Genomic DNA, 60,489 nt, shown 5'->3' with positions numbered 1-60,489 from the left:
CATACAGGCGTTATTTTATGAAATTGATTAAGTAATCAAGTTGGTAATTGATAATGACGTCATAATTGAAAAGAAAAAGAATATTTCGCATTTTTAATTAAGCACCGCTTAATACGATGTAATGTTAATATTCCGGGTATACACGAGGTGTTACATTTTATGGTATCAGAGCAACGGTTCAAGGGAAAAGCCTGTATGTATTGCAATGATTAGGATGTTTGGTTGTGTCTGTTTTGCGTGTTTGCTCCGTCGAGTATTATTATGATAATGCATATGTGACCACATTGCGTGGGCCTGATCAACTCATAATTTGTGTAACTTGTGCAGAGTCATGGTAAGACCCGGGAGAAACCGCGAGACTTCGGAGGATCGGCCCGATCCTGTCCTGGTTGCATTGGCTGAGATGCATGCGGCCCGACTAGCCGACTAGGAGGCCATGAGAATGGCAAACCAGGCCATGCTGGACGCCGTCAGAGAGGCGAACAGGAAGGCCACTGAGGACGTGTTGGAGGCCAATCGTCTGGCGAACATGACGATGTTTAGAGTCATGTTGGAGAAGATGAGGAATGGCCCTGATGTTGGTCATGCTCCACCGCCACCACCTCCACCGCCACCACCACCACCACCTCCACCCAGTCTGCAGGATGACTCTCAGAGTCAGATGGGAGATGGCAGTCATCTTACGGGGGCCATGCAGACCGTCCCTGTTTTTGTTGAGGATCGTGATGAGATCGATCGCCGGCTGAATGCTTTCCGTAAGCATAAGCCACCTGCCTTTGATGGATCCTTTGATCCTGTTGCTGCTGCACGTTGGCTTCAGGCGTTGGACAAGATTTTTCGGGTCATGCAGTGCACAGATCCGCAGAAGTTGATGTTCGCTACTTACATGCTGGAGGGCGATGCCCATGAGTGGTGGACAAACCTTTCTCATGTCTACGAGATGCAGGGTCATGTGATGACTTGGCCTATGTTCGAGGATTTCTTCTTGGGTCAGTACTTTCCATATGACGCTCAGGAGAGGCAGCAGGGAGAGTTTGACAGATTGGTTCAGGGCTCGTTGTCTGTGGACGAGTACCTGGCCAAGTTCAACCAGTTGGTGAAGTTTGCACACTTCAGGATGGCGAGGCCTACTCCTACATTTCTGGCTGCTAAGTTCCGCAGGGGACTTAGTGAGGATATTGCTGGTTACCTAGCTGGTTCTACTTCTAGAGATTTTGGGACACTGGTTCAGCAGTGTCGTGATATTGAAGATTACTACAGCTCGAGTAAGGCCAAGAGGGCCAAGGTTGCTGAGGCGACGAAGGTTGCAGCTGGTAGTTCCACTTCTTGGCGAGACAGGAAGTTTGGGAACAAGGGCAAGGGTAAACCGTTGGCAGCTCGGCAGGCGCTGAGTCAGTTCAAGAGGACTTCTGCTCAGGGGAGTACAGCGAGACCTCCTGCTCCCAGGTGTTCGGGATGCGGGAAGACTCATTTTGGGCCGTGTTCTACCGGCCAGTTGATTTGCTTTCAGTGTGGCAAGGAGGGCCACTTCTCCAGAGATTGTCCGTCGGCGAGGACGAGGGCTACCGCAGTGCAGGCAGTGCCACTTCAGATGGTTCCCCTTCCACCTACTTCGGCACCGGCAGTGCCACCATCTTCTGGGAGAGTGTATACTTTGGATCGTCAGTAGTCGGATCGAGCTCCGAACCTTGTCAGAGGTACTGTTACGATTGGTTCATCAGCTGTTGATGTGTTGTTTGACTCTGGGGCTACGCATTCTTTTGTTGCTACCCCGATTGCTGTGGGGCTTGAGTTGCCCAGTGATGTGCTTTCTCCACCGATGCGGGTGACTACCGCCACCGGAGAAAGATGTGATGCTACCACTGTTCATCGCGATGTGGCGTTTCAGTGGGATGGCCGTGAGTTCTCGGTGGATCTGATAGGATTGCCGATGGCCAACTTGGAGGTTATTCTGGGCATGGATTGGTTATCCAGAAATTGTGTGATGATTGACTGTTGTGCCAAGCGTGTAGTGCTGTCTCCGTGTGATTCCACAGCCAGTTCCTCGCCGTACATTTCATTGCTGCAGGCTAGGAAAGCCTTGAGAGCAGGGGCATTTGGTTATGTCATGTTGGGAGGTTTGGTGAGTGGTACACAGGAGGACATCACCGGCATTCCTGTGGTGAGGGAGTTCCTTGAGGTGTTTCCTGAGGAGATTCTTGAGTTTCCGCCACAGAGGGAGATAGAGTTCTCCATAGATCTGTTGCCTGGTGTGGGGCCGATTTCCTTAGCTCCATACCGGATGTCACCACCGGAGTTGGCAGAGCTGAAGAAGCATATTGAGGATCTTTCAGCGAAAGATTTCATTAGACCGAGTGTGTGTCCTTGGGGAGCACCGGTTATCTTTGTGAAGAAGAAGGACGGGACAATGCGATTGTGCACCGACTACAGGCAGCTGAACAAGGTGACAATCAAGAACAAGTATCCTCTTCCTCGGATTGATGATCTGTTGGATCAGCTCAGGGGTACTTGTGTGTATTCCAAGATTGATCTCCGGTCCGGATACCATCAGATTCGGGTGAAGCCGGAGGATGTCCCGAAGACCGCATTTCGCTCGAGATATGGTCATTTTGAGTACTTGGTGATTCTGTTCGGTCTCACCAATGCACCTGTTGTGTTCATGGATTACATGAACCGGATTTTCCAGCCGTACCTGGATCAGTTTGTGATCGTCTTCATTGACGATATTTTGATTTACTCCAAGACGGAGGAGGAGCATGTGGGGCATTTGAGAACTGTTCTGCAAGTGCTGAAGGAGAAGAAGCTGTATGCAAAGCCTTCCAAATGTGAGTTCTGGCTCAAGTCTGTGAAGTTTCTTGGGCATGTTATTTCTGCTGAGGGAGTTGCAGTGGATCCGAACAAGATTGAGGCCGTGCTGGATTGGGAGAGACCCAAGACAGTTACGGAAGTGAGGAGCTTTCTGGGTTTGGCAGGTTACTATCGGAGGTTCATCAAGGGATTCTCCACCATGGTTTTGCCATTGGCTCGCCTTACTCGGAAGGAGACTCCATTTGTGTGGACTCACGAGTGTGAGGTCTGTTTTCAGTGTCATACACTTTTGATTTTAATTAAAGTATGACCGGTCAGACATAATGTAGTTTGTAAAAGTTTGTAAATATAACATTTTCCATTTTCATATATATATATATATATATTGAAATTAATTTGCATGGTATATATTTGAAATTAATAATGTTTTTTTGTTACAATATATATGTATATGCAGGGTACCATGCAAGAAGGAGGGAGGTATTAGGTTCACCATGAATGGGAATCCTTATTTCAATCTAGTAAAAGTGTGGAATGTTGGAGGAGCTGGGGAAATAGTAAGAGTGCAAGTGATGAAGGATGATGGCAAGTTCAAATGGACAGATTTGAGGCGAAATTGGGGTCAGAATTGGGATACAGATGTTAGGTTAGTGGGAGAGAGATTGAGCTTCAGGGTGACAGCAAGTGATGGAAGGTCCAGTGTCTCAAGGCGTGTCGCCCCTAAGTATTGGCAGTTTGGTCAGACCTATGAAGGCAAAAACTTCCCATAAATGCTTCTCTGCAACACCTACATTTGGTGTTTTTCGATTTGTCTCTGGGCATTATGTTGATAATAATATAAATCATCACTTGTCTCATATGATATCCCTTCAAATAAAATTATTTTTATTTTATTTCTCTAAGTGTTATTGTTTTTTATTTTATCCCTCGGTTCATCGATTATTCGATTAGTTTGATTCAAGTAGTTTAATCCAAGTCTGTTGTAAGAGCAACATAGTTATAATTGAGATTTTACCTAAAAAGGAAAGGAAATAATAAATCTTAAAACATAAAATCATAAAGTCAAAAAAACAAAACGTAAAAGCGTTAAAAATATTGATCAAAATGTAAAAAGAAAAGAAAAAAGATAAGGTTATATTTACCATTTATTTCGTTTATAATATCTTACAGTCGTATCTTAACCGTTGATTTTTGTCAATCAACGGTTACTATTTTCGCAAATCAAATTCATTAATTAATTATTAATTCACAATAATTACTGCCCCTAAACACAAGGAGGTCTCATCAAAGATCTAAACATGTGCTCCGCAGATATCACCTGATTAGAGTAATCATTGATAGGATGGATGTAAAGATGGATTATGTTCCCACAGATGATAACCTAGCCGATTCCTTGACAAAGACTGTTTCTCAGAGAAAACATGATAGTCATTATGAGGCTTTGGGTATACGACTTAGGTCAGATTGGCTCTAGGCCAAGTGGGAGCTTATTAGTATATGGATGTCCTAGAGACAATCTTTTGATTAGATTAGGACATATGTGTACCATTTATATTGTCGCAAATAAATGAAAAGCATTCTTTATCCTGTTTCATATTTTGTCTCAATATTATTGTTAATATTTTATATGAGTAACTGGATAAACCCCTTGGAATAAAACAGGTATCTCCTAAGTATCTGTGATGAGATCACGATCATGAGGATTCTAGGATACCGCATGTTTATTCCTAATTTTATGTTTCTATTTTAGAGACACTGAGAATGGGGATCAGTGATCTCGGGTAAGACTAGCACGACTTATCTACTTGTATTTGGATACAAGGTAAAGACCTCATGTGCTACAGATATGGAGATGTCTTAGCTAAAGTTGTGGGTGGACCTATAAGAGTATAGCTCGCACTGAACAGACCCACAAAAAGACTCTATGAGGAAATCTCACAGATACTGTCATTAGAGTAGTCTCTTTATATTTGGGTATGTCTTTCTTTAGACCGGAAGTTATTACCTAGACTGTGTTCTAGAAGGCATGCTTTGATTGTATACCTCGTCTTCCTGAAACATGGAGACTCATAGGTACACTGCTGGGCTTGTCCTGAAAGAGCACAGGGCTAGGGTGACAAGCTGAAAGAATTCGTCAAATCTCTGTGAGAGATTAGGTTATCTGTAAACCGGAGAAATCGGGATGACATTTACAGGGACTCAAGAATCTATGCATAGTAAAAGAGATCATGAGATGATCTGCCTTTAGAGTCAGTAAATTGAAGATTCCCTATTTCGAATAAAGCTTACCCTAAACCGCAAGGGTTGATACGTTTCCTTACCCAGGTTTAATGGAAAGGTAACCGAGACGAAAGGAAATATATACGGCAACCAAATATGTGTAATAGGATGATCAAGTCATTAATCAAACTAGCTCTGGGGAAACAAAGCATTGCTAGTGCTCTATGTTGTCATTAGATGGGTTGTGGGCTTGTTGGGCCCAATCTCGTTTATGTCAGTAGCTATGTTGGGCATAATGGGTCACACACTAACACCTTATTGTCATGATGATATAGCATTAAAGGTATTGTACCTAATAATGGTTGTTAGCCCAAGAAGTAGTTTGGAAGCCCACCTAAGAGGGAGAGGGCGCATGATATGGTTAATGGGCTTGGATGGTCCAAGATATTACTAATTAATTTAATTGGTTAAATTAATTATCAAATATTTAAATTTTGAATTTTGAATTTGAAATTTGAATTTGAAATTTGAATTTTGAAATTTGAATTTTGAAATTCGAATTTTGAATTTGAAATTGGAATTTTGAATTTTGAAATTTGAATTTTGAATTTGAATTTTGAATTTTGAAATTTGAAATTTGAATTTTGAAAATTGAAATTTGAATTTGAAATTTGAATTTTGAATTTGAAATTTGAATTTGAATTTAGAATTTAGATGTTTGAACGTTTGAATTTAAATGGTTGAATTCGAATTTGAATTGGCTATGAAAATTTGTTTCATAACAAAAGGATAAGATGAGATTTTGTTGGAACAAATCCCTTGTATCAAGAGAAGATCTATGGAGATCTCCAAGGGCTGATTTGGGGCGCCACTTTGGATGGATTATGAGTGTCATCTAGTCAACCAAACAAGCTTCAATCAGATTTGGTTGGTTGAGAGAATCAGTGAGTGAGTTGGTTCAAATTTGAATGCAACTGCTCAACGAATCTGGACCCCTTTTGGGGATGAATAGGAGCGCATAATGGATGGCCATATGATGGCCATAGGATCAGAATTTTGACTAGGTTGTTGGGAATTTTGAATTGCAAACAACTCCACCTTTCTCTCCTCTCTTGTGCGCCACCTACATCATTGATTTAAGTGAAAAATATGATTTGATTGATTAACTCTCTCACTCTCTTGTGCGCATACTAGGGGTAAGTTCTCCTCAAGGTTTTTAAAGCAAGACCTAGCCAATTCTACTCCAATCCAATCCCACTCTTGTGAAGTTTTCATGCTGAAGACTTCACTCTTCTAAACATATTTACCTAGCCTTCTTCTTCACCTATTGAGCGCATAGCAAGCCTCTTTGTGGTGGTCAATTGGTGGCTTGACAAGAAGAGTTCTTGCATCTTGACGTGGGTGGTGTGGATCAACGTTAGAGGGTGAACCCTTCAAACCTAACACTGATCGTCTTGGAGTTTTGAACTCACAAACAAAGGTAACATCATACTGTCATAAAACATGATTCTTGATTGCATGTGTGATTCCGCATAAGAAAAATTTTGTTTTTTCCTCAGATGCTACGGCCTTCAAGGCCATTTAACTTTCACCAACTTAAGGGGTGCTATTATCTGTATCACCTAGTATCACCCGTTAAATAAAATGGGTGCTGAGTTAATGTGGAGTGTACAATCTGTTAGAGTTGGTTACTTATTGTTAGTTAGTTTAGTTTTTATTTAATGCATGTATAGTTTAGTTAGTTAGAGGTATTGAGTATATAACTCTTTCTGTAATCTTTCATATAATGAGAATTAAGCATTTCTCTTTCTGTTCAAGATTCTTGAATTCTCTCTCAACTTTGATTATACATTGAAGAGGTCAAAGACATATTACAGAGACAATTAAATTCAGTGCACTTTACAACCTTGAGCAATTGAAATAACTTGTAAATTATCAACCAAAAATCATAATAACTTGAGTATTTAGAAAATAAGTAACAAATTTAGAAAGTTAAGTAAATATAGGAGCCAACAAAATAACCAATAAACCTTTACATTTATACGTATTAATGTTTCTAGGTGGTTCTCAGGTTCTAGCAAAGAACCAAAATTCAAAAAAAAAATGTAACAAAAGGCTCTTACATTAACTGCTGATCCAAAATTATGTCCTATGTACCCCAATTGCTAGACCTTGAATTACATCTTGAAGAGGATTGAGCACACTGACCGAAGATGAGGGTGAAAATCTAGACCGGCAACAGCTACTCAGTAGTAGTAGGCCTGAAAATCCCACCCATCTTTCAATCCTTGAAGTGATAGGGCTCTTCCAGAGTTGTAGCTTGTAGTTGTTCGCCACAAATACAAGTATCCATAGAATGAGTGCTATTAGAGCTGTTAAAATGGGTCAGCCCATCCTATTAGGCTCTAACCCGTGTGGGTTAGGGTCAAAAAGTCCACAGGACCAAATGAACTTCAATAATAAAGTCTCATATGGGCCAAAAGCCATATGAGTTAGAGTCACCCGTCGGCCATCCAAAATTATAATTTCCTAAAAAAATTTATCATATTCAATACATTAAAAAAATATTTTAACAAATAAATATTTAACACTTTCTTAGCATATTTTATACAAATTGTAAAAATTTTATAATTTAATTTTTTTAATAAAATAATATTTGTACACAATTATAGAAGTAAAAATGTAAATAAAATTTTAATATAAGTGAAAATTTAGTTATTACTTTTACTAAATTCATTATTAAATGATGTCATCAAATAAAGATTTTCTCATTGGGAGTCATAACAAAATACAACAACTATAGTGGAAAACTAAAAGTACTGATGGAAAAATTACCTTAATACTAGTATTGAATAACTGCTCTTAGTATGCTATATATTTGAAAGTAAAACCATTGATTTTCTTTAACTACTACGGTTACAAAAATACTTTTTAGTTATTATTATCCACAAAATTACTTAGGTGCATTGTATACAATATGTTTCAATACAAATTTGGATATATAACATGCTTAGATGTCAATAGAAAATTTTATTTTTATTGATGAGCAAATGAAAATCTCTGTTGAAACATATCACAATTGAAAAATTCATTTTTTTGTAAAATATTATGGATGAACTTTCACATAGTTCATAACATGTGACTCTTTGTTTTACATGACCTTTGATGTATTCTATAACCATCACACTAATGATGTGTTGAATTGTAAAATACATCCAAGGGGGAGTGTCGTAAAATATTATGGAAGACCTTTCACATGAATTATAGATGACTTTTCACATGGCTCATAACATGTGACTCTTTATTTTTCATGACCTTTGATGTATTCTATAATCATCACACTAATAGTTAATAACATGTGACTCTTTATTGTAAAATATTATGAATGACCTTTTACATGGATTATGGATGACCTTTCACATGGTTCATAATATGTGACTCTTTATTTTTCATGAACTTTAATGTATTCTACAACCATCACACTAGTAGTGAGATGAATTATAATTATTCCCCTACTATATCTAGAGTCCTATATAAGGACCTATCTTAGATGAAAAATATGGTACTTGGTAAATCAGAATATAATAATATTTCCTTACCTTCAAAAGCTCATACTTGTTCTTATCTTATTCTTCGTTTGATTTTCTATCTACATTTCATTTTTCGTTCTTTCATATTTCACTTTCTCTTATATTCTTCATCAAATTCACAATAATTTTTACTTATATAATTTGTATAATTTATTTTATATTTATAGATATTTAAATTTATATAACTTTGATTTTTTAATTAATGAAAGAAAAATTTTAGTCCGTGGGCTAGCCCTAATCCAACCCGCTAAATTATAGGGTTTTGAGAGCTAGGGCTAAAAAAAAGTCCTATCATAAAAGGCCCTAATGGATTATGGCCAAATGTAGGGTTTTGCGGGCTGGCCCGATGTTAGCTTTGAATAATGTATATTTTAATGGTTTAGATTCTGATTTATTTGGGCTAAATGAAATGTGATATGTAGGTATTTGGGCTAAAAAGAAAAGCAATATGGCCCAATTTAAAAAAAGGTAAAAGAAAGGAAGTCAATGTAATTTTACTTATAAATTTCTTTACCCAATGCTTGCAGATGTTAAAAAGAAGCACGTGACCAAGTTAATAAAAGCAAGGGACGGATTTGGACAATTGGATTGAGCTTTGATGGACAGCTAGCACTTAAGATATTTCTTTAGTTTTTTAGTCGTTAGGTGTATTAGCTATGTAGTAGTAAACAGATGAGAGAGACCAGATTGAGAATTTTTTAGTCTTCGTTATGCTTAGAGAGATTTTAAGTACTGTTAGCATCTTTCTGAATGTTTTTGTAAAAACTTGTGTCATTCCTTTCCAAGTTCTTGACATTGAAGAGCATTGACAAAGAATCTTCAACGGGAAGAGCAAGGATCTTCATGATTTCTTCCTACCTCTAGTTTAGGAATTTCGATTCTTGAAGCACTGGTCTCTAAACTCTTACTTTGAGTTCTTTTTACTGGATATTTGGTTAGTTAATATGTGTTTCTAAATTCTTTTTCTGGGATTCAAGGTGATTGGGTGATTCTTTATTTTTATTAACACTGTAATGTTTCTTATTTTAAAGTTCAAGAAAACCATGGGAATGGATCTTGAAATAGCTTAGCATAATTGTGATTGGGAAATCAGGTTATGTTCTTTTGCTAATTAAACCCTTGAAGTTAGGGATAATCCAAGGAGGTTTTTGAAATAATTCTTGAAGATTCAAAAGAAAGGATTATTAAAACTGGAACTGAGAAGTTTAAGCTAAAATAGCCATAATAGTTCAAATTACGTGATTAAAGTGCCAAAGCAGTTGTAAAACACAGGAATGCAAGATTCTTTTGAAAAATCCATGATTCAAGAATCCCAGTACCTTATAATTGTTGCATTTGTGATTGGATATTTTTGTTATTTTTGTTTAATACAAATCTGATAAATAGCTTGATTCATTTAGTCTTTTCTTAGTTTGAAAGATTAATTACTTAAAAATCAAGAAATTAGAAACAGGAAATAAAAAGAAAACTAAACAAACCATTCCTAGAGAACGGTTCTAATCTTCGGATTTCACTACCCAACACCTGGGCTTCAGCCAATTTTAACACCTCTAAGTGCTATAATAGCCGTGAATCGCGAAATAATTAGGAAAAAAATACATGTAACAAGACAACCAATTAATAGAATAAAAAAGTGAGGAATAAAGTTCGAGATGCCTGCAGCACCGCCAGCACCAAAATCATAATGTATGTCATAATGGCCGCAAAGACTACTGCGATGATACCCGTGTTTTCTAGGTATAAATCCTTACCACAATCCGTTGTTAGGAATCCTAGGAAAGCAAGAACAAGGGAGACCATTTGTCTGCTGACCTCCCCCAGCTGTTTCAAGGTTTATCGGTTCCTGAATTTGTTCGCAAATGAAAGAATCAGAAATGCCATTTTTTAAACGAAGATTAAAGAAAATTAGAGCAAACTTTGAAGAGGCATCAATGGCGGTGGAGTTTCCGTTGGTTCTCATTCTTCTGCATTATCTGCTTTGTGCGTTCTTCTACTCTCAGTGTTGGGTTCTTTTAGAGTGTAAGCGGGCGTGTGTCAAGTGTGTGTTAGAACTTAGAATAAGTCTGAATATAAAATTATGAAAAATGACAATTTATTCTTTCAGATTACAGTTCTATATATTTTAGTCTTTAAATTTTGTTACTCTATAATGCAATTCTTAAAAAAATTTAAGTATATTTTTTTATAATTTTGTCTAATTTTTTTGCTAACGACAAATATTGTCACACTTAAATTATGTGATAACTTTTTAACCAAACTTTAAAAAAAAATGATTTGTTTATATTAATCTTAAGTTAAAATGTAGTTTAATCTTGAAATTTAAAAAAATACTATAATTTTTTAATATTGAAAAATTAATTAAAAAATAAACTGTATATTAAAAGAATTAAAAACTACATTCTATAATTTTAAAATTCAAAAACTAAAGTACACTTGATTATAGAATAAAAGATATGAGTTTATCTTAATTTTGTCATAAAAATCACAAATGGGAAATGAAAATATTAATACATGTTTAATTTAAGACTATATTTTTTTTATTGTTTAATGACGGCTCATGGTAGCTGGGCAAGATTCTAAGTTTTATTTTATTAAATAATATTTTCAGGGATAAAATTGGAAGAATTGAGTAATATTTAACCGTGTTAAGCAAAAGGACATGGTGGTTTTCTTTTTGCAAATCACAAGGGCATATGTGATAAAAAAAATCTCAAGGACATATGTGATTCTGAAGTAAACTACGGAAGTATTGGTGAATTTTTTCCAAAAAATTATGATAAGATGAGTATAAAAATATCTATATTAATTTTAATAATATATTGTTACATCGTTTAATAAATATAATATCTTATATTATTGTTAATAAAGCCAAACTGAATTGATGAAATGACAACTCAATATTATTTGATAGTGAGAACAAGTTTTATCGTGGCAATTTATTAAAATTAAACAACTAATATATTTAAAATCATTTTATCCATTGTACTTTGTGAATTGATAAATATTTTGAACTATAAAACTTATATAAAATTTTTATGTATTTATATTTAAAAAAAAAAAACATGATATGTGTATTAATTTTTTGCTATATTTTTAAAATTTCAATAATTAAAGTAAAGAAATAATATATTCATTATTCTTTTTTTTTTAAATACAACATCATAAATACTTAAATAACTTTACTTAATTTTAATTGTAACTATTCATTCAAAGGTGTTTTGGATCAGTTTCATTAATCTTGTCATGTAGAGGCCCGTTTAAGCCCTCCGTGTACCTTTGAATCCACAATTACCGGCGGAAGATCACTGAAAGAACCCACACCGTTAATTACGGTATTTAATTAATTAATTATGTGAAAATAGGAAATGATTTCATAATTGACCCTAATAATTATTTATGAGGCTTAATAATCATAATAAGTGATTAAGAGTGCTGAAAATCGCTTTTCGGAAGAAAAATGCAGATACCGGTTCTGCTAGTCGGTATAAATGCGTGCCGAAAAAGTATCCCTGAAAATTAAAGTAAGTGCATGATAATTACTAGAATAATATGTATGACTTGTAAAACGAGTTTCAAGTCCAAATAATGAGAACTGGTGCTAGAAACCGGTACTGGCTTCGAAAAGCGCGTAAAAGGTGCTCAGAAAATTATAATAAAAATATGATAATTCTTGAAAAAATGTGTAGTTTCAGGTTCCAAAGCTTGGGATCAAACTGATAAGCGTAACAATTTAAGCTAATACTGCGTGTTTTAATGAGTTTTGGCTATATATACTATGTCTAGGGGCACATTGCCCTAGATACCTAAATTTTGAACGTGGCTTTTCTTGGAGGCTGACCAGAATGGTGTTCTTAGGCTTCCTTCTCCATTTCTTGATCAAGTAATCACCTTTGATGCTTGTTCTTCCATTTAAACACTTGGTGAGGGTGAGGGTTGGCCTTGGGACTGCATTGTTGGCTTTTTTCTGAGTTAGAGAACCTGTGTGAGGGAGTTTGAACTACTGAGTTTTGTGTTTGAAGGGTGGGAGTCTCATTCTTGGCATTTTGATATTCAAAGTGTCACCTTTGTGAAGAAAAACCTACTCTTGATGGTGTCATTTTCGTGCATCATGTTGAGTCAGCTTTGAGTGGCTGTTGTGAGCTCCAAGAGCATCTCCCTCCTCTGTTTTTGAGTTGTGGTATGATCACCAACCTTTAACTTGAGTTTTAATGCTTAAAAATGGAAGCTTGGTGCATGTTAAGGCTAAAAGATGATAACTTGTTGTTGGGTAATGCTTAACACACCTAGAAATGCATGTTTAAGTGTTTTAAATCGGTAAAAACACAACCTTTGAAGGATATCTTCACAAAATGCAGTTTCTGCATTCTGTCGTGAAATATCCGGATATCTGCCCGAGAAATATCCGGATATGTGATTTGGACATCCGGATATTAGATATTCGGATATGGGATTCTGGATATCCGGATATTGCATATCCGGATATGGTCCCGAGGAATATCCGGATATTCTGGGATTTCGCAGAACAGGTAGCTGTGTTGTGTGTACAATAGGATATTGGAGGTTTGTGGACCCTAGTTTGATGAAGTTGAACTTCTGTATTTAATGGACTAAGCCAGAATCATGGGATTAAGGGCTTGTGGCTTTGTTATAAGCTTTAAGACTTGAAAATGCAATGAAAAGGCGTTGTCTTTAATTTGTATGCATGTGGTACATGTTATCGATTTATATTTGGTCCATATCAGATTGTGATCTGCTGTGATTGAACTTTGAGCTTGTGGCATTGGATAGCTAGCTTAGAGGTAAGCTTTCGTGTCCTCGGTTTAGCCATGTTGTGGTTCCACATGTCCCATGGGGATATGGTATATGCATGTTGTGTTACATGCTTTTGGATGTTTTGGAAATGCTGTTGAGCTATTATATGTTAGTGCCTTGTTGATATGCATGGAGGTGTTCCACCTATACGGTAAGCCTGAGTATGTAGAACATACAAGAGGGTGAGGCTGTGGGTGAGGTGCAAGCGGTGTTTCTTGTACTACATGTAGGGAATAGACGTATTCCTACATTTCTCTGGCCAGTAGATAGTGATTACACACATACCATAGATATCTGTTGCACTACATAGTTTTGGAACTGATAATGATATAAATGCTTTTTGAACTTATATTGCATATGTAAGTGTGCTTGGGGTTGAAGATCCTTGAGGACCCCTTGTCTTACTGAGATTTCTTGTTTAGAGATCTCACCCCACGTTTGGGGAATGCTTATTTCAGGGTCAGGTAATGTTGAGACCTCAGGCGGCAGGAGGCCGGAGCTGAGTTAGATTGTTGTTTATATGCTTATAGCTTCAGTTATGTTTATGGAGTTTTATGTTGAGACTGGTTGTTGACTATGTTTATTTGGTGAGCATGGGGATTGTCCATGACACATAGTATTATTATGTCTTGAATTTGTCTTGAGTCTTTTGGAGTTGTAATAATGTATCAGGATATTGTCCGGATTACTTGATGTAATGTCGTGATTTAGATACACACTTTATCTATATATTGAGGTATTTCAGTATATGTCTTATTGCAATTTTACATACAGACGATATTTTATGAAATTGATTAAGTAATCAAGTTGGTAATTGATAATGACGTCATAATTGAAAAAAAAAAGATTATTTCGCATTTTTAATTAAGCACCGCTTAATACGATGTAATGTTAATATTTCGAGTATACAGGGGGTGTTACAATCACTCCCCTACCCGTAGAGGTGGCAATTTGGGTTGAACCCGACAGGTCAACCCGTCAGCCCGCCAAAACAAGGCGGATTGGGTTATACATTTCAACACACCAACCCACCTCAATCCGCCACACTTAGTAGTGAGTCAAAACGGGTTGGTGGTGGGTTGGCCCGCAGATCAGTTTTTTTTTGTTTTTTTGTTTTACTAATAGGTAGTATTTTATTTGTCACTAAGCTTTTGTGATATTTTTTTTATCTTAGTACTCCCCTAGAAAAGTAAAGAAGAAAAACTTTATTTATTACAAAGGTTATCCATATATTGAGGCAAAAATAAGTTCTTAAAAAGTATTTGACTGAATATTAGTATACATTTAGGTTTGAGATTGGAAAAAAACTAAAGGGATAGTGATATGAAAATAAGAAATATTATAAAATTAATAAAATATAATTATTTTTAATATTTAATTTTTTTTAGGCGGGTTGACCCGTCAACCCACCACAAAACGGGGTGGGTTGAGATTTTCAACCCATATCACAATGTAGGGCGGGGCGGGCTAACCCGTTTTTGGCGGGTTGGTGGCGGGGCGGGGCTAGTCGATGCGGGGCGTGCCGATCCGTTTTGCCACCTCTACCTGCCCGCCTCCCCAAAATGAGACTTTTTGACTCTTATTATAGCAAATCAATCACTCCCTATTTAGCTCACCTCATAACATTTGGAGGAGTGCTTTGTTGCGACTTCGGCAAGTGCACCGGTCGTAAAAGTAATAAAGTGTACTGAGTACGAGATCGTTCCCACAAGGATTGATTTTCAAGTACTAGTTCACTAACAACAATTTAGTTGGACAATCAATATTTGAATTTGAGAGAATTGAAATTGAAAACAATTAAAAACATGCAAATTAAAGTTCAGAATTAAAAAGAACAATTGAAAAGATGATGATTGATTAAGAATTTAAAACAAGCGTAGTTAGAGTTTTGACTTCCCCCAATCTCCTCTATATGCTATGAATTAAACTGTCAAGAATCTGTTCTTAATATAATTCCAATCAATTCTTTCTAAGTTAATTAGGGCTCAATTCCTTGTTACCCTAAATCTATGTGATCTTGAAAGAACTCTAGTTCCCCAATTATTCCCCAAGAAAACATGCATTAAGATCAAGAATTTAAAGATTGCACAATTGCCCTATGTCTATCCCTAGATCACAAGGATTGTGATAAATTTATCAAATCAGGGTTCATGCACCAACATCCCTATTGTCATACAATTCCCCTAAATCAATCTATAAGGAGCAAACTCATAGAAAGCATTAAAGACAGATAAATTTATTCAAATAAAAAGAAAAAAATTCAGAGACAATTTAATTCAAAGCATAAGATTCAATTGGGTTTCATCTACCCCTAACTACATAAAAATCTAGCCTAGCATACTGAATTCAAAAGCAATAATAAAGAAAAGAGAACCCCAAGCCTCCATTGGTGTGATGTTGACTTGGTTCCTCAGTGCTCCCACGCCCCGCAACAGGATTCCTCCTTCAGGTCTCTGTGTAATTCTCTGGATTGGTGAATTCGTTGATTTCCTTGACCCTAAGCTCCCTATTTATAGCCATTGAAGCCATATCTTTTAATTCTTCATCCAATCTCCCCATGAATCTCTATCAATTAATAAATCAAGATTGATTTGTTTCCTCTTTTATTCAAAATCTATAATTCTATATCATTTAACAAATCAAATCAAATCTTGGGCTGATTGGGTTCGTGTTGGGCACTCAAGCGCGCTACAGGGTGCTTGAGCGCGCTCTTGTGCACAAAATTCCTGAAGTTGTCTGCCCACACGCGCTCGAGCGGCCAACTGGGCGCTCGAGCGTGCTCCTCGATGGTGAATTCTTGTAGTCTTGGCACTTGAGCGCCCTGGATTGCTCAATTTAGCTGATTTTCCTGTCTATACGCGCTCGAGCGTCCATTCTGTGCGCTTGAGCGTGCTATTTTGGCCCTTGACTTGTATTATTTTGGCTTCCTTTGGTACATATTGAGCTACAACTCTTTGTCATGATTTCTTCATCACTCTTTAGCACCAACAGATGTGGTTTTACCTTCAAAATGTAAAGAAAATCAAAACGTTAGCTCAATTTCCTAACTTATGGTTTATACGCTGTTAAACCTTGAATTCCATGCAATTTATGATATATTTCTCATATAATTTAGCCTAACAACATGGTAAACCAAAGGTTTATCATGCTCCATGCTAAAATAGTTATTGCTCTATTTCTTTCATCATTAAAGAATATATTTCCACTTATATAAATATCTCCTTCTGTTATTGAAGTCGTATCTTACATTTATTATATTTATGAATTGTTACACTACCAAAAAATTGCATCTATTATAGTGAGATACTTCACCATATCAAGTGGAAAAAAATATAAGTTCCTCACTTAATAGTTCAATGGTATACAAACTTGTGTTATGCAATTTTTAAAATTTATATTTAATAAGAAAAAGTGACAATTTTTTTTTTTATGGTTATGAGTTATGACCTAAATCTCTTTAAAAACATAACAATTTGGTCGGTATAGCCATTATCAGTGATAAGTTTAAAGTTTTAAACTTAATACTTCATAAAAATTAATCAAATCCCTCACCACTAGACCAATTCTTATAGCTTGAAAAACAACATGAACTCTTGGTTTGAAGTTTTAAACATATAATAACTTTATATAATTAGTCAAATTCGTCACCACTAAATCAATTCTAATAGCTTGAAAAATAAAAACTATTGGCACTAACCTTCTTTTAATTTGCTATTTGACTAAAACAAATAACAGGAAACTGATTTATAGTTCTCTTGTTCATCAGAGAATCTAACAAATCATATAGATTGACATACAAACTTTTATCGTTCTTATAATCTTATCCGACTCAAATCAAATTAGTCAAATAATTGATAAAATATTAAAAAAATTTAAAAAATATCCTATACTATAAATTAATTATAATTTTAAGAATTCATTAAAAAAATTAAATTAACCGTTAAATCAATTTTATTTGCTAGCATCAAATTATAATAACTGTTACAGATATCAAATGAATTAAAAATATCACAAATGTGCTACATTTTTTTTTCATGATTTTATTGCCAAATAAAAAAATAAATTAAACATAATTACCAAAAAAATAAAAATACATTAAACACAATATGTTATAAAGATTTGAAAATTATCGCATCAATTCCATAGAACGGGCGGGTTACTAATAACACATCAATCTCAAACACGTTATATAAAATAAGTTTGGTCTAAAGCTTTTGGAAAATTTCAAGAGATTTAAGTCTAAGGCAGAAAAGTATCTAGGTATTCAAATTTAAACATTTTGGTCTGACTGAAGTGTTGGATACTTGTCTGGTAAGTTCAGGTCTTACCTGATTTAAAAAGGAATAATTTTCACAACTGTCAACTCTAGGAACGCGTTAGTTGAACGAATTTGTAATATGCACAAATCAAATATTTCTAGACTTTGTGAAGTTCATATTCAATCATTCATCTATAGAATTGTTGAAAGGGTGCAAACTCAGTTCAAACCATATTCAAATTTAGGGTGCTCTAGCACATGTCTTACAACAACGGTCAAATAAGATGGAATCTTGTATGGAAGTATGTGTAACAGCTCGTTTCCACACACAGAGCGTTACACAATTTATGGTATAAATGCGCACTTAATTTGATATAAATAGCAGAAGACTTCTATAAGTATCACAATAGCTTTCTTTTAACTATGTGACTAATTAAAACTTTTCCTTTATGTTAGCAACATGATAATAAATTATACAGTTTCATAATTGCATAGAACCAAAACTTAACTACAAAATGATGGAAGCTACCATTTTTAATACAAACGGACAGGATAATCTTTGCTTATCGGACTATCTAAATTCTTAAACCTATAATCCAGACATACACAATATATTCATATCCATAGCTTCAGAATCTATCTATAAATTCCTACTTACTTTCAGTACAACTTAAAACATACAGACATACTTTGTTGTACGTAACATATCAAAATATTTAACTACATATCCTCATCAATTATATATAGATGTACCAACTACATCTATATTTTGATTTACATATTATATCCAAAATATAAATATACATGTGTCGTCCAAAGAAACACCTGAAATGTGTCCCCATAATGCGGAGTAAGATATAAATCTTGTAAACTCAGTTTATGGAGCAGTCTCCACCCTCGAGTTCAATTCCTACTTAATTGGTCAACACATATAGCATAGCGGAAACATACAATTTACATACAGCAAACATCACATACATATAACATACGTAATCTTAAGCATGTAATTCTAATTGAGCTACTTCCTAAGTTCATGTACACGAAATTATTATAATTCATTAAAGTAACGAACCGCATATAAATCAATTAATACAATCATTCACATCAAGAATATAATCATAAGTTCTACGCTCAAATAACTTTATACATTACTCTTAATTTTTACAGCTTATTTACTATTCTTAATTCCCGATCACCAAATCTTTACGAAAATTATCTCAAAATTCAAATGCTACAGTTCTTACGGAAGCTCTCTCATATCTTCCGCTAACCTGATACTCCCGAAGTAATACCTCCAAACATCATAGCATTATTCATTATCCTCGTATTAAGTTATCAAGTCTCTTTTAATCAATTACTGATAACTACAAATAATAAACATCAATCAGACACCATTTATATTAAACATCACGAAACCTACAATCAGTACAGAACCGACACCCAGTAGAACATCTCAAATAACATTAATAATCACACAAATATAATTATTAAACACAGCAAACAATTCAAACAGAACAAATACAGAATATAAATATATTAATATTCAACTTTGTCCATGGAATTTAACTATCTTGAATATGAGTGTCGGTGTTGGTAGTGTGGGTCTGATATCAACAACTCAATACTTAAATTTCATGGTCTAGGTTGAATCTTAAAACTTATGGGAGAAAATAAAATATAGGAAAGAGAAGCACAAGGCCAAGGTAGCAACACTTAGAATATTGATAAGAGTGCTTAAACATCATTGTCATTAAAGAAAACTGATGAGTGTGTGAAGTCTACGGAAGCCATCATTAATGCAGGGTTAAATGCAAAAGGAGATAGACAATAAGATGGAAATCGATCCTCTCATGTTTAAAAAAACATGATATGATCATATGGAAAGATCACAACCATATAAAGGTAAATCAACGGTTATGATTTTCTAATTACATATTTCAAAAAAAAAATTATCTCTTTCTTTATCACCATTGATCTATCTTTGTATGGTTATGATTCTCCGAATGACCATGTCATCTTTTTTTAACATGAGAGTATCTGGATGACTGGATCCCAATCAGATAGTGGTTGATAAAGGTATTATAGAATCTCAAGATGAGAACAAGCTTGTGCGGAAAAGCTAATACATGGAAGGTTGGGAGAATAAGAGTGGAACAGAAACAGGGTCACACACAAACATAAGAGGAGCAATACTGTTGTTGTCTTCCAAAGTCATCATGTGTGCATTGCTCTGTTTGCAAGCACTTCAGATTGCAAGCAGTTCAGATTGAGCATCTTGCTTTGTTTCACTTGAAGCCCAAGGCTTAATCTCCCTTATTCTCACTAAAATTAAAAAATATTTTGTGAGTAATTTTTATGTTTTCATTACTCTATATAAAAGGGCTAACGTTGACAAAATAAAAGAATAACATTGACAAATCAGAATGCATGATCCCTAATATGACTGGATGCAATTGTTATCCCTAATACTCACCCTCGAGTTCGAGTTGGAGCATGGAAGTAACAATTGCTCAAAATCAAATTGTTTCTTGTCCAATGCCATAGGAATATATTAGCCATGTAAAAATACTGAATAAAAGGTTGAAGTTATGGATCAATGATATCATGTGTCCAACCATTGATCATTGAATTTCACACCACCCAACCATATCCCTCATCAGCATTATCATTGAATTGCACAACACGACATTCATAAAGAAGATCCCTGGATTGTTTGATACAGGGTGTCAAAACGGGTTGACACGACACTAATACATTAACACGAATTTTTATTCTTGTCAAAATCTTCAACACTAACACGACACGAATTTTTTGCGAGTTGACACGACATGACATGAATAACAAGCAAAATAGGGATCAAAACGGTAATTGACAAAAGAAAATTTTTAAAAATGGGTCGAAATTAAAAAAATAAGAATAAAAAAATAATTAAAAAATATGGATCAACACGAACACGACACAAATTTTTTACGTGTCATTTTTTTCAACTCGACACGATTTTTTTTGCTGATCAACCCAAACACGAATTTTCGTGTCGTGTCGCAGGTCAACCCACGTGTCATGACCTATATTGACACCACTAATTTCATGAATGGACCTAGAAAGGGGAACGAAGATATGACTCTCAGATTTTTAATACCGTTACCATCCTTAGCCACGGTGACAATTGAACAAAACGTTCACTCATTTGACATAATATTAATCACATTAACAGTTTGTGTTGGAAAAAAAAATCCAAAGTAAATGAGATCAAATAGTACGCAAGTTGATATTATTACATGATATGTGCCAAGAAAGTATCAACTTAGTATTTGATTGCAACCAACTTGTATAGTTTCATGAAATCATGTCTCTACTCAGCAAGTAACATAAAAGCTAAGCACTCGCTAGAGAATCAAAGTTGTCCAATGAAAGGAACAGATGATGCATAAAGCTGGAAAATTCAACCAAGTCCAGCTATATAAAAGCCTTAGTTCAATCAAGCTAGTGTTGCAATCAGTAATTAGAAGACCAGTTAGCAGCACTCCCAACTCTTGGCATGCCAGTTGTTTCCTTCTTAGATTCAGCATCCACCTTGAAAGTTGCACCACACACCTCACCAGAACTGTCAACCCTTGGTACAGGCTTCAACTCATTTAGGGGATGCTCAAAACTCCTCAAACCTCCAGATGTTGTAAAGAAGCACCCTAAACATGTTTAAATATAAATGTTACTTCTGGAAGGAAACCATTTGAGCCAAATAATTTGAAAACACACGTAAAATATGTAAGAAACATTGATAGTGGACAATCAATGCAGAGCGTGAGGAACACGACATCAGCAGAATAATTTCGTAGGAAGCACTGGAAATTTGATAATAGAGTTTGCTGAGAACAAGAAAATTTGATTTGTTGCACATCTTACACAGAAATGATGTCAATGTCCCCCACATTTCCCATTTCTAAGCTATCAAAATCATTGCTCCTCACTTCATTCCTAGTCTCGTTTAATATACTTTTTGGGCTTTTGCTCACATAATAGTTTCTAAAAGTGAGGTCTAAAGACATGTTCAACACAGGAGCATAGGGATTCATCTATCTTAGCACATTTTATGGGGTAACTAAATCATGTTATTACCTTTAGGGAATGGTGCAGAAGATTTTCCACAGCTCTTAGTTACAACCTGTATCTCATCTGAAAGAACAAGATTTCCATCAGCATCAGTTCCCCAGAAGAAGGGAACACTCCCATCACAATCCTGAAAAGGACCAGGATATGTATCACAGGTTAGAACAGCAAATTATTGGCAAATACATCAAAGAAGACAAAGATAGGCCCAAGGATTACTCACAGCAGCAGCAAATGCAGTTTTAGAACCACTATCAAACAGGATAAATGCAAATTTGCCTTGGAAATCTTTCACAACCTGATCAGCAGGATAGGGACCGCGATCTCTTAGAGTCCTGTAAGCCTCTATGATAATGATCACCTCATTTGCTGCTTTGTTCAATCCATATTGTTGCTTAAGATTAGCAACATTCTCAATGTGGCCTTGAAACAAGCAGAAGATGTCATCCACAACTGCAAACAGCCTAGCAACATGACAAGAAAAATAAATGTCATTTTTTTTAACAAATTTATGTAATCATCTTTTATAGAATCACTTTTCAATGATCTGATTCAAAAAAGAAAAAGAAAAAGAAACATTTGTCTGAAATGCTGATTTTGGTAAAAACAGTATTTGACAATAGATTGAAAAGAAAATAGAGGATAAGATTAGGTGCAATATTATAACGAAAATACTATGCAAGCTTTTTTATAAGTAGAGACTTAACCTTGTTATGTGAATGTTTTCAATCTCATTCTATTACAGTAACAAGAAGAAACAGAAAAAGATGAAAGGCCATGGTAGAAAGATTAACAAATGACTCTGCAGAAGATTACACATTACATATGCTGACAATTGAAAAAGATAAGACAAATCAATATAAACAAGACAAATGGTTCTCTAACCGAAAAAGCATAATATATGGAACCATATGCATGCTAACAAGCATAACCCAAAATACTATCCACAAGGAAAAGGACAAAACTATATTTAGAATAAAAGTATCCATATCTTAATCAAACACTTTATGCAGTGGCAGTTCCGAAAACTTCCATTATTATCATAAAACTGGACAATCCCTTAGGATTGGTCAAGGAAAGTTCTAATAAAGTTCAGACAGAGTGATTGTGAAGAAAATGTATTCCGGAAATAGTACCAACTACAATCCAGACAAAAAATTTCCGTTCACCATGAATCAGATTTCAACAATAAGATGCCAAGATCTATAAAAGTATCAACTACACAACATAACCCCTTATTCCAACAAGTTTGAAGTTCAAAATTAAGCCAAATAAAACCATAGAAACAAAAACAAAAAATAAAATCAGCAACCTAGGTTCCAATCAAAATAGTACAAAGACAGTGATGCAGTGGTCAAACAAACACGCAAGGGATCAAACGGGAGGAAAGAAAACTTGGGGTTTATCCGAAAGGTTCCAACTTTGATCTCTTCAAAGGTACCCAGATTGGAAAAAGAAAAAGAAAAAAGATTGAAGTAACAAATCTTATAATGTCAACAACATAGAAGAAGAACAATGAATCCATTTTCATATATATTGGGGGGGGGGGGAAATAAAAAAGAAAGATGAGAAATATAGAGAAAATGGTATTGCACCTTGGGAGCAGTGGATTACGTTTATCAAGAGAATAGGCCAATAGACCCGAAGAGGCAAGGTTAATGGTAACGGAAGCAGGGTGAACAGAGGCAAAATGTTGAGCCAAAAATGCATCTTTGAGTGCTGAAACAGAGTTTGATTGAGGGCTCTGAAGACCCTCTGGACTCTTGGCTACAGATTTGTCAAAAACTGCAAGCATTTTGTGTGTTTGTGTGGATCGTTTATTGTTGTTGAGTTGAATGGAACCTCAAAGAAGCAAAGAAGACTTTTTAAGTTGTAGTTTTTTTTTTTTTTTTTTGGAACTGTAATAAAGGTTAATTGTAGGGTGTAACTGTAAAATGATAACGAAGGTGTATGTATAGTCAATAGTGACGATGTTAAAAGGAAGGTTTTATGAGGTGGTTAAGGTTCTTTATGCCATTATCCAAAAAAATAAAATAAAAAAAGGTTCTTTAGGCAATTGAACGTGGATCTCCACCAACCTCCATGCCCTTCCTTTTCGGAAATATTTTAAGAAATAGGTGCTGCACAAGTTGAATTTTGAAGGGGAAAAAAATAATTTTGGAAATGTATTCTCTCATTGTTATATTATTCAATTATTCATTCATTTAGAAACGGAGGATTAATTTCCATATATTTTAATTATAAGTACTGTTAAATTTTTCTCATTTTGATTATCTAAGAAGAAAGGGGGAAAATATAATTTATAGACATTCACATTCATGGGTGTAAATAGGTTAGATTTTGGTATAAATAAATTAAGTTTATTGTCTATTAAATTTAGAGGTAGAGTATATTTACAACCTCTTTTGTCTTACAATCATTTTTTTTATGGTTAGATCAAAATTAAATCAATGATTCTTACTTGATAATATTTTGTAATCCTTGATTTTTATTTTTATTTTAGTACAAATAATCTTTGATTTGATTTTAATTCAATAATAACAAAATTGATTATAAAAGATTATAAGGTAAATGGATTGTAAATATAATCACCTTTAAGTGGCAAAAAATTTTATTTATTACAATTTAATTAAATAATTACACATTTATTGCAGTTTTGGAAATAATTGCAGATCTATTGCACAATGTGACGCCTTTTTTGGGCGTCACATGTGACGCCTCATTTAGGCGTCTCTCACCAAGGGAAGACGCCCCAATGGGGCGTCTCTCGTGAGGTGTTGACACGTGTCATTTCTCTCTAAAAAAATAATAATAATTTAAACATAAAACTTTTGAAGGCCATAACTTTTGACTCGGGTATCCAATTCAGGTAATTCTTTTTTTAATTCCACATAACTTTTCGAGATCTACGCAATGACATCTCATTTGATATATTTTATTTCTCACTAACATAATTTAAATTTGCAAGAATGGTATTATAAGAGTGTTTAAATCCACAAGCCTCTGAGTACTAGATTTGTGATTTAATATAAAAAATAAAGATTTAGTTTGTGATTTAAATTTAAAAAAAATCACATTTTTTAATTTTTTATATTAAAAATAAATAAAGTTTTGGTTTGTGATTTAAATTTAAAAAAATCTAAAAAATTATCATTAATAAGAAAAACAAAATAAAGATTTGATTTGTGACTTAAACTCAAAAATCAATTTGAAAAATCTGTATAATAAAAAAAATTAAATAAATATTATAAATCCTTAAGTAAGAAGGATTTTATTTTTGAAAATCATTCAGAAGCTATAATTTAAATGGCTTTAAAGAAAAAAGTCATAAAATAGAAGGATGTAACTTATGATACCGTATGATTCAAGATACGAAAAATCAACGAAACGATACACAATACGAATTTCGGTTCAATAACATTGTACACTATTTTTTTTTCAAACACTTGGTTTTGGTGTGTTTGGTGTTGATTCGGAAAGAACTAAGAGACTTTTAGGTTTAAACGCTCGTATAGTACCATTCTTGCAAATTTAAATTATGTTTGTGAGAAATAAAATATATCAAATGAGATGTCATTACGTAGATCTCAAACAGTTATGTGGAATCAAAAAAAGAATTACCTAAATTGGATACCCGAGTCAAAAGTTATGGTATTCAGAAGTTTTATGATTAAATTATTTTTTTTTTTTGAGGTGTCAACACCTCATGAGAGACGCCCCATTGGGGCGTCTTCCCTTGGTGAGAGACGCCTAAATGAGGCGTCACATGTGACGCCCAAAAAAGGCGTCACATTGTGCAATAGATCTGTAAATACTCCCCAAATTATAATAAATGCGTAATTATTTAATTAAATTACAATAAATAAATTTTTTTCCCCTTTAAGTTTATGTCTAGAATGTAAGATGGAGGATTCGTCTAATCTATTTTTATAAAATAAATATTTTTGGTATCTAATTAATATTATGACGCTGTAAAGTTCATAAACAATGAAATTGATTCAAATCCTATGTTAGTATCTCATTTTTAGCTTTTATATTTAAATAGTCTAATTGCATTTTAAAAGCAAGCTTACGGATAAAAGGATGTTTGATTATATATTTACTATGTAATAATAATTTAGAAAAAAACATGCAATAGTGATAGTAATTCTATAAAACATTAATAAAAGAAAATAGAAGTTCAATTTATTACCCCCTTTTTTTTGTGAAAGAAAAGGCTTAACAGCCCAGAAAACAACTAAACAAAATGAACATTCCTAATGCTAGTAAAAGCATAAACATCAGCAAAAAATAAACAGCTAAGCCCAGGAGGAACATGACTAAACTCCTTATAGACAGAGGTCTGAGTAAGGCATATCAAATGATTGGCTAACCAATCTGCACACTGATTTCCTTCACGGTGAATGTGTTGAGCCTTGAGGTCCCAGTCTTTGTTCATCCAAGTCCGAATACGAGTAACAATATGCGACTCTCGGACAACATTACCTTTGTTGGTAAGCAACGTGCTCACCGAAGTAGAGTCACTTTCAATTATAAGTTTCCTAAACCCTTTCTTCCATGCAAATTCCAATCCTTTCAGAATACCCCATAGTTCCGCCGTAAAAGTTGATGCAACGCCCACATGATAAGCAAAACCCCCCGGCCATTGGTCGTCTGAACCTCTACATAATCCCCCACAAGCTGCTACTCCTGGAGATCCTTTGGCTGCACCATCTGTATTTAGTTTAACCCGGCCTTGATTAGGTAGCTGCCATGCTATTTGCAACTGAACTAACATGCCAACCTTTTTTCTATTGCCATTATCACCGAATGCTTTTTTTATATCCATAGCCATACGATGCACCTTCCCCACGATAAGATTTTCACTACACCCATTCTTCCCATGATAAACAACGTTCCTCTCATTCCATAACTCCAGTAGGTTAACATAAATATTGTTCCCAAGTTTAGGCTAATTGGTCCCCTCCTATCATTACTTATGTTGACAGACACCCAATCCACCCAATTTATTTCATAAAAAACAGCTTGTCGCGTACTTGTTAGCATTTCATCCCACACTCTAATAAAAATTATTACCTTTAATTCAACATTTGGTGTACTTTAGTTCTAAATTTAAAAAATTATTACATAATTCTAAGGTTATTTGATTTTCATCAAACTCTAATAAAAAATAATCTCACTCAAACCATGTTTTTAAAATTTAAAAAACTATAAGTATACATAAATATTTTTTGGTAACCCAAGTATACATAAAACTAAATTAAAAGGGACAAATTAAAACATTTTGTATTAATCCAATTATTATTATTATTTTAAATTAAATGAACATAGACATTATTTGGGTACATATTCAGCTGATGCAAATTTTAGATTGAAAACAAGAATGCTTGAAACAGTCAAGTAGTTTGTGTATTAATGAGTTTTTGGTATGGAAGAACTGCAAAAAGTGTATGAGTTTGAACTCTGGAAGCATCCTTAAATCCAGGAAAATATTTTCACTGCTATTGGAATATTGAACATTCAGTGTATCATTTATCCAATATAAAAAAATAATAATAATAACACATTTATAATATTCCTGACTTCTTAATTATTTCCTCTCATTTTTTTTTCTTTTTTAGCAAGGTAGGTAGGTACTGCAAATAGATAAAGTCAGAGTTGAATAATTGTTAGGAATCAGGTTGTGGTCACACCGGGCTTCTGTCTCACCACAAAGTCAAATAGATAGTTAGCTGATAAAATAAAATAAAAAATAAAAATTGGTTGGTGTTATTAGGATAGATGGGACCCATTGTGTCTTTTGTCAACTTTAAATATTTTAAGTGCTTCTCTGTAAGGTATTGAATTGACACTTGATGATCTCATGTTCATTCAGTAACAGCAAAGCTCTTGAGCGTAGAAAATGGTGCATGTCCCAAGAGTTAAACTGGGTAATCAAGGCTTAGAGGTAAGCCTCCTTGATCATAACATTCCATCAACTGAAGAGATTGGTGGGGTGTTCGATGTTTCATTATTAACTAGCTAGTTTTATGCTTGAAGCAGTTCATCATCTGAAGCTGTTGTTGTTCATAGTGGACAACTTCAGTTAAGCTTCATCAACCATATGTTTAGTTCCATCCATTATCATCAAAGCTATTTGTTTTTTGCTTCTTGTAGCCAATCTCTGCAGCTGACCACTTCTGTTGAAGGAAGGGTCTCTGTATTCGTTATAATCAACTCTATTAACTTTGCATTAAAAAAATATGATTCTGATCATGTTCATGGTCATAGATATAATTTTTGAATTAACCATAATTTTTCTTCCGGAAAGCTTCAAAAAAACTGGGGTGAAATTAACCATAATTTTTCTTCTAGAATCACCCGTTCTCTTTCCAAAATTTTGAATCATTTACACTTTTATTTAAAGTTTCTTTATAACTTATCTCCAAATTTAAAGTTTCTTTATTACTTACCCTTAGCAGTGAAAGTGGGCTGCGTTGGACCGAGCTTTGTCCCGAAAAGTCCAAACTTATGTCAAAAAATTTCAATTTGGCCTAGCCCAGTTTTCTGACACACTTTTCCATCATGTGTAACAACACTTTCCTCCCCAGTTTCTCCTCAATGATCCCCAAGGAATTTTCAATTTTGTGGGTTCTCTTACCCTCCATACAGTGTATGCTGATACTTGCATAATAAATAGTTTTTACTATTACAATTTGAGTGTTGTCTTTAAGCAGCAGATATTGTTTATGTTAAATGGGTAGCCCTAGCTATAAGGTGGGATTTTGGATTATTTTACATTCAGAGAGGAATGAGAAGCCATAGTGACAGAACCAAGAGGGAGTGAATTGGTTCTTTGAGTTCAATGAGAGGAAAAGTGTTAAGGCAGCACATATCCATATTATGACTGTTGGAAGTTGATTCTTCTCACTTTATGACTAAATCATAATCATAAATAGATAGGAAAACTAAATCCTAATCACTTATCTTTGAGGCAATCAACTTAATAGCATAGATACAATCAATCCATATACTAAGGCAACATACTTAAATTGCAAATTCATCATCAAAACATAAAACCCAACACCTTGTGTTATTGGTTGATCACAAATCTCTATCCGGCTACATCTGAATAATTGATGTCATCAATTAGATTTGTCACACGCTGTTATTTCTGTTTTCATGATTATTGAAATATCTGAGGTTTTTCTAAAGTTTTGTGTTTTGCATGTTGCATTGAAGCTATAATGGGGTAAGAGAAGAGATTAGTTGATATACTGTGCATATATAAATAAAAGCTACATACATTTCTGCTCTTCTTTTCCACCTTTTTTCTAAGGTTTCATGTATATATATCCTTTTGTGGAATGTAGGTTTCTAGATTGGGCTTTGGATGTGGAGGTTTATCTGGATATTATAATGCTCCACTCTCGCATGAAGCTGGATGTTCGATTATTAAGGAAGCATTCAATAAGGGTATTACATTTTTTGATACATCAGATTTTTATGGACGTAATCATGATAATGAGTTCATGGTTGGTAAGGTATCATATTATCCAACTACTTAATCTTTTTTTAATTTTTATTCTAGATGATGAAACTTCATTATAATTTGAATAAATTGCAGATATAGTTTCATTAGTTTGGTTGTTAATAAGTTAACAAGTGACTCAAAGAAAGACCACTGTGCTTCATATATTAAAAAACTTTATATTTCATGTACTTATTATATCTTGGCTTCTGTCATCAGGCTTTAAAAGAACTTCCTCGTGAAAAAGTTCAGTTGGCTACAAAATTTGGTATTTTTAAATCTGAGGAAACACCTTTTGGGGTCAAAGGTACCCCTGAATATGTGAGGGAGTGCTGTGAAGCTAGTCTTAAGCGGCTAGATGTGAGTTATATTGATTTGTATTATCAACATCGAGTTGACACCACAGTGCCAATTGAAGACACTGTAAGCTTTGAATGGTTTTCTCAACTTGACAGTTAAGCATTCTTTTGCACCTCTTTGTAAACTAATGATGGTTATGTTGTTTAAAATTGACCTCAATAATGAAGGTGGGGGAACTCAAAAAGCTGGTAGAAGAGGGAAAGATTAAATATATTGGATTGTCAGAGGCTAATGCTGACACTATAAAGAGAGCACATGCTGTTCATCCTATTACTGCTTTGCAAATGGAGTATTCTTTATGGACCCGTGAGATAGAAGAGGAGATAATTCCTCTATGCAGGTTTTTAAATGGAATAACTTTCTCTTCTGTTTATACTGTCAATTGTTAACAATTATACTTGAGTTTCATCTTGTTGAAGTAGGGTAAGGAGAGGAGCCCACGTTAGAGGAGAAATACCAAAACCTTAAAGTATTAGATTTATAAGTCCTCCCACTTATATGGATTTTACTTAGCCAATTATCAAACCATGTGAGACTCTATTATACTTGAATATCCCAACAATCTCCCTTTCAAATGTGAAACTCCACATTAATATGCTCCCCAGCAGCCCCGCCTCAAGCTAAACATAGATTTATGGGTCCTTTCATTTATATGGTCTTCACTTAGTCTATTTTTAATCAATATAAAACTTCACTACTCACACTTGAATTCCCAACCGTTGATTGATATGTAAGTTAGTCTCTTAGATATGCTTTTAAGTTAGATTATTTGCAAAATTTAAAACTTTAAACCACTCCCTGTTAAACCCGACTAGCAAGTGTGGGGCGGAGGTAATCTTGTACGCAACCTTACCCTTGCATAATTGCATAGAGACTGTTTCCTAGATTCGAACCTATGACCTTTCAGCCATGAAAGAACACCTTTATCACTGTTCTGGTTCGCCCCCTTTTAGATTATTTTCAAAATATGTGAAAGAAATTGTTAATTGTGTAACTAAGATGAATTTGTACTTACAGAGAACTTGGGATTGGAATAGTAGCATACAGCCCTCTTGGTCGTGGCTTTTTTGCAGGGAAGGCAGTGGCAGAAACTCTGCCTAGTGAGAGTTTTTTGGTATGCAGCTAGTGACAAGTTATACAGTTTCAAATTTTGATGAATCTGTAGGATCATACCACTGCCTGTGGGAACTCATTATCATTGTTTTAATTCTACTCCTACAGTTAGAAATTTTATGTTTATGTACCAGGCTCAGTTTCCCAGGTTCAGTGGAGAAAATTTGGAAAGAAACAAGATTTTTTATAAACGACTTGATGTCTTGGCTTCTAACCATGCATGCATTCCTGCTCAATTAGCCTTAGCATGGCTTCTCCATCAGGGAAATGACATAATCCCTATCCCAGGTAATGTCTTTGTTACACTCAGAAGACTGTGTTCAACATATGTGATGAGTTATTTCCTATCTGCTGCTTCTTTTAATTCTTGAGTTTTCCTCATCACATCCTGAACAAAATTCTGCCAATTTATTCATCTTTTTGGGATGGAAAAAGCATGATACTAAAGCCCTTTTCACTATAAATTTTTTGTTTTTTCATGAATCCATCCATCTCTTCACGGCAATAATGTCCATTTGTTTATTGATTGAACCTAACATCTTGTCCATGACATAAGTCAATACTTTAAACATGAGAATGGATCAATCCTAATGACTGAGTACTTTACCTTATATTTCTTTGATACTATAGGGACTACTAAGGTTAGGAACCTTGAAAACAATATTGGCTCTCTCGCTGTCGAGCTTACAGATGAGGAGTTGAAGGAAATTTCTGATGCAGTTCCTGTTAATGAAGTTGCGGGGACAAGAGAAACTGGTATTGCTTCCAAATACTCTTGGAAGTTTGCAACTACCCCATCAAAGTAATTTTCTGTGTTTTGTTGACAATTGGTGAAATAAAGAATTTGTATAATGAAGAATTAGAGAATTTGTATTGGGAAGAATCATGTAAGTCTGTTATTAAATTAGTATTGTGTTTGTATTGAAACATATGCTTTCCTCAACAAAATAGCCTCTGGAATTCGATCCAGGATAATGCATGTAAAGTGAAAAGAATACTTTTTCCAAATGAAATTTTCTTTGCTGATGTGATTTTTTGCATGCTTATGTCTTGAGATTTTGGAGCAGCGGTGATGTTGATTCTTGTGACCAAAAGGTTACGGATTCGAGTTAGAAAAACAGCTTCTTTATAAAAAATGCAAGAGTAATGCTCTGTACAATCTACAATCGCCCCTACCCTTGTAAATTTTGGAGTCTTATATATCGTGATTTGCACTTTTCATGTCTAAGATGTAGATGCAATTGGATTTGCGAAAGCATTTAGACCGTTGCGATTTGGGATGCAACAGATCATCATCATTTTAATTTACCTCTTGATGAGCAAATCTAGGTAGAACCACCTACTTGAAAAGGGTTATCAGATATTATTAAATTGTAAATATTCTGTACACAAGGTTATCTATTTAAAGAGATTACATGACCTAATGGGCTAAGCCCAATACAACAAACAAATAAATAAATATTAATATTTACAACACTCCCCCTCAAGCTGAGGAATAGATATTTATCATTTCCAGCTTGCTAGTAAGTTCTTGAAATCTATCTGAAGGAAGTCTCTTTGTCAAAACATCAGCTAATTGATGCCTAGTGAGAATGTAGGGTGTGGTAATCAGCTCGCTATCAAGTTTCTCTTTGATGAAATGACAGTCGACCTCAATATGTTTAGTCTGATCATGTTGAACCGAATTATAAGCTATACAAATAGCTGACTTATTATCACATAGCAGCTTCATAGGTCCCTCACATTTTATTTTGAGATCATCAAGTACAATTTCCAGCCACAGTAACTCACAAAAGCCTTGAGCCATAGCTCGAAATTTAGCCTCTGCACTTGATCTGCCAACCACACCTTGTTTCTTACTTCTCCACGTCACCATGTTACCACAAAGAAACATACAATAACCAATGGTAGAACGACGATCAGTCACAGATCCAGCATAATCAGCATCAGTGTAGACTTCTAAAGAGAGATCTCCATCACGCCGGAATAACAGTCCTTTACCTGGAGTAGCTTTAAGATACTGAAGAATTCTCTCCACTGCCTGCATGTGTTTCTCCTTTGGATCATGCATAAACTGACTGACAACACTAACAACATAAGCTAGGTCTGGTCTAGTATGAGCCAGATATATCAATTTCCCAACTAGCCGTTGATATTGTACTTTATCAACTGGAGGACTCTCCTCTTCATAGCCTATCTTGTGATTCTGCTCAATAGGAGTATTAGAGGGTTTACACCCAAGCTTTCCTACTTCTTTGAGAAGATCAAGAACATATTTCCTCTAGCTGATAAAAATTTCTTTGTTTGAATGAGCTACCTCTATCCCTAGGAAATATCTCAGTTTTCCAAGGTCTTTGACTTCAAAATTAGAGGTTAGCTGTGTTTGCAGAATATGTCTCTCCACAAAATCATCACTTGTGATAATAATATCATCAACATATACAAGAAGCATAGTAAGCTTCCCATTTTGGGAGTGCTTGAAGAAAAGAGTGTGATCTCCTTGACTCTGTTTGTATCCTAAGGTCATCATAACCTTAGTAAAACCTTCCAAACCAGGCACGAGGTGAATGCTTCAATCCATACAAGGCCTTTTTTAATCTACAAACTTTATTTTCTCCATTCATAGAATCAAAACCAGGCGGGATTTCCATGTAGACTTCTTCTTCTAACTCACCATTGAGGAATGCATTCTTCATATCAAATTGATTTATATCCCAATTGTAATGGGCAGCAAGGGATAACAAGACTCTCACCATATTCATCTTTGCAACTGGAGCAAAGGTTTCTTCATAATCAATGCCATAGGTCTGAGTGTAACCTTTGGCGACTAATCGAGCCTTATATCTCTCAAGAGTGCCATCAGAATTATACTTCAGGGCATAAAACCATCTGCATCCTACTGCTTTCTTTCCGTTGGATCTATCATTAACCTCTCATTTTTATTTTTCTCCAACACATTCATCTCTTCTTGCATGGCTTGAGCCTAATTCTCATCTTTCAATGCTTCATGTACTGATTTTGGGATTGAAATAGAATCTAGTGCTGAAACAAAGCTTTTGTGCTGCACAGAAAGATTAGTAGAAGAAACAAAATGGGAGATAGGGTATTGAGTACAAGAGGGACATGAGGAACAAGATTTCTTGGAACAAGATCTTTTTCCTTTTCTTAAGGCAATGGGTAAATCATCAGAATCAGTAATAATGGGTAAGTCATCAGAAGTATTAATATCATGATCAGAAATATAAGATTCAGGACTTATGTAATACCCCATATTTTTATAATAAAATAATAATAATAATAATAATAATAATATAATAATAATAATAATAAACTATAAATTAGTAGTAATAATATATATGTATATGTATATATATATATTTTATGGTGATAGATAACAAACTATAATATTAATTTTATCTTTAATAAAATTATTTTGTGCGATATAAGTGCTATTGAAAAATAATTTTGATACTTTGTAATACCCTAGATTATTTATAATAAAATAATATTAATATGTGTGTGTATATATATATAAGATGATAAATTATGATTAATTGATTGATTGATGATTTATGCATTAATGTTTGATTGGTAATGTTTGATTGGATTAGGATGAGTCAACAAACATAAATTGTTTAGATATGATGAGTTAACAAACATAAATTGTTTAGATATGATGAGTCAGCATTGAGTCAGTAATGTGTAAGCCCTAAACTTCAACTATAAATAGAGGTCTAGCCTAACCAAACCAATTCATTCTTCAACATTTCTCCTCTACTATTCTCTCTTTTTAGTTCAAAAACTTAGTTTAATTTATTTTATATTCTTCTGATTATCAACCGGTTCTCTGACCCAAATTACTCTTTTCTTCTAGAAGTTAGCGAAAACGGAAACCAGGTAATCCTAATCTCTAGGTGGTTGTAGATTTGTTGTGTATGAAATTTTATTGGGTGTATCCTAATCTTTAGGTAGTTATATGTTTGGTATATGTAATCCTATTCGTAGGTTATTTCTTTTATATAAAACTTGGATGTAATCCTAATCCCTAGGTGTTTAGGTTATCTCTATTTTTTTGGATATTACATGGAATCGAACAGCAAACCTAACACCCTCTAAACACACCCAACACCACTAGGCTATCCCTAGTGGTGCTTTAGGTTATCTCTATTATATGAAATTTGGGCATAATCCTTATATGTAATCCGTAGATGTTCTTAATAGTTTGGTATGAACATTTCTATATATATAAGTATTTGTTTTTTTTTTTAATTTAAATTACTACATATGATAATTAGAATATTTTTGGAAAATTTTATTATTTTAGAAATCATGATTATGTGCAATATATGATATAAACTTTTATTATTTTAGAAATTATGATTATGATTATGTGCAATATATAATATAAAATGTTATTATTTTAGAAATTATAATTATGTGCAATGTATGGTATAAGATTTAATTCATGTGCAATATATGGATCTTATTGAATAATTATGAAAATTATGGAATTATACTACTCTTTAAGAAAAACTTTCCAAATATGTGTTTTAATTATTGAATTTAAATATTTATATTATTAATAACTATGATAATTGATGTGATGGGATTATTTGAATGATGATGATTGGATTTGGATTTTTCTATGATGAATGTTGAAGATTTGAATTATTATATCCTTGAATAAATTGGAAAGTTATAATGAGGATTGGATTTGGATTTTACTGTGATGAATGTTGAAGATTTGAATTATCATATCCTTGAATAAATTGGAAAGTTATGATGATGATCGGATTTGAATTTTACTGTGATGACTGTTGAAGATTTGAATTATCATATCCTTGAATAAATTGGAAAGTTATTATGATGATCGGATTTGGATTTTACTATGATTGATGTTGAAGATTTGAATTGTTATATAAATTCGAGAATTTATGATAATAGTTGTTTGAATTATGATACTTTGGAAAATTATAATGCCCTTGAGTAACTCATTTAGAGATGATAATACTTAAAGAATAAATAATTATGATTGAATCTTTCCTGATTGTGTGTGTTTGTAATAAATTAATGGTGGGAGGATAGCTTTGGGATGGTACCTCCCAAGGTGATGAACACAACTTTTGGGCTTTATGCCTCCGATGTGAAACTGATGTGAAAAAGATTATATCCATTCTTTCCAAAGTGGTGTCTGGCAGGGTTTCCCGGGATACTAGTAGCAACTTTGGGAAGAGGTGTGCACACTAGGAAGATGTGAATTGATTATGGCCAATGTGATTTGTTTGTGACTGGCAGGGTTTCCCGGGTCACAGGGTAGACTGGCAGGGGTTCCCGGGTCTACCATGGTTCTCTTCCCACTAAGTACAATGAACTTAAACATGATTAATAATGAAATGTTATTTGATTTGATTATGATGAATGCCATTGAGTTGTGAATATTACCATTTATGTAATATTATGATTAATGTTGTGCTGAATATGTTAGTTGATAAATTACCCTTACTAAATACACTGAATGGACTAAATAAAGATTAATATAATTAATAACGAGTTGATACTTGATTTGAATTTTTGAGTTATATTACTTGATTGAGTTCTATTTATTTATTTATTTATTTATTTTTGTATTTTGATTGGGATTACCAGCTTTGCTGACTTTTGTGTTTATTGACTGCAATGATCTTGCGGCTGTGGGGGAGCAGATTTTCAGTGAAGCATGTTGCAAAGGATGGGGCTAGCTGTGGACAGTGAGGATCACGACTCGGATATTTCTAGCTAGTTTCTAAGTTTAGAAATTTATGAGATTTAAATAAATGCATAAGATATATTTCCTTTATTTAAACTTTAGTCTTTGGTTTTATTTTAATGTAATAAATTTAGCCTTGCACCTGTCCATTGTACAGGTGCGGCGGTAACATTCCCCAAATTAGATTTAGATTAGCTTCCGCAATATTTCTATTATTATAATTGTAAAAAAAAAATGAATTTGACAATTTATTTATTATAAGATTGTTTTATAAATTGTTAGAAATTTGGGGTGTTACAACTTACCAGTGGTTCAGACGATTGAGGTTGCTAGTGAGGCAATGCGGGTTGTTTCCTTCTCTGATATACCAACTCAGGTGTCACAATCTTTCGTATCTCTAGTGTACTTGATGGATCAGTCATAGGAGGATCAGACATAGGAGGATCAGACTCAGAAGGAACAAAAACAAGAGGAGGAGGTGAAGGAGTAGATACTGAAGATTCAAACTCAAAGAAAGAAGGTGATAAGTTTTCTGGTGAATTATTCTCCCCCTGAAGATGAGGATCTTTGAAAAAAGACTCAGATTCCTGAAACGTAACATCCATAGAAACAAAAAATTTCCGACTGCTAGGGTGATAGCACTTGTAGCCCTTCTTATCAAGAGCATAACCAAGGAAAACACATTTAAGAGCCCTAGGATCTAACTTACTGCGATGCTGTTTATGAACATGAACAAAGACAACACACTCAAACACTCGAGGAGGAAGACTTTACAAAGTTAGAACATAAGGGAAAAAAGAAGTTATTGAGTGAATAGGACTTACATTATCAAGAACCCGAGTGGGTAGACGGTTGATCAAGAATGCTACAGTAAGAATGGCATCTCCCCAATAGCATTTGGGTACATATGTTTGAAACAATAAGGCACGAGAAACTTCAAGAAAGTGACGATTCTTTCTTTCAGCAACCCCATTTTGTTGAGGGGTGTCTACATAAGTAAGTTCATGAATCATACCTTGACTTCATATAAATTGGGGAAAACAGTGATTAACATATTCAGTACCATTATATGTCCTTAGTCTCTTGATTTTTTTTACCAAATTGGGTCTCAACCATTTTATAAAATTGAAAGAACAGTTGTGGTACCTCATACTTTTCACGCATTAAGTAAACCCAAGTTACACGAGTGCAATCATCAATAAAAGAAACAAATCATTTATTACCAGAAGAATGAAGGACCCCAAACATCAGAATGAATAAGATCAAAAGGTTCAACACTTTTAGTAATACTAGAAGGAAAAGATACACGATGATGCTTAGCAAACTCACAAACATCACAATGAAAAGACTCAACAGACTTAGACAAAAACAATGACGGAAATAAACATTTGAGTAAACTAAATGGAGGATGTCACAAGCGCTTATAATGAAGCCAAATCAGAGAATCAGCAGTTGATTGGCCATAAGACAGCAAGATGTGATCCTTAACATTAGTTGCAGGAGATTATGACACCAGATAGTACAGCCCACCTTGCTCTTTAGCACCCCCAATCGTCTTCCCCGTGGCGAGATCCTGAAAAACACAATGAGTAGGGAAGAAGTTTACAGTGCAATTCAAGTCTTTTGTAATTTTATGAATAGAAAGAAGATTAGTGGAGAGTTTAGGAACATGAAGAGCATCTTTGAGATGTAAGGAAGGCTGTAATTTTATGTTACCAGAACCCGCAACTGATGTAAGTGAGCCATCAGCTACGGCTATTGTATGAGTGCCAATGGTGGGGTTATAAGAAATAAAGGAGTTAGCACAACAAGCCATATGATCAGTAACACCATAATCAACAACCCAAGAATGTTTAAAATCAATACATGAAGTAAGGAAAGAATAAGTATTGGAGCTCATACCAGTCATAGCCAAATCACTAGTACCAGATGGCTTACTCAGAGAATCAAGTATGGTTCGGAGTCATTCCAACTCATCTTGACGAAATGCAGGTTGGGTCTCATTAGGTGCAGAAGCTATATCAGAGGAAGTAAAATGCGCTTGACCACGCATCCTTGCCTTCTTTTCTAGGACTTTTTGCTTTCCATGGAGGCGAAAGCATAGATCCTTGATATGACCGGTTCTTCTACAGTAAGAACACCAGCAATCATTTTTCTTGGGTCTAGAAGATGCACCATCAGAAAATTTTGTAAAAGAACTCTCTTGAGAAGATCCATCCTTTTTTGTGGAAATCATAGCATACCCATCAATGGGTTTAGAAGCAGCACCATCATATGATGACAGCATGACAGATTTATCAGAGTTCATAATAACTCCCTGACGAGTCTCCTCCCCCCGAACAATATTGAAAACAGCATAAAAAGATGGAAAAGTCTATTTGCCAAGTATCTGAACCCGAATAGGATCATACTCGGAATTCAAACCAGCAAGAAAATCAAAAATATGCTCATTTTCCAAGCAGTAGCATCTGCAGTACATTGCATCTTCAAACTCTGAAATTGATCAAGTTCAGTCCACAACTCCTTCAAAGTACCATAGTAAGCAGTCACTGATGAGGAGTCTTGTTTAGCAGTGAATATTTTATTGTGCAATTCATAGCGCGCAGCCATATCCTGTTTCAAGGAATAAGTTGAGCGGACAGTTTCCCAAATCTCCTTATCAAAAGACAGAAACATACAGTGAAGACCCACTTCAGGAGTCATCGAATTCCACAACCAAGTCATGATAAGAGAATCCTCATTATCCCAGACAGCAAAACTAGGATCAGTGGCAGCAGGAGCAGGGCCATCAAGATGAGCAATCTTATTGCGACTCTTGATGGTAGTACGAATAAGTTGAGACCACGACAAATAATTTGACCCATCAAGTCGATAACTCTGATGTAGACTTGGAAGATCATTGTGACCAAGAGGGGTCACCATAGATTGTGCAGAAGAATTTCCAGATGGGTTTATAATAGTCGAATCAGTGTCGGACGCCATACTGCAAAAAATACAAGAAAAAAAATAGCACCAAGAAGCCAAACAACACACAAAGTATACCTAAACGTTGTCGGATCAGAAGGAAAAACACAGATCCAGGTAGAGGAAGGAGAGACGAGCAAAGCGTTTTCGGTTGAAGCTGGAAACTCGCCGCCACGCGCTACCACGCGCCGGTGGAGTTGTCGGCGCGTGGGCTTCACGCGCAGAGAGAGGGATGGCGCGTGAGAGCGAGTGAACCGTCGGTCGGAGCTGGGCTTCTCACCGTGAGGTCGTCCGGAGGTTGCGGTCCCGTCTATGGCTGATCGGAGTCCAAACGGTCACCGAAAAATACTGTTCCAGTGATGAACAGTTGCGGGTTTGGATTGTTTTGGGAAGATCCGGTCGTCAATCGACTGTAACACGTCCGCAAACTGATAGATCAGAGAAAAAGGATTTAAAAACAGGTCCTCTCAGTCCAAAAGGTCCCCGAAAAATTTTTCGGTGGCAGCTAATGGCAGCGAGAGGCGAAAAAAAAAGGTTTTTTATTCTAACGATGGTAACTGCGGAAGCAGAGCCCTCAGATCGAGAGCTCTGATACCAACTTAAAAAAGGGTTATCAGATATTATTAAATTGTAAATATTCTGTACACAGGGTTCTCTATTTAAAGAGATTACATGACCTAATGGGCTAAGCCCAATACAACAAATAAATAAATAAATAATAATATTTACAACACACCTCATATATGATTCCCCTTCACGAACCGATCTCCTCTACATCACGGCACGAACTGATCTTCTCTGTGTTACAGCACGATCAGACCTCACGTGTTTCTAGTAAATCTTCCACATTATCCTCAAGGGGGGAGGGGAAGTGTGTGGGAACATTTTCATATCTGAGCTTACCTCTTCTGTTCAATGATCTAGAGGTTGGTGACTTAAGTGGTAGTATTTATATGGATACCAAGAAACTCTAGCCCTAAGCTTTTTTGAGCTTTAGGCTTCTTGGGTTCTTCCCATACTCTTAGCCCAATTGGGTTTCAGTAAAAGCACAAACCCAACAATCTCTCACTTGCTCTTTTGGGTACAAATTTGAGTCTAAAACCCAAAACCATGTAACCAACAAGCCATCATGAACTGAAAATCACACCATCCCTTGTCTCAAGCTAACCTGGGGATCTACCATCTGTTATTAATCAAGGCTCTTGATAATCAACGAATGATTATCTAATTCGGTGTTACTCCACTAAAAGCCCAAACTTGAATTCCACGATTAATAACACATTTATAACATGAATATGCATCGTTCTTTGTAGAATGTCAATAATTGATTGATGAGTTTTTTGTTATTCAATCATTTATAAAGTAATTGTCTTTGTTTAGTTGACATGGTGAAATGAAGAATTTGTATAAAGAAGAATTGGAGAATTTGTATACACATGTAAGTCTGATATTGAATTAGTATTGTGTTTGTATTGGACCAATATGCGTATCTCAACAAAATAGCCTCTGGAATTCGCTCCAGGATAATGCATATAAAGTGAAAAGAAAACTTTTTCCAAATGAACTTTTCTTCTGAAATGATTTTATATCTGCTCATGTCTGAGATCTATTCCCCCTACAAACATTTCACAGTTACAAATTTCCCTTCAGAACTATCTTCTAGGACTAGGAGTTGCCATGTGTTAGCAAATAGTAAAGCTGTTGAAGACTATACTCCATCTTACCAGCAATTTGGGCAAAAGTAATTTAGATTACCATTGTACTCATGAGCCGTAAAGGCTTCACTTTGCATCAAAACAGTGATTGGTATAAAAATAGAAGAGAAGTGCTGAGGGGGGAAATAATTCAATCCGAAACCAGTAGATAAAGATGAATAGTGAAAAATGTTTATACTATACTTTTTCATAAATTATTGGATCAAATGTTTTGAATTCTAACTTAGTTAACATATTAACATAAGTAATGTAATTAATACAATTAATTCATAAACCCACTTTCCTTCAAAGGTATTCATTCCTGTAGTTGATTTTTACACAGGATCTATAAACATGTGGGTCTATTCTGCAGGAAAATATGCTAATTTTTGTACAAGAAATAAAATTATTGATTACAAACCAGTAAAAACTATGGTATGAGATGGACGTTAGCATCATCGTTTATTGATTACACAGATATCTCAACACATTTTTCATATTCGAGAATAAAAAATTTATGAACAGAAAAGAATGTGAACATCACATCTTTGCAACCGTTTCATATGTACAAATATTCACCAACACAACCTGAGTCCGTGGTAGGCACGTTCTGTATTCACCCGGCTATGGGTCAGGTCAAGCTGATTACTCAGGCCTGTCAAAGTCACCATTTTGGAGTGTATTTCCCACCACCCCATTTTCAAGTCTCTGCAACACCGTAAATTTTGTCATTGAAGTCAATGATCAAAGTAATGTGTCACATCTAATGCAAAAGAAACTAAAAGAACATTACATCATACACAACATTGATCCCGACCTAACACTAAACCAAGTAAAGCTACAAGTTGGGACCTGGGAACCAAATCTTAATCCTTTAATTACTTGTTTCTATTTATGTCAAAGAGAATGCCTGGTGCAATTTAGCTAAACTTACAAGTAAGACTTAAGTTTCTTAGGAATTAAAAGATCAATATGCCTTTGATTATGCATTACACAAATGAAACAGAACTCCAATTGACATATAAGTTATATGCACGTAAAGCCCCAGATGTATACTTTCTCTGTGTCAAAGAAAATTTTTGGAAACTGTTAAGTCCGATTTTATATTATTTCTACAAGTCAGGTAGGTCTGGGAAAACTGCACTAAATTAACGAGTACCTTGCGAGTTTGGTTTCGGGAGCTACCGGACTCCGAATGGGCTATAATTTATATGTACATAAAGCCCCCCATGTCTAGTTTCTGATTATATAAACTTTATGTCAAAATTCTGAAAGCTCGATTTTATGTGATTTTTGCAAGACAGACAGGTTTTTCTGGAAAACTACTATTTCAGCAAACAGTGTATTTTATAAAGTTTCACACTATTTTCATGCACAACCAGATTTCGTTATAAGATTTTATTTCATGACTTAAAAATGCAGTTTCAGTATTTAATTCAATTTCGTTACGACTCTAATCTGCTTAGCAGACATCTCCCTTGGATGCATACAGGGGAGGGTGTCACACTAAATGAATCTGCTTGCATCACTTAAATATAGAGCAGACAATCCCTGTTTAAGAAAACAAGGTAAAAATCAGAAAAGAGAAGAAAATTAGATCTATTATTTTTTCCCTTTGGTTAGAGAAAATTCGATTTTATGAGGCAACTGCAGTTCAATTTCCTTTCAAACTTCAAAGGAAAGGGATAATGCTGCTCAAAAAGAATTCCAAAAGCCACTTAGGTAGAAGGTCATAGCTTGAAGTTGTGATAACAACTGCTTGATGTAGCAAGAAAAGACTTCCAAAACGATGCTGACTTGCAAGATAATAAATGAATAATCATGAACAGTTGACCTTTCAATTAATGTCGGAGTGATAGTTCTTTTATTTAAAAAAAATCATACTGGAGTGGTCATTTATCCATCATAGAAACAGTAATATAAGCAACAACAACAATCAAGCCTTATCAGTTATCACACTAGGTAGGGTCAGCTAAGCAACAAAAGTACAAGGATAAAAAATAAATAAAATAAAGAATGTACCAAAAATAAAATAAAATAAAGAATAAAGAAACAATGAAGTTGTGCTATTTGGTTACAAGTAATATGTGGAATATAAATTTATAATAGGGATTCAGATACATACTTCTGCAGGTAAATCAGCTCGAAACAAATTTATAGCTTCTGCTTTGAATTTGAATCCACTGAATATGACGGAATTTTTCGTATCAGTGATATGCACAAAACGAGAAAACCATATGTCAAATGGAATTAACAAAAACTTGCAATCAGTATTAAGATAGATAACGGAATTAATTAATCACGTTGAGAGTATCTCAACCACTCATAATGATTATCCAAGGCTGGTTCCTTAGTAAACATCCCGTTCAGTTTAAAGTGGAAAGCACATGCATTAGGACCAACAAATTTCAAACTACAAGAGTAAACCAGTTAAAATTAGCCACGAGGTACGTGGATATGAATCTCTAGGAACCATACCATCTGGATAGTACTAGCTGCCAGACATACGGGATAAAAAACTCCTCAGGGTGACTCTCTTGTTCATATGTGAAGCGCAGTTGAGTAAACATCTGCCAAACAAGATACCGTCTCATAAAAGCAAGGCAAGTTATCCTCCTAATGTTATTCCCTATTGGAAGTAAACCGTGAATCACACAAGTTATTTCCATTTTACCTTCATCCCCTCAACACGCCAAGATCGACAGTTGACAATAATCACTTGGAGCACTTCATCAACTGACCAGTCACCATCTATTCTTTGGGCATCCATGCGACTATTAAAAAAATCTAACACCTGCAAATATCAAATAGAACACATTATTTATGTGCTTTTGAAACATGATGTATTATACAAAGACAAGGTTCACAAATATAACTAAAGAAGCCATGAAATTTGCTCCTTTATAGTTGCAAAATTTTAAAGGCAAGTGTATGTTGTAATGTGATTTAAATGAAATACATGAAACATACAGTATAAATATTTTCAACCAGCTCATTGAAGCGTGGATGATTCTTGAAAGGCTGAAAGACTTCCTGCTTGTGCATTATTGCATACACTACCTGTCCCAGTCACAAAGAGCAATACATTAGATGTACAAGGTCACAATGTGACTAGTGCATTTGATTACTGGGAACTAGATAAAAATAGATGTGAATGAGATAAATCTGCAATCAATCAAGTAGAACTACAAATTATACCTCAGGATTTCGAGGCAATGCATAAGTCAGGATAGCATTTATAATTTCTAGTACAAGCCTCAAGAAGTCAGTATAAATGTGCAACTCTGCTGACTGCATCAAAAGATTATATCTTTAGCAAAAGTAATAGTAAAAAGTTTGTAATCAATACAATCACAAAAGCACAAAAACCATATCACATACCACATCTTCTCTGAGGCTACTTCCTTCAATTGAGTTGCCTTTTGCAATATCGAGCTTATTATCTCTGAGATCTGCTAATTTGTTATACCTAATGAGAACCAAACAACTATACAATCAAATCTTTATACCCAATATTAGTTACTCAAGATAAAAATTTGAAATGAAAATAGTTTATTATGAAAACCCAAAAAGAGCAGTGACATACTTCCGTGATAACATGTAAAAGAGGCTAACTAGTCTCTGAGCTGCATATGCACTCAAACGGTGAACATGAGGTGCCATGTTTGCCAAAGTTGCCAGACATGTTGTATGAAGATAAACATCCTGTCATAATTCAACACAATATCCTATTTTAGCACACCATCTAAACATATCAATAGACTAAGTAAAGGAATGCAAATTTAAAGCTTACAAACATGAGTGGAAATTATGCTATCAAGGTCAAGACTCAAGAATCCTTAATATTTAAAATTTATTGAAATTAATTATACACATGTGCTTAGAAATATATCAATCCATAACATTCTGAAATATAGTTACGACCTATATTAGGAAGTAGCTGGCGCATTAATTAGTGGCCCTTGTTAGTTGTAATTGTTGTATTGGTAGTTAAACTTGTTAGTTAGGTAGTTAGATGGTTATTGGCTTTCGACAGCTTAGATACTGTATATAAGGGAGTTGGCTGAGAGTGCTCAGTTGAAGAGGAATGTCCCTTGCCAAGAGAAGTGTCTCTTGTGTGTTAATTTTATTTTCTTGTCAATAAACAGATTTTCCCTTCCATTTCCTTTCTTTTCTTTCATTCTTCCTTTCTATAATATCAGTTCCAATCTCTAAAAAACCCAGAGCCATAACAAGTGGTCCGATCTGCCAAATCTTGGAGGAGGTTGCCACATATGCAAGCGTTGGAGCTATGGAGAGTTCAACAAAGATATTGAAGAGACAGACCAGCGAAGATGAGTGGGATTCTAAAATTGAAGAGATTAAGGATATGTTGTTGATATCAAAGTTATCAAATGCGGAGCGGCCAACCCCAAAAAACGCTATAGCGCTATAGCGGGTTGCGGTTGCGGAAATAGCGAAATAGATATATGACAGAAATAATGACAAAAAGAAACATTTTTTAAAGGCAGAGATAGCAGAAGTGACAGAGAGAGACACAGATAGACTAAAAAACCCTTAAAAATTTTCTGTTACACATTTAAATTTGGACAAAATTGACATTTTGCCTTATGACTGCAATATGACCGCGATTTGGACGCAAATGCGATCGCAATGACCGCTATTGCATTTCGGTGCGGCGCAGAGCGGTTTCTTGCGGCGAGGCACCGCAACGCCCATACGGCGCGGCTCACAGCGTTATTGCGGCGCAATTAACTACTATGGTTGATATTGCTAAAGATCCCAAAAAGTGAGTGGGAGAACCAAAAAAGGAAGAAGCTATCCTCTGAAATCAAGAAGAAGCAACCTTGGAAAGAGGAGGAAGCTTTGCCATCCATGGGTGTCTATGCGTCAATACTCGAGTGTTGCACCGATGAAGAAGAAATAAAAACATCGCATAAGTTGGTAAAGGTGCAAGAAGTTGTTGCTGAAGACGAGAAGCCAAACCCTTGAAATCAAGAAGACACAATTTTGGGCAGAGGTTTTTTCTGTCATGCGTTGGTGGTGAACAAACAGAGCATGGCACCAAGGAAAAAGAAGTAACAAAAATATTGGAGAAGGCACAAGAGGAGGTGGATTCAAAACCAACACACAGTATGAAGGAAATTGAAATAGAAGATGAAGATGCAAAAATGGGTCACGTATTTCCGAATTTAGTGTTCAACGAGAAGTCGGATGAAAAACAGAAATGAGAATCTCCACCAAAGCTAGTGAATATAGACTCGTCGATGGAGGTGGATGGGATATCAATGGCATAGGGGAATTGGTATCCGAACCAGCAAACCCAGCCTCCATTGCTATTCTTGGGTGGGTGTGCTAATAACATGATGGTGGAGCAAAGGAAGAAGAAGTCAGCAAGTGCAGCTATGGGGCTACAAGTTTTACACAGTCTACCACTAAACCCACAACCATTGGAGCCGTCGGAGTCCATCCTGGATGCGGAGGACTATGGGTTAGTCTCGACTGAGCGACCTTGTGTATGTAGTATGTACAGAAAGCAGCGGACAACAAGGTTCACATAAAAGGGAAAAACGGAAGGGAAGAATTGGAATTATGCCAGGTAGGTCTAATTTTTTACTTAATCGTCCAAGCCCAAACTCCTCGTAGCATTGAGGAAAAAAAATATCAAACAAAAAATTTAGTGCATCTAGCAATACATCAATAGGAAATTGTTGTTATTGGGGACACATGCGTTCAACTCAACAATAAAGGAGTGTAGTGGTGTCCAACAGATTCAAAGCCAAGCTCCATCAGTTAACAAAAGTCTTCCAAGAACCATGAGCAGTGCATTGCGACATCGTCCCGACGAAAGAATGCTTCAGGCCTAGGGAGGAAGAAAGGCGTTTCCACGATTTCATCAAGCACTCATTGGTAATCATCGCAAGGTCTCGTGGGATAAACCTCGTTCAGGTCGACCCAAAACAATCACTAGCGGATCAGAGTTCGTTTGCTTGTGTTACCCACAATCTCTATGGTGACAAGTGGATAATTAAATAAGTTGTCAGTGAAGAACCTGAATGCCGCATGCTGGACTCGCTAGAAACAATCGAAAGGCTCCACAATTGGAACGACATGGGACAATGGGTGTCGGAATGGAAAATCAACTATTGGAGCAAGATTCCAAAGCTGGTTGTTGAATACGACAAGGAGAATCTATACCATTGCAGGAACTGGGAGATGCTGAAGTTGCCAAAGATTGTGAAGCTTTAGGTGACTGACAACAGTGCCAAGTCACACCAAATAGCATTTGTTTCAAACTATGAAAGTTTGAAAGATATTAAGTCGCTAATTTTGCCGCAATATTCCATATATCACGACGACATGATCTTGGAGGGGTATCAGGTTGAAAAGCACAAGTAGGGAGGAGTTTCCAAAAACTTAGTCATTTTGGCAGGTTTTGAATTTGGTCGTCCATGAGAGGATTAATGATGGGTGCTATAAGATGAGGCATTTGGAGTATGCAGAGTTGTTTTTTCTAAGCTGCACTACCCACATAACTCAGGATACAAAATGGGCCACAATTTTGGCAGAAAAATTGTTTAGTGTTTGTAGTGATACTAAAGGGGACATCATAGTCTCACGTGATTTCAATATTACTAGAGAGGAACATAAGAAGGACAGGTCTGCAGCAAAGAGAGCAGGTAACTCAGTTCCTAACCTGGCAACATCAACTGGAAGAGGGCCCGTGAGGATATCACTAATGATGCATAACCATGCAAGGCCAGTTTTCCAGATTCCAACCTTGAGGACAAGGTTGTTTTCAAGGGGTTGTATTGTTACAAACTATATTAGGAAGTAGTTGGGGCGTTAATTAGTGGCCCCTGTTAGTTGTAATTGTTGTATTGGCAGTTAAACTTGTTAGTTAGGTAGTTCGATGGTTATTTTCTTTTGACAACTAAGATATTGTATATAAGGGAGTCGGCTCTCCTTTAGTGGGAGCTTTTGGACAAATATTGTGTTAGGCTAAGAGTACTCAGTTGAAGGGGAATGCCCCTTGGCAAGAGAAGTGTCTTTTGTGTGTTCATTTCATTTTCTTGTCAATAAACAGATTTGCCCTTCCATTTCCTTTCTTTTCTTTCATTCTTCCTTTCCATAATATCAGTTCCAATCTCTAAACAACCCAGAGCCGTAACAAATATACATTAAATTTTCAAGGCAGGCACATTTTTTCATAGGGTCAGGGTAAGGACAAAGGTAACCATGTTTTGTGCAGTTTAGGATAAGAAGACAGAAGCCAATCCAATTTTGGGCTTTTTGAGTTAAACTAGTATGGGACAAAATATTTCGCATAATTTTTTTAAAAAAAAAACCATCACTGTGCACAGCATCAATCAATTTATATATTCCACTAATACACTCATAAGATCAGTCAACACATCTCTCATAATGGTCATCTGGACTAGCCAATGTGCTATCAATGTGAAACTTAAATAATCAGTAAGCAGAATATGGCAGCTTAAATACACGGGACAATAAAATCAGGAGTAAACACCCTTTTTGGTCCCTGACAATATCTACGAAATCCTTTTTAGTCCCTGGCAATAAAAAAGGACCAAATTGGTCCCTAAAAGTATGAAAAAAGGGCCACATTAGTCCTTATGTCAACTCCTCCGTCACTAACGTGGCCCTTTTTGCATACTGTTAGGGACCAATTTGGTCCTTTTTTATTGCCAGGGACTAAAAAGGATTTCGTAGATATTACCAGGGACCAAAAAGGGTGTTTACTCTAAAATCAGTAGTCCAACTTGCGTTAAGATTCTTACCCGTAGTTTTGACAAATTATACTGTACAGTTCTGATAAGAATGATGATCACGAGGGAACCAAGAGAAGCCTGATGGAGGAGACGCTCTTTGTACCATGGAACAGCTGGCAATATCTGTCCATACATACACTAAATTAGCATTTAGCACAACCATTACAGTTTTAGTAGGACTTTGTCAAACGCCAACAGACAAGTCTTACCAGCTTATGAATGCTTGCATTGAAAGTAGAATCTTGACTAAGTATGAGAAGTATAATCAGCAACATGTAAATTTGATTAGCTGTCTTCCTTTGAGCATCATATAATGTTTCTAGAATGGGCATTAACTGTTATTTCACAAGATAAACAAGGATCAGAATAAGACTCAATCCTCAGTTGCTGTAGATGCACCAAGAAGACCCATATGCTTAAGACGTAAGAATGACTCGAGCAATTTTCAAAACAGGCAGTACATATATCATATGACAGTCAAGGAATCCCCTGAAAATTATTCTTTTGACTTCAAAATATGTACATATATAATAAATTAATTCATTCCTACTTTTTCCATAGGAGAAAATTTAAGTTTGCTTCTTCATACCAATGTATCCAGATCAGTTCGCACCAAAACATACTCCAGAAAGGTGGAATTCCCTTGCAACAATGAGTAAAGCAGTAGGACAGTGGTCTCATCAGCTAAGCAGCTGGAGAGGTTAAAAAAGTTGAAACATTTAAAACACTAAAGTATAAATCCAATATAATGAATTATACACACACACAACACTCTTGTTATAAAATAATAATAATAATAAAATTAGGATACTACATGCATACACAACTTTGTATGCATAAAAAAGTCCTGCGTGGAAAGAAGTCCCTTGATCTACAGGCAGCGGGAAGAGAGAGAGACAGAGGAAGGACCGAAGGACACTTATCAAATGGGTGAAAACAAAAGTATAAGAAACAAGTACTCTGTCATCATAAGACTTGCCTACAACTGATACATGTTCTGATCATCTAACTTTTGAGAAACAGCGGTTACCATCTTATCATGATAACATGCAACAAAACATGTGAATTCCATTTTGAATAGTATAATTATAACCAATTGGAAGCATGTTACGGATCTAGTAAGTTAATTGTCAAACACACATACAGGAAGTCGGATACTCACGTGGCAAGCGTATCAAACAACGAAGCAAAAGGCAACTTTATATGTCGATCACTGTGTGCATTACCCTCTAAATCTACACGATCCACTGCATTTAAAGCATTGATAAAAAATTGCTAACTTTCCAATCAACAAAACGAATACATAGAGATATAAAAGATATATTACATTCAGAATCATTTGCATGCTCTAAGGCCTTGCAGTAAGGGTTGTCAGAAAAATACGTGTTCTCTTTGAGTAAAGAATCTGAAGATGCAGATTTGTGATTCTCAATGGCAGAGTAGCCCTCACTCACAACACATTTATGATAATGAATGAGAACAAGAAGCACATGAAGACTGCTATCTGCTATAGGACTCCTTGATCCCTCGCTGCTTGAACTGGTCAAATAGCTGAATGGCAATAAAACAATATTTGCTGAAAGGAAAGAAGGAAATGCCAAAAGAAGTATCTATCAGTAAATCTCCAACTTTGAAAGGAGAATATCTGGGAAATAAGATAATTATCATGTATTTTATAACTCAAAATATATTTGACCTCAAAATTTCCATAAATACAAAAGTATATCCAGTAACCATACCAGCTGCAGAACCAACTCTCTTTAGCACACTATGCTGACTTCTGTCATGAAATGAGGAATATGATGCACTATTAAATGGAACACCAGGAAGGGTAATGTAATTCAGCAGCAGTTTGAATACAACTGAACTAACCAGAGAGCCATCCTACAAGAAATAACAGTACACTAACTTCAAATTTGCTAGCTGCAGATCCAGAGCAACTAAATAACCAAAGTTTGATGTTGAAATTTCAACTTCTAACCTGAGCCATCGCTGCATCAAGAAATGGGTTCACATCATTTGGTCCAGGAGACGGTTCGCAAAGAAGCTGAGTTGACATTGCAATAATCATAAAATTAAGCAGCTCCAGATGTAGGAAATATGTGCTGGGTCTATAATAAAAATAAATATATTATCAGGAAGAAAAAAAAAGTTCGCAGTTTCACACAATAACTCAACAAGTAATCAACTTGTTATCCATGATATACCTCACATCTACAGATGCTATAAAGTTAAGCACATTCCGCATAACAAGATTTTCAATGGTCTGATCTGCATTAGAATAAAAGGAAAATCTGAATAATGCTGAAACTAAAACATAAAAACCAAAAAATAAAATAAAATTGAAAGGAAAGAGTGAAAATTTCTTAATGAAACTCATTAAGAACTAAAAATGTTCCAAATTGAATAGATATATTTTAAAAAATAATCAAAAAAAAAAAAAAAACTATGCATATTACATCAAACACAAGGAAAAATTTTTTGCATCTAAAGTAACATTTCTTAAGTTGGAAGGTGTCAAAATTCAGATCCAGCCATTAGATCAAACCAAGGCCGCAAATCATATACACAACTTGGTTCAAAGAAGTTTTATATTCATATCTTAATATGATAAAATTTGATAACTAGAAGAGGTAGTTCCATGGCCAGATATCTGAAATTTTACCAACTTCCCATAAAACCAGAAAACATAAAAATAAAGGATAAAGGAGCATCCTAATGTAACGGGCAAAGATGACGGATATTCTAAACTCTAAAGCTGCAACAAGTGTTATACTACGTACCTCCCAAAATATCCATCGGTATCGATTCATTATCATGGAGAGACAAGTACAACTCGATATCATCACCTTGAGCACTTTCAATCAAGTGTTTTAGGAATACCGAAGTGATGTGAACTGCATTAACAGCCTTTTCATAAACCAAGGGCTGCACACCACAAGTAGACATGGACTCTTGCAAGTAGCATGCTAGATGGAACAAAATCTTGGCAAGATGCCTTGTTTTACAGTTGTTTTTTGCTGCAATAATAAGATTTTGACATAAGAAACAAATTAAGCCTCCTTAACCCCATAATTAGCATAGAACCTATGAATTCAAGGCTTTCATGCTATCATGTACCAAAAATAAGAAGAGAAAACTGAGTAATTACTTCAGAGGCAAAACTTAGAACACACTTACTTACCAGAAATAGAATTCAAATCACTAATTCATTAAAAGCCCAAATTTTTTAGAGAAAATTAACATCATTTGAACATAGAGAAAACTATACTCCAAATAAATAAATTTCATGCAACAATGTTATTAGCCACGAATCGAGCAAACATAGTTCCTCACTGAAGCTTCCTCTTAAACAAAACAAAACTATGATCAGAGAAAGCAACAAAAACAAGAGTATGACTAACCTAAAAGCTCGCAAGCTTCATGAACACGATGAGAGGGCCATTCAACATTGAAAGGAAGCTCAAGAAGCTTCTGCCAGAACTCAGAAGAGAGGGGGAAGGACTCGCCGCCGACGAAGCTTCCGACGAGATACTCCGCCGTGACCGGCGAGAAATCGTGCGGCGTTGACGGCGACGAACCCATTTTGGGAAAACGAAACGGGATTTGAACTTCTGAATCAAAAAACGGTTTTTGTCGCTACTTGTGGCGGGTTCAAAGTAACAGCATTGTGCTGAATCAGAGAGAGAGAGAGAGACGAAAAGGGTTTGATCCAAAGATGAAAACGGAGATGGGTTTTGAAAATCTGGGGAAACAGAAATACAACAGCCAAAACAACAAATTGAAGAAGCAATAGCTTCCGAATGAAGTTTTTGTTTTCCACAAAAATGAGTTGAGGACAAGTTTGTTGAATAATGCTTGAAAAGTTAGAGTAAGATTTTCAAATATTTACCTTATTCAATTATAGACAAATATTGTAAGGGAAATGATATATTTACTACTAAAAAAGTTTATCATCTTTACAACTAACATAATCACCGTTGATTTTCGTTAATCTAACGGTTATCATTTATTGGAAATTATTAGATCGCATTTATTAATTAATTATTATTCTCAAAAAATGATAACCGCTAGATTGACGGAAATCAACGGTGATTAGATTGGTTGTAAATGTGGTAAACTTTTTTGGTGAAAGGATATACTTATTACCAAAAAAGTTTACCACATTTTCAACCAACCTAATCATCGTTGATTTCCGTTAATCTAACGGTTATCATTTATTGGAAATTATTAGATCGCATTTATTAATTAATTATTATTCCCAATAAATGATAACCGTTAGATTGACGGAAATCAACGATGATTAGATTGGTTGTAAATGTGGTAAACTTTTTTGGTGGTAAGTATATCCTCTCCCATATTTTAATATATGTATAAAATTAAGAAAATTTCGTATTACATATAATTAAGTGTTATTTTATAAGGGGAAGGTTATACTTACTATTTTTTTTATTACTACTTCTTACTACCAAATCTTAACCGTTGATTTCTGTCAATCTAACGGTTATAATTTATTGGAAATTAATAATTAATTAATAAGTGAGATCCAATAAATTATAGCCGTTAGATTGACGGAAATCTACGGTTAAGATTTGGTAGTAAGAAGTAGTAAGAAAAAATAGGTAGTAAGTATAATTTTTTCCATTTTATAAATGGGTTAGGTGTTTGTCATCTTGTTTATAAAAAAAAAAGTGTTTGTCATCTTAAACCATACAACCTTGTGTCATTTTTAATAAAATTACGTTATTTTAGTATATTTTTTATATTTTTTATATTATTTTTATAAAATTAGAAGAAGAAAAAATAGAGAAGAGAGAATACAAAAACAAAACAAAACAAGGTAGTTTCTTTAAAAATAACATAAAATTATATCCTTTAAAATGATAAATAATTTCCCTTTATAAATATTATAAGCATATATATAATTTTTTATCATGAGTTTGACTTCTTAAAAGAATACGATAAGGTAATTTAATTTATAAGATTAAAAAATAATATTTTTGAGATAGAGTATTGCCTACCATTTTTCATGTTTACTCTCCATATTCATTTCCAAAAGTGTTAGATCATAATCTCAAGAAGAAGAAAAATGATGAAAATTAATTAAATTTTGATTTAACGGTATTGAAGATGAATATGTAGTATAGGCATAGAAAACTAGATATAATATTTTATCTCATATTTTATTATATAATTATTTATTCATAACTTAAAATATTAAAAAAATACATATAGAAAAGTAAATATGACAATATTTTCTTTCTATTTGAATCAAGATAATATTTTTGAAAAAAATTAAATAATAATTTAAACACAGATTAAAATTTTAAAAATATTTATATATTGCACAAGTTACTAAATAAGTTTTTAATAAATGAAGTTCATTTTAGGTGGTGTGGTGGGAACTAGGGGTGTTAACGGGCCGGGCCGAGCCGAGCCTAGCTTTGATCTTAAAAGGCTAAATTTGTGTTTAAATGTATCAGCCTGACCAAGCATATTACCTGTTATAAATATAATTATCGGTCTGTGACCTGACTTATTTACAAAAAATAAAAGTCTGGTTTAGCCTGTTTAAAAAAAAATAAGACAATAAAAATTTATCCAAACAGAATATACAATCAACAACACTAGTAATTTCATAAATTTAATGTGTATCCAAACAACATTAGGTAAAACAAAATCATTCAAAAAGTCTGTTTAACCAATAAAATGGGATGAAATGAATTGAGGAGAAAGAGAGAGCTATTACAAGTAGTATAAAAAATACAAAAAAAAATAATAATATACTAAGCCAACCTTATAGGCTCTAAAGGCGAGCTTTTGAATTAGAGTCTGAGGCTTTTTTATTAAACGAGCTTTTATACAAGTTCAAGCCTCGTGCCAACAATCAATTTTAGACATGTATACTCAGACCTTCACGAGCCGAGTTAAGGGTCCATGATTCGTTTAGCACCTCTAGTGGGAACTGGAAAGGAGAAGGCTGACCTATTGACGTGTTTTCTTTACTTTATTTGAATTAAAAAGATTTTAATTTATTTACAAAAATACTTAAAATTATCATTTAGTAAACATGTCATTCTCTTTTCTTTAAATTTATTTTACTTTTTCTTTATACAACAATGAAATTTAATGGATTAATATTTATCATCTCGTAAGAAATGATTTTATCTTTTATATACACTATGTAAGTTCAATATAAGATCCTCTGAAGAGAAAAAAAAATGAGCTTCACATATTTTTTTTATATGTAGAAAATAATATTATTTATTTTTATGTAAATTAAACTATTCAACCGATAACTCATTGATGTCGGATCGTGTAGTTTTTTTTTTGGAAATACAATGAAAACTAAAGCAACATAAAAAAAAAAAAAGCCCTATACTGGGCACAATCTTGGGAGACTAACTCCCCTTAAGTCATTAAGAAGCAATTCCAAACAAGCCGTTGGAGGGACATCCAGCACAATCAGCTGTCCATCCTGATGAGGTGCATGAGTAGCAAGCCAATCAGCAACAAAATTGTCTTCTCTATAAGTATGACTAAGCTGAATAATCCAGTCTCTTTGAAGCATGCTACGAGCTCGGATGATTAAAGCAGAAAGATGATGACTTACGTCACACCTTTTTCTTATAAATTTCAAAGCCACCTTGGAGTCACCCTCCACAAAGACTCTCCTAAATCCCTTATGCCAAGCCAGATCCATACCTGTCAAGAACCCCCAAATTTCCGCTGAAGTAGAAGTACCACTCCCAAGGAATTTTGTAAAACCAGTTAACCAGTTCCCAGCAGCATCCCTTATGACTCCACCACATGCAGTCCTTTGCCCACTGTCTATGCTGGAACCATCCACATTAAGTTTAACATAACCCTCAGAGGGAAAATTCCAGTGAATAAGACGTTCCTCTCTTCTAAGCTTCTGATGACCAATCTTAATAAGGGTTTCATTAGCCAATTGAATATTACCACAAGTATAGGTAATGCGCCTAATGAGACCATACTTCGAGTTGCTAGTTTGATCAAAGATCGCCTTATTTCTTTCCCCCCACAAACACCAAGCTATCACCCCAACATACAAAGGCCAAGTTCGATCAGTTTGAAACAGACCTTTTAATCCTAGATTTGTCTGAATCCATAGGTGAAGATCCATGGAGAAAAAGTCACTACGGTTATCAGAAGGAACCCAATGCTCCCATAATTCCCTGGCACCAGGACAATCTATAATGGCATGTAAACTATCCTCAAGATTATAATGACATCTCAGACACCCTGCATCTGTAGCCATGTGACGATGCACTCTACGAACATTAGTTAAAAGAGAACCTCTGTAGAGAAGCCATATGAATTGTCTAATACGTTCAGGACCAGGCCAAGCCCAAATTACCTTCCAAATCCTATCCTGATGATAATGCGAGGTATCCATGAGATAGTTATAAGCTGATTTCACTGAAAAAACCCCATCTTGGCTACCTGCCCAAATAACACGGTCCTGAGAAGGATCCACTGTAGGAGGGAGCACACTACGAATCTTGTCTAATACTGAAGTAGGAAGAAGGTGCTGAAATAAAGGCCAGTCCCAATTACCATAACAAGTTACAAATTGAGACGTAGACCAATGAGTCATACTAGGAGGAATAGGTTGAACGACCAGAGAAACAAGTTGAGGACATCCTGGCACCCACGAATCCATCCAAAAAGACGTATGAACCCCATCCCCTAAAATGATACGAGAATTCTCTAGAGTTTGAGGCCAATACTTAACAATAGCCTTCCATAAACCAGAATCATTTGCGGAAGCCGAGATACTTGGAATGAGCCTTTCCTCCACCTTATACTTGCTACGAAGGACCCGAACCCATAACGAATTACGATAAGTCATGATTCGGTGACCTAGCTTCATGATAAAAGCCATATTATTCTCTTTAATTTTACGAAAACCAAGCCCCCCTACATTCTTCGGCAAACAGACCGTCTCCCAAGAAACCAGGTGAGCTTTCCTTCGTTCAGAAGTTGATCCCCAAATGAAATTCCTAGTTACACTCTCAATACGATCACACGTACCACTAGGAATAATACAAGTTTGTATAGGATATTGAGGAATTGCAGTAAGAACCGACCTAGCCAAAGTTGATCTTCCTGCCAATGAAAGAGTACGTTGATTCCAGGCATTTAAACGAGCTTGCATCCGATTTAAGATATAGCCAAACGTACTCTTTGTAACACGGCTATGACGAAGAGGAATACCCAAGTATTTACCCAAGTCATTTGTAGGAGAGTAGCCCATCAACTGGCTTAGATTCTGCACTCGGGTATGATTAACGTTTCTGGAGAAGAAGATTTTTGTTTTTTCCTTGCTAACCTTCTCACCAGAGCACCTGCAAAAACAATCAAGAATCTTATTAATAATAACAGCTTGCCCTTCTGTGGCTTCTGTAAAGAGCAGAAGATCATCTGCAAAAAATAGATGGGAAAGCAGTGGTCCCCTTCTATTCAATCTGATAGGCTTCCAAACGTCCTCTTGAACTGCTACATTAATCAAATGAGCAAGTCTTTCCATGCAAAGGATGAAAAGATAAGGAGACAAAGGATCTCCCTGACGAAGACCTTGATTAGGAGAAAATTCTGTCATAGTTGATCCATTCCATAACAAATTCATTGTACATGACGAGACACAACACATGATTAGAGAAATAATATTCTCAGGCAAACCAACATCCACAAGCGTGTCTTTCAGAAACTCCCAAGAAATCTTGTCATAAGCCTTTTCTAAATCAACTTTGACAGTCATCCAACCCTTACCTCCTCTCTTTTTATTCATGGAATGGATGATTTCCTGAGCCACAATGATATTATCCGCTCCTTGTCTACCCTTAATAAAACCACATTGATTAGGCATAACCAAGTGAGCCATATGAAATTTCAGCCTATTAGCCACAATCTTAGTTACAGTCTTGTAAATAACATTACAAAGGCTAATAGGTCTGAAATCTTTAAGTAATTCAGGCACATCAATCTTAGGAATCAGACAAATCAAAGTTTGGTTAACCTCTTTGATATTATCCGGATGAAGGAACACACCTTTCACAAAAGAGATAACTGACTCACCCACCTTATCCCACTGAGATTGAAAGAAAAGAGCATTAAGCACATCCTTCCCAGGCGACTTGTATGGACCAGAAGAGAAGACTACATCTCTAATCTCCTTACTGTTTGGCATAATACTCATCGTGTCTAAAGCATGCGCTCAATAACTGGAAAAAAGCCACGAACTGGAAAAGCCGGTTTAGGTAATGGATCTTTTGTGTACAGATTTTCAAAGAAAGAAACAGCCATTTCCATTAAAACCTGCTGATCACCAATCCAAACTCCCTCCGAGTTTTTCAACGTATCTATGCGATTCCTCCTACGTCTGGCAACCGTCACAGAATGAAAGAAACGCGAGTTCCTATCTCTAAGAGCAAACCAATTCAATTTCGATCTTTGAAACCAAGTAATTTCCTCTTGAAGATAAATCTTGTCTAGTTCCCTCCATAGATCCTTTTGCAACATCTCAAGGCTATGACTGTACTGATAACTAAGACATCTATCAATACCTCTAATCCTTGCATGCAAATCATTCTTTCTTTTCAGAGCAATCCTATAAACATTTCTATGCCATTCCGAAGCATTAATCCGAAATGTCTCCATAGCATGCATCCAGTTTACATTGTTTGACCAACATCCATTAACCACCTCATGAAAAGTGCTCTCTGTTAACCAGGACGCTAGAAAACGGAAAGGACGCTCCCCTCTCGGATAAATAGCAGGTTGACCTTCCCATAATAACATTGGTCGATGATCTGAGCCAAAGAAAGGCAAGTTGAAAGCCACACGGTTAGGAAAAACCAAGTTCCAATTATCATTAGCGCAAACCCTATCAAGACGTTCCTGAAGATTTCTTCTTTGCCAAGTGAAAATAGGACCTTGATTGCCAATGTCAGACAAGCTACATTCATCTAAACAATCACGAAATTCCCTCATGCTATTCCAATTATGCCCATTACCACCTAGCTTCTCATACTCATACAAATAAGTGTTAAAATCACCTGCTATCCCCCAAGCTGCATTCCTCATGGATTGATCAAACAGTGAAGACAGAATTTCCCACAGTTGAATACGTTCCTGTCTTCGCGGACTTGCATAAATAAAAGTCATAAACTCCTCTCTATTTTCTTTTACCCAACAAATTTTAGTATGGACAAGTTGGTGATGAGAAAAAAGAACATCCACTGAAACTTCATCAGTGTTCCAAAGCACCCAAATACCGCCAGAAAAACCAACAGCATCACGATGAAAGTGACCAGAAAAACCAAGACGCCGAATAGCTCTATCCGCCATAACACCACTCAATCTGGTTTCTAACAAAGCCATAACTTTAATACTGTATCTATGAGAAAGATCCCGAATTAGAGGCGGAAAACTCCTTTTCCCAGCCCCTCTACAATTCCAGGTCAAAATATTCATAAAAACAATCTTAAATTTATCCGAACAGAAACCGGCCCTAAGAAGGAGCATTGGTATAGACCGAAGTCGCACCCAAAACGTCCAAATTATCCAAAGGGATAGAATCCTTGTGAGTTTGATAAAAATTACTCATTAACGTAAGAGCATCTGGTGGTCTTCCATGTTTACCTCCATTATCCAAGCCACTAGAAGAAGGAAGAGTCTCTTGCTGATCATTAACCACATGAGATGTCTTCCTCTGGAATTTAGATAAAGAAGGGTGCAAGACAATTTGTCTATCTTGGAAATCCTCCGACATATTCTTCTGAGAATAAGTTTAAAATTATTCTTTTGAGATTCTGCACCTTTTGAAGCATTTAATCTGCCTTTGCTAATATTAGCATTCTGGACCAGCTGATGAACTTTAGCAGATGATGCAGTTGCTTTCTTCTTTTGGTTCTCTTTGAATTTTACTCCTTGACTTTGGACCTCTTTTCTCGACTTGCCCGCGGATAGGTTAGCAGATGGAGAAACTAATCAGAAATAATTAAGATATTATTTTCCTTTTAAGCCAACTCAGCAATAGCTTGAAATCTTGAACCTGATTGAATGACCTGTCTGTGATTAGGATGAGAATTGGAAACTACTTTATTACGTAACGCTGCATTATTAACAACGCCAACTTGTCTCCTACCCGATGGTAATGATTCCTCCTTTGATTGTGCTATGCTCCTTGATTCCTCCTTTGATTGTGCTATGTTCTTTGATCGACGGTTACGCTGCACTAGCATCCAATTCCCAAACGGTTCCTCCTTCGCCGGAACAGAATCTTTTTTCCGGCTGCTTATGCACCACCGAGTCAGAAACTTTAGGAGAATAAGCCGTAATATCTTGTTGAAGATTACTATGGGAACACTGATCCCTTCTATGCCCATACTTTCCACAAGCAAAACAAACTAAGTGGAGACCCTGATATCCAACATGGAAGATACGATCAGCAATCCGGAATTTGGACAAAAAAGCCTGTCGTTGTTG

General features: G+C 35.2%; 3 protein-coding genes across 6 annotated transcripts; 1 reads left to right on the top strand and 2 right to left on the bottom strand.

Annotated features, from left to right (window-relative positions):
- Window positions 1-20,938: 20,938 nt before the first annotated feature.
- On the bottom strand, window positions 20,939-23,626 carry LOC133284133 (stem-specific protein TSJT1-like). Its single transcript, XM_061481124.1, has 4 exons — window positions 23,391-23,626; window positions 22,019-22,259; window positions 21,805-21,925; window positions 20,939-21,374 (listed from the first exon to the last, which is right to left on the bottom strand). The coding sequence occupies exons 1-4, from the start codon at window positions 23,588-23,590 to the stop codon at window positions 21,184-21,186; spliced, it is 753 nt and encodes a 250-aa protein (XP_061337108.1). The 5' UTR covers window positions 23,591-23,626; the 3' UTR covers window positions 20,939-21,183.
- A 3,984-nt stretch (window positions 23,627-27,610) lies between these two features.
- LOC133284130 (perakine reductase-like) lies at window positions 27,611-31,802 on the top strand. Of its 2 annotated transcripts, none has more exons than XM_061481119.1 (7): window positions 27,611-27,742; window positions 29,148-29,318; window positions 29,525-29,728; window positions 29,833-30,005; window positions 30,683-30,746; window positions 30,919-31,066; window positions 31,409-31,802. In XM_061481119.1, exons 1-7 carry the CDS (start codon window positions 27,698-27,700, stop codon window positions 31,582-31,584), a joined length of 981 nt encoding a protein of 326 aa, XP_061337103.1. In that variant the 5' UTR covers window positions 27,611-27,697; the 3' UTR covers window positions 31,585-31,802. The 2 variants fall into 2 exon arrangements, with proteins under 2 accessions (XP_061337103.1, XP_061337102.1); XM_061481118.1 differs by having other exon boundaries at window positions 30,683-30,779; window positions 30,913-31,066.
- A 9,823-nt stretch (window positions 31,803-41,625) lies between these two features.
- Window positions 41,626-52,730, bottom strand: LOC133284132 (uncharacterized). 3 transcript variants are annotated; one of them, XM_061481120.1, is made up of 18 exons: window positions 52,380-52,730; window positions 51,759-51,995; window positions 51,183-51,246; window positions 50,957-51,086; window positions 50,715-50,859; window positions 50,303-50,551; window positions 50,138-50,222; window positions 49,565-49,667; window positions 49,185-49,310; window positions 48,985-49,098; window positions 44,769-44,887; window positions 44,564-44,651; window positions 44,381-44,473; window positions 44,153-44,242; window positions 43,857-43,976; window positions 43,661-43,752; window positions 43,308-43,365; window positions 41,626-41,890 (listed from the first exon to the last, which is right to left on the bottom strand). In XM_061481120.1, exons 1-18 carry the CDS (start codon window positions 52,558-52,560, stop codon window positions 41,828-41,830), a joined length of 2,157 nt encoding a protein of 718 aa, XP_061337104.1. In that variant the 5' UTR covers window positions 52,561-52,730; the 3' UTR covers window positions 41,626-41,827. The 3 variants fall into 3 exon arrangements, with proteins under 3 accessions (XP_061337104.1, XP_061337105.1, XP_061337106.1); XM_061481121.1 differs by having other exon boundaries at window positions 44,171-44,242; XM_061481122.1 differs by lacking the exon at window positions 52,380-52,730 and having other exon boundaries at window positions 51,183-51,241; window positions 51,759-51,813.
- Window positions 52,731-60,489: the final 7,759 nt, after the last annotated feature.

This window comes from Gastrolobium bilobum, unplaced genomic scaffold (genome assembly GCF_033153095.1).
Source record: "Gastrolobium bilobum isolate Gb01-03AN ecotype WA unplaced genomic scaffold, APGP_CSIRO_Gbil_v1 utg46859, whole genome shotgun sequence".
Classification (NCBI taxonomy): Eukaryota; Viridiplantae; Streptophyta; class Magnoliopsida; order Fabales; family Fabaceae; genus Gastrolobium; species Gastrolobium bilobum.
This window is presented reverse-complemented; position numbering and strand designations above follow the sequence as displayed.

Excerpts from the sequence above, each read along its gene's own strand:
- LOC133284133 (XM_061481124.1), bottom strand. The coding sequence starts at position 23,590 with ATGCTTGCAGTTTTTGACAAATCTGTAGCCAAGAGTCCAGAGGGTCTT. Across the intron at positions 22,260-23,390 it reads CGTAATCCACTGCTCCCAAG|GCTGTTTGCAGTTGTGGATG; the intron begins GTGCAATACCAT and ends TCATGTTGCTAG. Across the intron at positions 21,375-21,804 it reads TTCTGCACCATTCCCTAAAG|GGTGCTTCTTTACAACATCT; the intron begins GTAATAACATGA and ends AAACATGTTTAG.
- LOC133284130 (XM_061481118.1), top strand. The coding sequence starts at position 27,698 with ATGGTGCATGTCCCAAGAGTTAAACTGGGTAATCAAGGCTTAGAG. Across the intron at positions 29,729-29,832 it reads CAGTGCCAATTGAAGACACT|GTGGGGGAACTCAAAAAGCT; the intron begins GTAAGCTTTGAA and ends TCAATAATGAAG. Across the intron at positions 30,006-30,682 it reads GAGATAATTCCTCTATGCAG|AGAACTTGGGATTGGAATAG; the intron begins GTTTTTAAATGG and ends TTGTACTTACAG.
- LOC133284132 (XM_061481120.1), bottom strand. The coding sequence starts at position 52,560 with ATGGGTTCGTCGCCGTCAACGCCGCACGATTTCTCGCCGGTCACGGCG. Across the intron at positions 49,311-49,564 it reads GAACTGATCTGGATACATTG|TTAATGCCCATTCTAGAAAC; the intron begins GTATGAAGAAGC and ends GTGAAATAACAG. Across the intron at positions 43,366-43,660 it reads CAGCTAGTACTATCCAGATG|TGGATTCAAATTCAAAGCAG; the intron begins GTATGGTTCCTA and ends CGTCATATTCAG.